Source organism: Choloepus didactylus, chromosome 24, assembly GCF_015220235.1.
Source record: "Choloepus didactylus isolate mChoDid1 chromosome 24, mChoDid1.pri, whole genome shotgun sequence".
In the NCBI taxonomy this organism is placed as follows: Eukaryota; Metazoa; Chordata; class Mammalia; order Pilosa; family Megalonychidae; genus Choloepus; species Choloepus didactylus.
The window spans coordinates 4786718-4858806 of NC_051330.1; the positions used below are offsets into that span (position 1 = coordinate 4786718).

Below are 72089 nucleotides of genomic sequence, written 5' to 3' on the forward strand. Positions count from 1 at the left end.
CTCTTTGCTTGTGATGGGTTGGTTGAGGTCTTCTATTTCTTCTCTGGTCAGTCTATGTTGTTCGTATGTTTCCAGGAAATTGTCCATTTCCTCTACATTATCCAGTTTGTTGCCATACAGTTGTTCATAGTATCCTCTTGTAATTTTTTTAATTTCTTCAGAATCTGCAGTTATGTCACCTTTTTCATTCATTATTTTTTTTATATGGGTCTTCTCTCTTTTTGATTTTGTCAGTCTAGCTAGGGACTTGTCAATCTTGTTGATCTTCTCAAAGAACCAACTTCTGGTGATATTTATCCTCTCTATTGTTTTATTGTTCTCTATGTCATTTATTTCTGCTTGAATCCTTGTTATTTCTTTTCTTGTACTTGGTTTAGGATTGGTTTGCTGTTCATTTTCTAGCTTCTTCAGTTGATCCATTAGTTCTTTGATTTTGGCTCTTTCTTCCTTTTTACTATATGTGTTTAGTGCTATAAATTTCCCCCTCAGCACTGTTTTTGCTGCATCCCATAGGTTTTGGTATGCTATGTTCTCATTTTCATTCATCTCTATATATTTAGCAATTTCTCTTGCTATTTCTTCTTTAACCCACTGATTGTTTAGAAGTGTGTTGTTTAACCTCCAGGTATTTGTGAATTTTCTTAGTCTCTGATGGTTATTGACTTCTAATTGTATTCCATTGTGGTCAGAGAATGTGCTTTGAATAATTTCAATCTTTTTAAATTTATTGAGGCTTGTTTTATGTCCCAGCAAAGGATCTATTCTGGAGAAAGTTCCATGAGCACTAGAAAAGTATGTGTATCCTGGTGATTTGGGATGTAATGTTCTGTATACGTCTGTTAAATCTAATTCATTTATCAGATTGTTTAGGTTTTCAATTTCCTTATTGGTCTTCTGTCTGGTTGATCTATCTATAGGAGAGAGTGATGTGTTGAAGTCTCCCACAATTATTGTGGAAACATCAATTGCTTCCTTTAGTTTTGCCAGTGTTTCTCTCATGTATTTTGTGGCACCTTGATTGGGTACATAGACATTTACGATTGTTATTTCTTCTTGTTGAATTGCCCCTTTTATTTGTATGTAGTGGCCTGTTTTTGTCTCTCAAAACATCCCTGCATTTAAAGTCTATTTTATCTGAGATTAATATTGCTACATCTGCTTTCTTTTGGCTGTAGCTGGCATGAAATATTTTTTTCCATCCTTTCATTTTCAATTTCTTTGTGTCCCTGTGTCTAAGATGAGTCTCTTGTATGCAACATATTGATGGTTCATTTTTTTTTATCTATTCTGCGAATCTATCTTTTAATTGGGGAGTTTAATCCATTTACATTCAACGTTATAACTGTGAAGGCGTTTCTTGAATCAGCCATCTTATCCTTTGGTTTATGTTTGTCATATTTTTCCCCCTCTCTCTATTAATATCCTTTATTGTACCCATACTGAATCTCTTTAGTACTGAACCTTTCTCCAAGTCTCTCTGTCCTTTCTTTGTTTCTCTGTGTGTAGGGCTCCCTTTAGTATCTCCAGTAGGGCAGGTCTCTTGTTAGCAAATTCTCTCAGCATTTGTTTGTCTGTGAAAAATTTAAGCTCTCCCTCAAATTTGAAGGAGAGCTTTGCTGGATAAAGTATTCTTGGTTGGAAATTTTTCTCACTCAGAATTTTAAATATGTCATGCTACTGCCTTCTTGCCTCCATGGTGGCTGCTGAGTAGTCACTACTTAGTCTTATGCTGTTTCCTTTGTATGTGGTGAATTGCTTTTCTCTTGCTGCTTTCAGAACTTGCTCCTTCTCTTCCGTGTTTGACAGTGTGATCAGAATATGTCTCGGAGTGGGTTTATTTGGATTTTTTCTATTTGGAGTTTGCTGAGCATTTATGATTTGTGTATTTATGTTGTTTAGAAGATTTGGGAAGTTTTCCCCAACAATGTCTTTGAATACTCTTCCTAGACCTTTACCCTTTTCTTCCGCTTCTGGAACACCAATGAGTCTTACATTCGGACGTTATATTATCTATCATATCCCTGAGGTCCATGTCCATTTTTTCAATTTTTTCCCCATTCTTTCTTTTATGCTTTCATTTTCCATTCTGTCATCTTCCAGGTCACTGATTCGTTGTTCAACTTCCTCTAGTCTTGTACTATGAGTGTCCAGACTCTTTTTAATTTCGTCAACAGTTTCTTTAATTTCCATAAGATCATCTATTTTTTTATTTATTCTTGCAATGTCTTCTTTATGCTCTTCTAGGTTCTTCTTGATATCCTTTTTATCCCATACTATGGTCTCATTTTTCATCTTTAGTTCTTTGAGTAGCTGCTCTAGGTGCTGTATCTCTTCTGGTCTTTTGATTTGGGTGCTTGGGCTTGGGTTATCCATATCGTCTGGTTTTTTCATATGCTTTATAATTTTCTGTTGTTTTTGGCCTCTTGGCATTTGCTGAACTTGATAGGGTTCTTTTAAGATTTGTGGACCAATTGAAATCCTTATCTCTAATTTATCAGATCTACAGCTTCGTGGAGTACAGTTTCTCTAACTAACCAGCAGGTGGCGTCCACGAGCCACCTGTTCCCCTCAAGCCAGTTCTCCCCACTTTGCCTCTGTGGTGAGTGTGGGAGTAAGTCTTGTGGGGTCCAGTTGGTGTACCAAGCTTGCGTGTGTAGTTGGTGTTGCCCACCCTGTATATGGGGCATGTTTCTGGGCAGTCAGGGAGGGGGTTGCCTCTAACAACCAAATCTCCCTGGTGTTCCTGGAGTTTTAAAGCTGCTGTAATAGTCTAATCCTTCAGTTCAGTCCTGCCACAGTTTGTCTCTGCCACTGACCCACAAGTCCTTGGTATTGGCGTGTGGCCCGAGACTTGTAAGTGGGTCCCTCTTCCAGGCCTTGCACCTCCTGATCCTCTATTGAGAGATGACTATGCTATGTCACAGGTGAGTGCCATCCCCCCAGGGTGGTTCTGGGCTGCTGGGCTGCGTAGGGAGGCTCCCAGTCTGCTGAAATGATGCCTGAATGGGGCTTGTTAATTCCCACTGCTCCACCTTCCCAAGTCTGGGACAACCAGCTAAGGGTGCAGGGAAGGCTAATGTGCACGCCCAATTTTGTGGTGTATCGGTGTTATTGTAAGCACTTCCATCACACTCGGTTGTCTGGGGCAGCTCTGGGCTGTGGGGCCAGTGACGGGCAGGAGTGTTTCCTGCCCACCAGGATGATGGCTGTGAGAGGACACCCCCCTTTTCTTGGGAAGTTGTGGTGTTTAGTGAATTTTCTCAGCCACTGGATTATTGCCTTTTGTCTCAGAGCTCTCAGTTCTGCTCTTGTCGTGACCTGCCCAAATTGCAAGTCTTTGAGGCTTTCTGTATTGGGCTTCTTAGAGTAATTGTATTAGAAAATGAAAAAAAGATAAAAAAAAAAAAAAGAAAAAAAAGTGGCCCTCCCCACAGATCTAATGCGTTATTGAAATGCTAAGAGACAGAGCAATTAGGGCTATTAAGGAAAGATCCAGGGGGCAGAGAGATCAGCTTTTCTTAGGGTTTTGCAAATGAGCCTTTGGGCGTGAGCTCTGCCTTTCCCCTTTCTATGCTCACCAGAACTCCAAAAAGCATCCGCTTTTATTTTTCAGTTTGTCTTGCTGTTTTTTGGCTGTTCCTATCTCCTCTCTGCTGGGCTGGCTGCTCTCAGATTCTCTGGTGTCTGGTCTCAGTCTATCTATGGTTGGAGTTTGGAGCAGTAGAATGAGTTTCTGATAAGAGCTGCCACTGCAGTTCTCCCTTCTCCTTCCCAGCGCTGACAGCCCCTCCTCCCATGGGACTATGCCTGGCAGGGAGGTACATGGGCCCCCTGGCCGCAAAAACTTAACAGATTTTGCAGATCTCAGCAGTTCCACGTTTTCATGAGTGTTGTATGAAGTATGCCCAAAGTCAGATTGCTCTGCGGTGTCCAGTCCACGCAGTTCCTGGCTTTCTACCTACTTCCCTGGAGGAGTAACTAAAACATACACCTCACCAATCCGCCATCTTGCCCCGCCTCCATCCCAAATGGTTTTTAATCTGATAGATTGAAGTAACTGGATATAAGAAAAGTATCAGACTTTTAAGTGCCATTTTTTCTCAAATGAGCACAACAAAATCTCAATTATTCATTCCTCTTCCCTCAAAATTGTGAATTCAATAATTCAAGGTAGCTGACATAGCATTTCATGGAAATAACCTAGTATTTATTATAACATTGACTTGTTATGCAGCTAAGACTTTTTACAATGTCATATTTGTTAGTTGATCCCAAATTAAGCAGCAACTATATCATAAGAACATTTTAATTTTAGAAAATGATAAAGCATACCAGTAGACGGTTAAGAGGTAGTTGACAAAATGGTGTTAGAATTATAAAATCTCTGAAACTATAGAAAGAATACCATATATTTTTGTTTTTTAGTAGTTTTCTATTTTTCAACTGTTCCAAAATCATTGCAATGTCTCTTTTCATATGTGAAAAATTTGATTTTAATCCCTGTAAGCCTTCTCACACATTAACCTTTTAGAAGAATTTGCAAAAAGCAAAGAAATCATGTAATTTTTTTTATTTGTTGGTTTGTTTGTATACTTGTTGTTTCTGAAGTAAATTCTAAAATGAATTCTTGCCTTTGGATTATTTTATATCTAAGGATGCAACCATGCTTATCTTTGGCCTTGGTAACCTGCCAAAATGGAGCCTTTGGTTTCAGCTTCAAACTCAGCCTTTGGATCTTGCCTTCCTGAACTTGTGTGACTATCTCATAATGAGCCCTGAGGTAACAAGGTATCAGAGATAGTTAAACATTTTGGTAACGAAATATAGCTGGTCATTTCAATGTACTGTTAATTCTCACATTTAAATAAAGGTAAGCATGAAACTGGAGAGAAATCTCCTCTGAACTGCTATACACTAAAATTCTAATTTTTAATAAACTAGTTATTGTCAAAGGAAAATGCAGCAATAATTTATGTTAATCCCAGGTCATAACTATGTTCAAAACAATTATTGAGCATTTACAAATACTTAATTTGAAAATACATTTTTGTGAACATTAATATTAAGAGAAAATGATTTTTAATGCAATTTTATTGAGATATATTCTCACAGCAGATAATCATCCAAGGTGTACAATCAGCGGTTCACAGTATCATCATATGTCTGTGCATTCATCACCACTACTAATTTTTTAATATTTTCATTACTCCAAAAAGAATTAAAAAGAAGAATAAAAATAAAAATAAAAAGAATGCCCAAAACTTTCCACTCCTACTATTTATTTATTTATCTGTCTGTTTCCTTACCAATCTGTCCATACACTGAATAAATGGGTGTCAGTTGCAAGGTTTTCACAATTACACAGTCACACTTTAACAGTTAGTTGTATGATCATTTTCAAGAATCAAGGTAACTGTATTACAGTTCCATAGTTTCAGGTATTTCCTTCTAGCTGTTCTTATATACTTAAAACTACAAAGGGATAGCTATATAATCATAAGAATAACCTCCAAATGAACTCCCGGCTCTATTTGAAATTTCTCAGCCACTGAAACTCTATTCTGTTTCATTTCTCTTCCCCCTTTTGGTTCAAGAAGGCTTTCTCAATCCCACAATGCCAGGGCCAAGCTCTCCTGCAGGAGTCATGGTTATATTTTAAGTCTAAAATATAACCTAGATGGTTAGATTATATTTTAAGTTTTGTTTAATTGCACTGTTTCGGTATCATGCTCAAACACTGTTACTTAGAATAATGTGGAAATCCTTTCATTCATTTTCATGCTTTTGGCTGTCAGTTCAATTCCGTGATAATATCTTTAACCCTGAATTTTTTTTTTCCAGCGGGGGGGGGGGGTGGGTGGTGGTGCTGTTGCTACTGGGAGACTGGAATCTGTTCTCAAATATCCAAAATAGGTCAATGATTTTATCATTGCCTTCACTGTGCAAAAGTTGCATGGTACTTTTCTAATCATATTTGTTCAGCACTCACAGTATGTGCACGACCTCTAATTCACTTCCTTCAAAGAATTTTCTGCTATAATTTATTCGTTACTAATTATAAAAAATTATGTGTGTTTTGTGAGCTAACTAGACACTATGGTACTATTTATAGTCTCATGTCTAGATGTGCAAGTCTGTATGTTATTTTGTTATGATATTAAATTTTTGCATGCATTAGACAAGAAAACTTCAAATGAAGCAAAATATGGTTTTGTTTACAATGACATTTAAAGCAGACATTTATCTCTACTTCATTTCCTAAAGCAATTAAATGAGAGTGAAATTAAGAGAAAATTTATACCCCCAAAGATAAAGAAAAGGAGGAAAGAAGCCACTACCTAGGGGAAACATCAGGTATTTTGTTTGATAAGAGAGTTCATTCAAAAGGAGATAAAACTGCACCTCTGCTCTCCACGTCAGGAATGAATCCTCCTGATGGAAGTAGTGGAATGTAGAGGCTGCAGAGGTTGAGGCAGAGAACCATCAGCCTGCAGGAAAAAGGCACTGTAAAGAAGAGGGTGGGGTGAAAGATATACATTAAAAAGGATATTCAGATATTTTATGCTGTGAAGCAATTAATTTCTTCTAAAGTTGTTTTGCAGAATGCTGCTGGCTAAGCAAAGACTCCACTGGGAGATTCCTGGGCCGGGGTCCTTGCTAGAGGAATTGACCCCTTCGAATATAACTGCAAATATCACTCCTCTACCCAAACAATCCGAGGTTTTCCTCTCCCGCACAGTGAAAATTAAAAATCCTCGCGTGCAGAGCAGTGTGCACCGACGCAGCCCTCTCCGCATTCCCTCCCGCGCGCGTCTCCTCCTTACCTGCGCCCCGGGCCGCCCCGCCCCCTGCTGCTCACCTGGAGCCCTGCAGCCTCGGGAGGGCCTCTGTGAACCTGTCAGTCACCCCTCCCCAGGTGACTCCCTCATCCACTCAGCACCCGCCTCTGCCTCCCCCGGAGCACCCCCTGTCGGTGAGAGGCAGTGGCGTTCCCGCCGCGTCCGGACTCGGACTCGCTGCCCTGAGGTTCCTGAAGCAGGGCTCGTGGGAGCCACCCAGGAAAGGAAGGCTGAGGAGTTGGGTACAGAAGTCACTGCAGTGCTGTCCGCTTATGTGTAAGTCACTGACAGAATGAGAAATGCAGCATGCTGATTCACCAGCTACTCAGTAACATTTTATCAATGGCTGATACTAATTAAGAAAGTCTGTGCAGAGAAACGCAGCCTATTTTCCCTTTGGAATTACACAGCTGGGTAAACTGTCATTCTGGGGCAATGTCCAAGCCCGGGGGAGAGCAGGAACGTGTAAAGTGGTGGAGCTCTGCAGCTCCTTTGTTTGCCAACTTAGATGCTGATGAAGGCAGATCATATGGGCATCATATGAGTTTTCAGAGGAATAAACACATTCTGTGATCTCCACTGAGTTTTCAGAGGAATAAACACATTGTATGATCTCCATTGAAGTGAAAGTTAACAACCTCCTCTCCTTGTGGATACTGTAATTTCACTAGTCCTGACTCAGAAGACAGCTGGAAACTTCATGCACAAGGTCTGGAGGGAACTAGTAAGTCATTATTTTTAGAAGAAAATACCTGAGAAAGAAAACAATAGATAAATATCCTTTTTTAACCAATTGGTGAAAATAATAAAACATAAAGGGATCATAGTACTGTCTGGTGTTTTAATTACCCAATGGAACAATACCACAATTTCCTTGGGATGAAATACAATGGGAGAGCATATTAAATTTGTCTTTTCCTCAGTTTAGGTACTCCAAAAGGGATTACGGTTTTTAATATTCTTGGAAGTTTTGCAATATCTCGGTTTAGAAGTGTGTGTAATGAAAAAGGGGTGATTCATTTACCTCAATATGCTGAAAATGTATCAATATTAAATGAAATCACAATAATTAACACCATAATTAATGAAAGGTATATAAAAGGTAATAAAGGAAGAAAATTAAAAATAACTGTGCTAAGTGTTTAAAGAAAAACATATACGTTTCAGCCCTCTAATAACATTAGTGAATACTTGAATCTGTTAGAAATACCAAGAATCTTTTCCTGAGGTAATTTTTCCTATTTTATTTCCTTCTCAGTAAAAGACACAAAGTATGGATGTTTGAAATATGTATATATATATGGTCATGAACCTTTTTGTACTCAGACATTCAGGGGCAGTGAGTGACTTTTTTATGATGAAGAATTCATAATAGTTTAAACAGAAACCACAGAAATAGATCAAACACGTTTCATTATCATAAGCATTTTTTATACCTCTCAAAATGTTTACCTAATTGACTGCAATGCATCCTAATACTTATTTTTTTTCTCCTGAATAAAATCTAGGGAATCTTTTCCTCTAATAAATTGGAGGACATTAAATTAGAGATATTAAATGATAAATTATTTGATATCACCTGTCTCCCAAATCCAATGACCAACATTTGCTATTACCTTTCCATTAACCACTACCATGGAGAGAGGATGAGTATATTTTAACAAAGGAGTTGAAGGGGAGAATATTCTTATTTACTAAATGTACCAGAAGGATAAATAATAAAATCTGTACAAATATAAAGCATCAAACTGTCACTGAAAAAGGAATAGCCCAGTATTTCATCACGCAGACGTCACCTGAATTTAGCTTTCACTATCTCATCCCTTCTCACCTGCTACACAATTTACATTAATCTTTTAGGAAGTGCAGAGGAATACAAGGAGGGAGAGATGACAGTGTTCCTGACATGAAAACTGTTATAAAATATTTGCAATATTTCAGGTATGCAGTCCATAATGTCATGCATTTTAAAACTTGAACGGTTTATAGGATAAAAAGAAGAAAAGAGCTTGTGAGGAAAACATTATTATTGAACTTATTAGATATAGGAGAAAGTACATGGGGAAGAAATAATAAAACATAATTTGGTGAAAGAGGCTAATAATCTCAGCTCACATATTTTAGGATATTTGATAACCACTGTAATCAGGTTACTTATGAACTCTGTTTAAGACTGTAAATGACAAATAATTTGGGTATTGTGGAGAAGAAAAATAAGGCAGGCATCAGCTAAAGTTCCTTATTAAAATTTTGAAATTTGTGATCAGCGCTAAAACAAATACACTGCAGAGGGAATTAATGTTCAAGATTCTGTAGAGCCGATGAGGAAACTTGACAATAAATACTTCAGTTTTTTTTTTTTTAATCATCATTTTATTGAGATATATTCACATACCACGCAGTCATACAAAACAAATTGTACTTTCGATTGTTTACAGTACCATTACATAGTTGTACATTCATCACCTAAATCAATCCCTGACACCTTCATTAGCACACACACAAAAATAACAAGAATAATAATTAGAGTGAAAAAGAGCAATTGAAGTAAAAAAGAACACTGGGTACCTTTGTCTGTTTGTTTCCTTCCCCTACTTTTCTACACATCCATCCATAAACTAGACAAAGTGGAGTTTGGTCCTTATGGCTTTCCCAATCCCATTGTCACCCCTCATAAGCTACATTTTTATACAACTGTCTTCGAGATTCATGGGTTCTGGGTTGTAGTTTAATAGTTTCAGGTATCCACCACCAGCTACCCCAATTCTTTAGAACCTAAAAAAGGTTGTCTAAAGTGTGCGTAAGAGTGCCCACCAGAGTGATCTCTCGGCTCGTTTTGGAATCTCTCTGCCACTGAACCTTATTTCATTTCCTTTCACATCCCCCTTTTGGTCAAGAAGATGTTCTCCATCCCACGATGCCGGGTCTACATTCCTCCCCGGGAGTCATATTCCACGTTGCCAGGGAGATTCACTTCCCTGGGTGTCTGATCCCACGTAGTGGGGAGGGCAGTGATTTCACCTTTCAAGTTGGCTTAGCCAGAGAGAGAGGGCCACATCTGAGCAACAAAGAGGCATTCAGGAGGAGACTCTTAGGCACAAATACAGGGAGGCCTAGCCTCTCCTTTGCAGCAACCGTCTTCCCAAGGGTAAAACTTATGGTAGAGGGCTCAACCCATCAAACCACCAGTCCCCTATGTCTGTGGTCATGTTAGCAACCATGGAGGTGGGGTAGGCGAATACCCCTGCATTCTCCACAGGCTCCTCAAGGGGACAGTACATCTTTTTTTTTTTTTTCCTTGTTTGTCTTTTTTCTTTTTCTTTTTTTTAACTTTCCCTTCTTTTTTAAATCAACTGTATGAAAAAAAAAGTTAAAAAGAAAACAAACTTACAATAAAAGAACATTTCAAAGAGACCATAACAAGGGAGTAAGAAAAAGACAACTAACCTAAGATAACTGCTTAACTTCCAACATGTTCCTACTTTACCCCAAGAAAGTTACATAATATAGCAACATTTCAGTGAACTTGTTCCTACTACATCCATCAGAAATTAACAGACCATAGTCATTTCTGGGCATCCCCAGAACGTTAAATAGCTTATCTGTTCTTCTTGGATTATTGTTCCCCCTTCCTTAATTGCTCTCTACTGCTAGTTCCCCTACATTCTACATTATAAACCATTTGTTTTACATTTTTCAAAGTTCACATTAGTGGTAGCATATAATATTTCTCTTTTTGTGCCTGGCTTATTTCGCTCAGCATTATGTCTTCAAGGTTCATCCATGTTGTCATATGTTTCACCAGATCGTTCCTTCTTACTGCCGCGTAGTATTCCATCGTGTGTATATACCACATTTTATTTATCCACTCATCTGTTGAAGGACATTTGGGTTGTTTCCATCTCTCGGCAATTGTGAATAATGCTGCTATGAACATTGGCGTGCAGATATCTGTTCGTGTCACTGCTTTCCGATCTTCCGGGTACATACCGAGAAGTGCAATCGCTGGATCGAATGGTAGCTCTATATCTAGTTTTCTAAGGAACCGCCAGACTGACTTCCAGAGTGGCTGAACCATTATACAGTCCCACCAACAATGAATAAGAGTTCCAATTTCTCCACATCCCCTCCAGCATTTGTAGTTTCCTGTTTGTTTAATGGCAGTCATTCTAACCGGTGTTAGATGGTATCTCATTGTGGTCTTAATTTGCATCTCTCTAATAGCTAGTGAAGCTGAACATTTTTTCATGTGTTTCTTGGCCATTTGTATTTCCTCTTCAGAGAACTGTCTTTTCATATCTTTTGCCCATTTTATAATTGGGCTGTCTGTACTATTGTCATTGAGTTGTAGGATTTCTTTGTATATGCAAGATATCAGTCTTTTGTCAGATACATGGTTTCCAAAAATTTTTTCCCATTGAGTTGGCTGCCTCTTTACCTTTTTGAGAAATTCCTTTGAGGTGCAGAAACTTCTAAGCTTGAGGAGTTCCCATTTATCTATTTTCTCTTTTGTTGCTTGTGCTTTGGGTGTAAAGTCTAGGAAGTGGCCTCCTAATACAAGGTCTTGAAGATGTTTTCCTACATTATCTTCTAGGAGTTTTATGGTACTTTCTTTTATATTGAGATCTTTGGTCCATTTTGAGTTAATTTTTGTGTAGGGGTGAGGTAGGGGTCCTCTTTCATTCTTTTGGATATGGATATCCAACTCTCCCAGCCCCATTTGTTGAAAAGACCATTATGGCTCAAATCGGTGACTTTGGTGGCCTTATCAAAGATCAGTCGGCCATAGATCTGAGGGTCTATCTCTGAATTCTCAATTCGATTCCATTGATCTATATGTCTATCTTTGTGCCAGTACCATGCTGTTTTGGCAACTGTGGCTTTATAGTAAGCTTCAAAGTCAGGGAGTGTAAGTCCTCCCACTTCGTTTTTCTTTTTTAGAGTGTCTAGCAATTCGAGGCATCCTCCCTTTCCAAATAAATTTGATAACTAGCTTTTCCAAGTCTGCAAAGTAGGTTGTTGGAATTTTGATTGGGATTGCATTAAATCTGTAGATGAGTTTGGGTAGAATTGACATCTTAATGACATTTAGCCTTCCTATCCATGAACATGGAATATTTTTCCATCTTTTAAGGTCCCCTTCTATTTCTTTTAGTAGAGTTATGTAGTTTTCTTTGTATAGTTCTTTTACATCTTTGGTTAAGTTTATTCCTAGGTACTTGATTTTTTTAGTTGCTATTGAAAATGGTATCTTTTTCTTGAGTGTCTCTTCAGTTTGTTCATTTCTAGCATATAGAAACATTACTGACTTATGTGCATTAATCTTCTATCCCGCTACTTTGCTAAATTTGTTTATTAGCTCTAGTAGGTGTATCGTCGATTTCTCAGGGTTTTCTAGATATAAGATCATATCATCTGCAAACAATGACAGTTTTACTTCTTCTTTTCCAATTTGGATGCCTTTTATTTCTTTGTCTTGCCGGATTGCCCTGGCTAGCACTTCCAGCACAATGTTGAATAACAGTGGTGACAGCGGGCATCCTTGTCTTGTTCCTGATCTTAGAGGGAAGGCTTTCAGTCTCTCACCATTGAGTACTATGCTGGCTGTGGGTTTCTCATATATGCTCTTTATCATGTTGAGGAAGTTTCCTTCAATTCCTACCTTTTGAAGTGTTTTTATCAAAAAGGGATGTTGGATTTTGTCAAATGCTTTTTCAGCATCTATTGAGATGATCAATTGATTTTTCCCTTTCGAGTTTTTAATGTATTGTAATACATTGATTGTTTTTCTTATGTTGAACCATCCTTGCATGCCTGGAATGAACCCCACTTTGTCATGGTGTATGATTTTTTTAATGTGTCTTTGGATTCGATTTGCAAGTATTTTGTTGAGGATTTTTGCATCTATATTCATGAGGGAGATTGGCTGGTAGTTTTCCTTTTTTGTAGCATCTTTGCCTGGTTTTGGTATTAGATTGATGTTAGCTTCATAAAATGAGTTAGGTAGTGTTCCATTTTTTTCAATGTTTTGAAAGAGTTTGAGTAAGATTGGTGTCAGTTCTTTCTGGAAAGTTTGGTAGAATTCCCCTGTGAAGCCATCTGGCCCTGGGCATTTATTTGTGGGTGATTTTTGATGACTGATTGGATCTCTTTGCTTGTGATGGGTTGGTTGAGGTCTTCTATTTCTTCTCTGGTCAGTCTAGGTTGTTCATATGTTTCCAGGAAATTGTCCATTTCTTCTACATTATCCAGTTTGTTGCCATACAGTTGTTCATAATATCCTCTTATAATTTTTTTAATTTCTTCAGGATCTGCAGTTATGTCACTTTTTCATTCATTATTTTGTTTATATGGGTCTTCTCTCTTTTTGATTTTGTCAGTCTAGCTAGGGGCTTGTCAATCTTGTTGATCTTCTCAAAGAACCAACTTTTGGTGATATTTATCCTCTCTATTGTTTTTTTGTTCTCTATGTCATTTATTTCTGCTTTAATCCTTGTTATTTCTTTTCTTGTACTTGGTTTAGGATTGGTTTGCTGTTCATTTTCTAGCTTCTTCAGTTGATCCATTAGTTCTTTGATTTTGGCTCTTTCTTCCTTTTTAATATATGTGTTTAGTGCTATAAATTTCCCCCTTAGCACTGCTTTTGCTGCATCCCATAGGTTTTGGTATGTTGTGTTCTCATTTTCATTCGTCTCTCTATATTTAGCAATTTCTCTTGCTATTTCTTCTTTAACCCACTGATTGTTTAGGAGTGTGTTGTTTAACCTCCAGGTATTTGTGAATTTTCTAAGTCTCTGATGGTTATTGACTTCTAATTGTATTCCATTGTGGTCAGAGAATGTGCTTTGAATAATTTCAATCTTTTTAAATTTATTGAGGCTTGTTTTATGTCCCAGCATATGATCTATTCTGGAGAAAGTTCCGTGAGCACTAGAAAAGTATGTGTATCCTGGTGATTTGGGATGTAATGTCCTGTATATGTCTGTTAAATCTAATTCATTTATCAGATTGTTTAAGTTTTCAATTTCCTTATTGGTCTTCTGTCTGGTTGATCTATCTATAGGAGAGAGTGATGTGTTGAAGTCTCCCACAATTATTGTGGAAACATCAATTGCTTCCTTTAGTTTTGCCAGTGTTTCTCTCATGTATTTTGTGGCACCTTGATTGGGTGCATAGACATTTACGATTGTTATTTCTTCTTGCTGAATTGCCCCTTTTATTAATATGTAGTGGCCTTCTTTGTCTCTCAAACCATCCCTGCATTTGAAGTCTATTTTATCTGAGATTAATATTGCTACACCTGCTTTCTTTTGGCTGTAGCTTGCATGAAATATTTTCTTCCATCCTTTCACTTTCAGTTTCTTTGTGTCCCTGTGTCTAAGATGAGTCTCTTGTATGCAACATATTGATGGTTCATTTTTTTTGATCCATTCTGCGAATCTATATCTTTTAATTGGGGAGTTTAATCCATTTACATTGAACGTTAAAACCATGAAGGCATTTCTTGAATCGGCCATCTTATCCTTTGGTTTATGTTTGCCAGATTTTTCCCTCTCTCTATTAATATCCTTTATTGTACCCATACCGAATCTCTTTAGTACTGAACCTTTCTCCAAGTCTCTCTGTCCTGTCTTTGTTTCTCTGTCTGTAGGGCTCCCTTTAGTATCTCCAGTAGGGCATGTCTCTTGTTAGCAAATTCTCTCAGCATTTCTTTGTCTGTGAAAAATTTAAGCTCTCCCTCAAATTTGAAGGAGAGCTTTGCTGGATAAAGTATTCTTGGCTGGAAATTCCTCTCACTCAGAATTTTAAATATATCGTGCCACTGCCTTCTTGCCTCCATGGTGGCTGCTGAGTAGTCACTACTTAGTCTTATGCTGTTTCCTTTGCATGTGGTGAATTGCTTTTCTCTTGCTGCTTTCAGAACTTGCTCCTTCTCTTCTATGTTTGACAGTGTGATCAGTATATGTCTCGGAGTGTGTTTTTTTGGATTTATTCTATTTGGAGTTCGCTGAGCATTTATGATTTGTGTATTTATGTTGTTTAGAAGATTTGGGAAGTTTTCCCCAACAATTTCTTTGAATACTCTTCCTAGACCTTTACCCTTTTCTTCCCCTTCTGGGACACCAGTGAGTCTTATATTCGGACGTTTCATATTATCTATCATATCCCTGAGGTCCATTTCAAGTTTTTCAATTTTTTTCCCCATTCTTTCTTTTATGCTTTCATTTTCCATTCTGTCATCTTCCAGGTCACTGATTCGTTGTTCAACTTCCTCTAGTCTTGTACTATGAGTGTCCAGAATCTTTTTAATTTGGTCAACAGTTTCTTTAATTTCCATAAGATCATCCATTTTTTTATTTAGTCTTGCAATGTCTTCTTTATGCTCTTCTAGGGTCTTCTTGATTTCCTTCATATCCCGTACTATGGTCTCATTGCTCATCTTTAGTTCTTTGAGTAGCTGCTCTAGGTGCTGTGTCTCTTCTGGTCTTTTGATTTGGGTGCTTGGGCTTGGGTTATCCATATCGTCTGGTTTTTTCATATGCTTTATAATTTTCTGTTGTTTTTGGCCTCGTGGCATTTGCTGAACTTGATAGGGTTCTTTTAGGGTTTGTAGACCTATTGAAGTCCTTATCTCTAATTTATCAGATCTACAGCTTCGTGGAGTACACTTTCTCTAACTAACCAGCAGGTGGCGTCCACGAGCCACCTGTTCTCCACAAGCCAGATCTCCCCTGCTTAGCCTTTTTGGTGAGTGGGGGAGTGAGTCTTGTGGGGCCCAATTGGTGTACCAAGCTTGCGTGTGTAGTTGGTGTTGCCTGCCCTGTATGTGGGGCGTGTTTCTGGGCAGTCGGGGAGGGGGGGTGGCCCTAACAATCAAATCTCCCTGATGATCCTAGAGTTTTAAAGCTGCTGCAATAGTCTAATCCTTCAGTTCAGTCCTGCCACAGTTTGTCTCTGCCACTGACCCACAAGTCTTTGGTATTGGCGTATGGCTCCTGAGACTTGCAAGTGGGCCCCTCTTCCAGGCTGTGCACCCCGGGTCCTCTGTTGAGGGATGACTGTGCTATGTCACAGGTGAGTGCCGTCCCCCCAGGGCAGTTCTGGACTGCTGGGCTGTGTAGGGAGGCTCCCAGTCTGCTCAAATGATGGCTGAATGGGGCTTTGTTAATTCACACTGCTCCACCTTCCCAGCTCTGGGACATTCAGCTGAGGTTGCAGGGAAGGCTAATGTCCACGCCCAGTTTTGTGGTGTGTGCGTGTTATTTGAAGCACTTCCCTCACACTGGGTTGTCTGGGGCAGCTCTGGGCTATGGGGCTGGCGATGGGCAGGAGTGTTTCCTGTCCACCAGGATGGTGGCTGTGAGCGGACACCCCCCTTTTCTTGGGAAGTTGTGTTGTTTAGTGAATTTTCTCAGCCACTGGATTATTGCCTTTTGTCTCAGAGCTCTCTTAGTTCTGCTCTTGACTTGAAGTGCCCAAATTGCAATTCTTTGAAGCTTTCTGTATTGGGCTTCTTAGAGTAATTGTTTTAGAAAAAGAAAAAAGGATTTAAAAAAAAAAAAAACAAAAAAAAAAACGGCCCTCCTCAGAGATCTAATGGGTTATTGAAATGCTAATAGACAAAGCAACCAGGGCCATTAAGGAAAGGTGCACAGGGCAGAGAGATCAGCCTTGCTTCGGGATTTGCATATGCGCCTCAAGGCCTGAGCTCCGCCCTTCCCCTTTCTGTGTTCACCAGAACTCCAAAAATCCTCTGCTTTTATTTTGGAGTTTTTCGTGTTGTTTTTTTCTATGCCTGTCTCCTGTCTGCTGGGCTGGCTGCTCTCAGAGTCTCTGGTGTCTGGTCTCAGTCTATCTATGGTTGGAGTTTGAATCAGTAGAATGAGTTTCCGATAAGAGCAGCCACTGCAGTTCTCCCTTCTCCTTCCTGGAGCTGACAGCCTCTCCTCCCACGGGACTGAGCCTGGCAGGGAGGGGCGCGGGTCCCCTGGCTGCAAAAAGTTACAGATTTCGCTGATCTCAGCAGTTCCACGTTTTCATGAGTGTTGTATGAAGTATGCCCAAAGACAGATTGCTCTGTGGTGTCCAGTCCACGCAGTTCCTGGCTTTTTACCTACTTTCCTGGAGGAGTAACTAAAACTTACAGCTCACCAGTCTGCCATCTTGCCTCAGCTTAATTTTAAAGAGGGTTCAAGAGAGCACATCATCACAAGGGTCCTTCAGCACCTTCTAAATCATCACACACATTGCACAACACTTTTTCCGACGGCAACTTGCTCGCCCTGACTCTTGGCTCCTCGGTCACCAGCTGAGAAACCTGGGAGAGCTGGAGGGTCGCCTTGGACTGGGTCTGAAGGGGACTATCTGTTTCTTTTTCGGCTCAGTGGAGAAAACACCAGTCATACTCTTCCAGAGCTGTGAGTTGGGGAAGGGTGGAGACAGCACCTAAATACTTCAGTTTCTTTCCTCAGAATTATTTACATGATAAATTTTCAGAAATTCTGTAGAAATTGAGATTGTTTTCACCAAAGGACAGGACGTAGGGACAGGAAGCCTGCGGAACAATTTAGCTGCTGTTAGTTGGTCAATTTGGATTTATCTAGAGGTTTGGGATGGTTTTGACAGATCCATGGATAATTTTAAGTGTTTCAGCATCTTTCAAGAATATTTTTTAACAATATTGTAATGACAGGTTTATGTGAAGCTAAATTAATTTGGTTAAATAAAACTAATTTAACCAAGAAATGACGGATGATCAATCTACTGAAGAGGATGCACATGGAAGAAATATTTCAATAATTTTATAGTGATATTACTACATATAGAGACCCATTATATATTTAATACTCTGAGACTTGAATTTGTTGATATATTTTTCCTCTGTCTTTTTATTCATTGGTTTTTTGAACATATTATGACTGCAGTAATGAAAAACAAAACAACTGTGACTGAATTTATCCTCATGGGATTTCCTACCAATCAAAGTATGTGCATTTTGCATTCAGTGCTCTTCTCATTCATTTACTTCTGGTCCCTGATGGGGCATGTCCTCATTATCATGATCACGACTTTGGACCAGCACCTCCACACCCCCATGTACCTCTTCCTGAAGAATTTGTCCTTGATGGACCTGTGCCTCATTTCAACCACTGTCCCCAAGTCCATTTTCAACTCCTTGACCCACAAAAACACCTTCTCTTTCCTTGACTGTGCCACCCAGGTCTTCCTGGTGTTTTTATTGGCAACTGCAGAGCTGCTCCTCCTCACGGCAATGTCCTTTGACCGCTACGCTGCCATCTGCCACCCTCTGCACTATGAAGTCATCATGGACACGGGCATGTGTGTGTAGATGGCGGCTGCTTCTTGGCTGGGTGAGGGTCTGTCAGCTGTGATGCACACAGCTAGTACCTTCTCCTTATCCTTCTGTGGGTCCAACGTGGTCCGTCAGTTCTTCTGTGACATCCCCCAGTTGTTAGCTATTTCTTGTTCAGAGAATTTAGTGAGAGAATTTGTGCCCATCCTTATCAGTGTGGTCTTAGGTTTCTGCTGTTTTATTTTCATCACTGTTTCCTACATCTACATCTTCTCCACTGTCAAGAAGATTCCCTCAACAGAAGGCCAGTCAAAAGCCTACTCCACTTGCATTCCACACCTGCTGGTGGTTGTGTTATTTTTCTCCACTAGCTACGTTGCTTATCTAAAGCCCACCACAGGGTCCTCTTCTATTTCTGACCTTGTGATTTCTGTGTTCTACACGGTGGTACCTCCAACCTTGAATCCCATCATATACAGTGTAAGAAACAAGGCTGTGAAGAATGCTCTGAGGAGGCTGATACTGGGAAATCTTATCAAAAAATAAAACATACTGCTGTTTTTCTTTCAATAGGAAATATAATTTAAAAGTGTCCACATATCATTTATTCAGTTCTCTTCCAACATTTACTGGAAAATATTTAAAGATGAAACCAAAAGGACCAATACCCCATTGCTTTATTATGTATTTTCCTTGTTCAGAAATGTTACTCTTCTATTGCAAACCTTGGGAATTCCTACAGTAATGGATCCTCTTCCAACCCCCTCTTGAGTGGCATTCATAAGCTGAATTCAAGCCATTTTTATAGGCTATAACAAAATATATTTGACAAAAAGTACCACCACACTTAAGCAACTTGTACAAAAAAATGAAATGAAACACATAAACAAAAAAAAAGAACCTCATATATATATTCCCATATTTTCTTTTCAATTTAAATTACTAATATCTTTTTGACATACCTTCATTTATTTCCTGTATAGATAAATGTCTTATTTATATATCACTGTGGTAGATAAGTTACATCAAAATTAAATGTGTGATCTCACTCACTTCATTGTACTTATGGGAAGCTATCCTTCCTTTTAGATATTAATTCTGGGTTTTCTATTAAAGGAAAAATGGAAGATTTGTGTAAAGTGAATTTTTCCAGAAAAGTTATCCAAACCAAAGGGAGTAGACAAACTATGAGTCATGTATCATAAAGAATGAATATTACTTTGGCTGATGCTTTATCTCTCCCAACATAACTCTACTTTCTTTATGCCTTTTATAAAAAATAAAATTATATATATGTAAGTATAAACATCTTAACAAGCTTATTTGTACTTTTAAAATAAAACTAGTACCTTATATTTGTACTTTCATTTTGTCTATATTTGAGATTTCTCCTAAAATAACAAATTTTGTTTTGATGGTTGTAGATTGACTTTCTTCTAGATTTCTCATAATTTCCTCAATGCCTTATCCTTATATGAAAAATGTTCTTGAAATCTCATAATAATATAAATCCTTATTGTCCTGAAGCATTTGTACTGTAAATTATAAGACTGTCTATTACACTTTATGAAATATTATGAAATTATTTCTCCATAATATGTCATATCTTTTAATTTGTATTAGTCATGCAAAACCCTTTTAAAATTAGTGAATACATTCTTTTATCAAGGATAGATCTCATTTAAATACTGTTTAAGATATATTCCAACTTTCAGGAAGAATTTTTTCACATAGGCATATAGAATAGGAATTGCTATAATTTATTATTTGTTCTGATGCAGAAGAACATGTGTATTTACTGTTTGTTATTCTACACTCTAAATCATCTCTTCAATAATTTGTGGTGTCATAATATTTATGGTCAACTTGAATGTGCTTTCAAATGATAAAGATACTAAAGTCTACTTCATGTAAATATTCTTTATATGTAGTTGTCCCTTTATCTATGCTTCTGTTATTTTTACTTAATATAATGTCTAAGAATGATGTCATAAATCTGTCAAATTATTTCTTTGTGATCTTTGATTGCTTCAAATTGATGATGTTACCAATTCATTACATTCAATTCATGTTAATTTACATATTTTAAATTTTATGTACCAATGTGTATATGTATACTGAGAGCAAAATGATCTTGAGATTTTTTTTCAGAAGCTTTAAAGAAAATTGGGAAATATTTTCCAAAATGCTGAAAAACATTGCTCAATCAAGTCTCTTTATATTACAATTAATAAAAGAAGAAATTCCATCATTTTGATTAAAAAGTGACAACATAATAAGTTTAATCATGACATATGTCATATCACACAGGAAATACCACAGCCCACGTCAGAAGTTGGCTTTAGCCTAAACACTATTCTGCTCCATTTTTAACCTTTCCCAATGACCAATTTCCTAAGCATAGACTTTCAAGACTCTACAATACTCAAATTTGTATGGATTGTCCCTTATCATTCAGCATTTGATTTTACTATGGAAAACCAGGTGATAATACCCAACACTGTTAGTCCTTTAAAAGAGGCACTCACAAGGTTGTTGCAAAGATTGTATCAGTAATTCATGTGTCTGGAATAGGCAATCAAAAATGCTGATGATCATTTATCAATTAATGTTCATTAAAAACTCTTATGCTTTATTCTTATTGAACAGACTTATTGAAGGGACTTATGCAGACCCTTAGCCTCTTTGTGATTTTAACTGATGTTCTTCAGATGTGTTTCTCTAATAACAAGCAAAAATAAATGCACTTGGGGAACTTTTGAGTGCCAAATAATCCTGCATATCTCAAAATAACCTTATCAAGATAAGCAAATGCCACAAACCAACAGAAAATTGCAAAGCACATCAAGAAACTAGAAGATATGGACGAGCCATCAACCAATTTATAAAGGTAGAGGAGAAACAGAACTAGGAGGAATTAATCAAGAAGTACAATAAATGTCCAAAACCACTCCAATGAGTTGGCTAAGTATATAAAGGGGTTCAAGAAGAATCAATAAGAGCATGAGGAAAAATTTGAAAGAGTAAATAAAAATAGCAGATCTTATGGAAATTAAAGATACTGTTGATCAAATTAAAAACATACTAGAGACACACAGCAGCAGATTTGAAGAGGCAGAAGAAAGAATAAGTAAATTATAGGACAGGGAAATTGAATGCTACTGCAGAAAAGAACAAAGGTGAAAAAAATTGAAAACTTTGAAATGAATCTCAGGGAAATGATGGACAACATTCACAGCCCAAATATAAGAATCATTGGTATCCCAGAAAAAGAAGAGTAAAGGACTAGCAAGAGTATTTGAATATATTTGAGGTAAACTTCCCAACCATTCTAAAATGAAACAGATATGCAAATCAAAGATGCCCAACAAAACTCCAAAATGAATCAATAAAAAAACAACTGAACATAATCAGAATGTCAAATGGTGAATAGAAGGAGAAAGTTTTAAAAGCAGCAAGAGAGAAGAGATCCACCACATACAAGAGAAACCACATAAGACTAGGTACCAACTACTCAGCAGGCATGAAAGTGGCAAGAAGGTAGTGGTTCGACATATTTAAGACTCAGAAAGTGAAAATTTTCCTGCCAAAATTTCTATATCCAGCAAAGATCTCCTTCAAAATTGAGGGAGAATTTAAAATTGTCACAGAAAGTCAAATGCTGAGAGAATTTGTTAGCAAGATACCTATCCTGAAAGAAATATTAATGGAAGTTCTACTGGCTGAAAAAATGAAAGGAGAGAGAGATCTGGAAAAAGGCACAGAACTGAAGAGTATTAGTGAGGCTAACTTAAATGGGGAAAAAATGCAAGGAGGGGAACGGATCTGACAAATAAAAATGAAACGATAAGATGGTTGATTCAAAAAATTACCATCACAGTATTAGCATTGAATGTCAATGGATTAAACTCCCCAATGAAAAGAAACAGATTGGCAGAGTGGGTTAAAATGTATGATCTATCTGCCTGCTGTTTACAAGACACTCATCTTAAAACCAGTGATACAAAGAGATTGAAAGTGAATGGATCTAAAAAAAGTATTTCTTGCAAGCTATAGCCCAAAGAAGGCAGTGGTAACGATACTAGTATCACACAAAATAGACTTTAGGTGCAAAGATGTGGTAAGAGATAAATAAGAGCACTATGTAATAATAACAGGGATGGTTTACCAAGAAGAAATAACAATCATAAATGTTTATACACCCAATCAAGGTGTACCAAATAACATGAAACAAACTTTGGCAAAACTGAAGGAAGCAATATATGTTTCTACAATAAGAGTGGGAGACCTCAATACACCACTTTCTTCTATAAATAGAACAACCAAAAAGAGGATGAATAAGGAAATTGAAAACCTAAATAATCTGATAAATGAATTGGATTTAACAGACATATATAGAATATTACCTCCCAAATCACCAGGATATTCATTCTTCTCTAGTGCTCATGGAACTTTCTCCAGAATAGATCATCTGCTGGGACATAAAATGAGCCTCAATTAATTTAAAAAAACTGAAATTATTCAAAGCACATTCTCTGACCACAATGGAATACAATTAGAAGCCAATAACCATCAGAGACTTAGAAAATTCACAAATACCTGGAGGTTAAACAACATGCTCCTAAACAATCAGTGGGTTACAGAAGAAATAGCAAGAGAAATTGCTAAATATATAGAGATAAATGAAAATGAGAACACAACATATCAAAACCTATGGGATGCAGGAAATGTGGTACTGGAGGAAATTTATAGCACTAAATGTATACATCAAAAAGGAAGAAAGAGCTAAAATCAAAGAACTAATGGAGCAACTGAAGAAGCCAGAAAATGAACAGCAAAACAATCCTAAACCAAGTGGAAGAAAAGAAATAACAAGGATTAAAGCAGAAATAAATGACACAGAGCACAAGAAAAACAATAGAGAGGATAAATAACACCAAAAGTTGGTTCTTTGAGAAGATTAACAAGATTGCCAAGCCCCTAGCTAGACTGACAAAATTAAAAAGAGAGAAGACCTGCAGATCCTGAAGAAATTTTAAAAATTATAAGAGGATACTATGAACACCTGTACGCCAACAAACTGGATAATGTAGAGAAAATGGTCAATTTCCTGGAAACATATGAACAACCTAGACTGACCAGAGAAGAAACAGAAGACCTTAACCAACCAATCACAAGCTAAGAGATCCAATCAGCCATCAAAAATCTTCCATAAATAAATGCCCAGGGCCAGAGGGCTCGACTGGGGAATTCTACCAAACTTTCCAAAAAGAAATGACATCAATCCTACTTAAGCTCTTTCAAAACATTGAAGAAAATGGAATACTACCTAACACATTTTATGAAGCTAACATCAATCTAATACCAAAACCAGTCATGTTTTTTGCATGTTCTCTCTTAGATATATTTATGTTTAAGGATGTGAATTTAAAAATAGACCCCATTTAGTTTAATTCTATCAGAAATATATTTTATATCTTTAAAAGCCTTGTTTCTTCAATATTCATTCACATACTTTTATATCATAATGCATGGTTGAGATTCTCTCTCATGTTGACTTCAACTCTAACAATCCCTAGAAAATAGAATTCAAATTTTATCAACTATTGTTAATATAGAAGAATGTGCATAAGTCACTTAGAATTTTAATCAAAACCAGCTTTGTAAATTCAGTATGTGCAAACACCCACCTAGCATGATGCTATAAGAATGGTGTCAAATTGTTTCATGTGTGTAAAAAGAAAATTCTCTAAAAATGTTCCCCCAATTAAGGGGAAAGAAGAAGGTATAGAAATAATATAAATATTACTAATTAAAATTTTTATAGTTACAAATGCTGCCAAATTTAGCAGGATAGTTAAATCACTCTTTTATATCCAACAGTAAATGTTTAAATGAATGTATAAGTAATCTTTGTGAAATCACTTGACTGCATACTCCAATGTTTTGTTTTTTTACAGTTTGTGCTTTTTATCTTTACATTGGTACCATCTTTTTATTGAAAATTACAGCTTTCACTTATACAGTTTACCCATCATTGAAAATCATTATTTTCACCAGACATTGTTGGTGGAACTGTATAATGGTTCGGTCACTCTGGAAGTCAGTCTGGCAGTTCCTTAGAAAACTAGATATAGAGTTACCATTCGATCCAGCAATTGCACTTCTCGGTATATACCCGGAAGGTAGGAAAGCAGTGACACGAACAGATATCTGCACGCCAATGTTCATAGCAGCATTATTCACAATTGCCAAGAGATGGAAACAACCCAAATGTCCTTCAACAGATGAGTGGATAAATAAAATGTGGTGTATACACACGATGGAATACTACGCGGCAGTAAGAAGGAACGATCCCGTGAAACATACGACAACATGGATGAACCTTGAAGACATAATGCTGAGCGAAATAAGCCAGGCACAAAAAGAGAAATATTATATGCCACCACTAATGTGAACATTGAAAAATGTAAAACAAATAGTTTAGAATATAGAATGTAGGGGAACTAGCGATAGAGGGCAATTAATGAAGGGGGAATGATAACCCAATAAGAACAGATAAGCTATCGTGGGTAAATTTAACGTTCTGGGAATGCCCAGGAATGACTATGGTCTGTTAATTTCTGATGGGTATAGTAGGAACAAGTTCACAGAAATGTTGTTATATTAGGTAACTTTCTTGGGGTAGAGTAGGAACATGTTGGAAGTAAAGTAGTTATTTTAGGTAGTTGTCTTTTTCTTACTCCCTTGTTATGGTTTGCTTGAAATGATTTTATTGTATGTTTCTTTTTAGTCTTTTATATAGTTAACAGTTAATTTAAAAAAACACAATTAAAAAAAAAAACCACAATGAAAAAAAATATGCAGAGCCCCCCTGAGGATCTGGTGGAAAATGCAGGGGTATTGGGCTTCCACACCTGGATGGTTGCTAATGTGCTCACAGACATAGGGGACTGGTGGTTTGATGGGTTGATCCCTTTACCACAGGATTTGCCCTTGGCAAGACTCTTGCTGCAAAGCAGAGGCTAGGCCTCCCCATAATTGTGCCTAAGAGCCTCCTCCCGAATGCCTCTTTGTTGCTCAGATGTGGCCCTCTCTCTCTAGCTAAGCCAACTTGGCAGGTGGAATCACTGCCCTCCCCACTACGTGGGATCTGACACCCAGGGGAGTGAATCTCCCTGGCATCGTGGAATATGACTCCCGGGGAGGAATCTAGACCTGGCATCATGGGATGGAGAACATCTTCTTGACCAAAAGGGGGATGTGAAAGGAAATGAAATAAGCTACAGTGGCAGAGAGATTCCAAAGGAGCCAACTGGGCACTCTTATACGCAATATATGTAATTATATATAATTTTAGGTTCTAATGATTTGGAGTAGCTAGCAGTGAATACCTGAAACTATGAAACTACAGTCCAGAACCCTTGAATCTTGAAGAGAAATGTATAAAAATGTAGCTTATGAGGGGTGACAATGGGATTGGGAAAGCCATATGGACCACACTCCACTTTGTCCAGTGTATGGATGGATGAGTAGAAAAATGGGGGCAAAAGAAAAAAAAAAAAAAAAAGGCACCCAGTGTTCTCTTCACTTCAGTTGTTCTTTTTCTCTTTAATTTTTATTCTTATTATTTTTTGTGTGTATGGTAATGAAAATGTTCAAAAATTAATTTTGGTGATGTACGCACAACTATATACTGGTACTCTGAACAATTGAATGTACGCTTTGTATGACTGCATGGTATGTCAATATATCTCAATAAAATTGAATTTTAAAAAAAAGTTGATGGCATTTTTCTATCATTTTTATTCAGGATTCACAGTATGTGTACAATCTCAAATTCACTTCCTCAAAAGAATTGTCTACTATAATTTATTCATTACTAATTATTGAAAATTATGTGTGTTGGTGAGCTAATTAGATACTGTGGTACTATTTACATTCTTATGTCTAGATGTGCAAGTCTGTATTTTATTTTGTTTTGATATTAAATTTTTGCATGCATTAGACAAGAAAAATACAAATCAAATTAAGCAAAATATGGTTTTGGTTAGAATGACATTTAAAGCAGACATTTGTCTACTTCTTTCCCTAAAGCAATTAAATGAGAGTGAAATTAAGAGAAAATTTATACACCCAAAGATAAAGAAAAGGAGGAAAGAAGCCACTACCTAGGGGAAGTATCAGGTATTTTGTGTGATGAGAGAGTTCATTCAAAAGGACATAAAACTGCACCTCTGCTCTCCACGTCAGGAATGAATCTTCCTGATGGAAGTAGTGGAATGTAGAGGCTGCAGAGGTTGAGGCAGAGAACCATCAGCCTGCAGGAAAAAGGCACTGTAAAGAAGAGGGTGGGGTGAAAGATATACATTAAAAAGGATATTCAGATATTTTATGCTGTGAAGCAATTAATTTCTTCTAAAGTTGTTTTGCAGAATGCTGCTGGCTAAGCAAAGACTCCACTGGGAGATTCCTGGGCCGGGGTCCTTGCTAGAGGAATTGACCCCTTCGAATATAACTGCAAATATCACTCCTCTACCCAAACAATCCGAGGTTTTCCTCTCCCGCACAGTGAAAATTAAAAATCCTCGCGTGCAGAGCAGTGTGCACCGACGCAGCCCTCTCCGCATTCCCTCCCGCGCGCGTCTCCTCCTTACCTGCGCCCCGGGCCGCCCCGCCCCCTGCTGCTCACCTGGAGCCCTGCAGCCTCGGGAGGGCCTCTGGGAACCTGTCAGTCACCCCTCCCCAGGTGACTCCCTCATCCACTCAGCACCCGCCTCTGCCTCCCCCGGAGCACCCCCTGTCGGTGAGAGGCAGTGGCGTTCCCGCCGCGTCCGGACTCGGACTCGCTGCCCTGAGGTTCCTGAAGCAGGGCTCGTGGGAGCCACCCAGGAAAGGAAGGCTGAGGAGTTGGGCACAGAAGTCACTGCAGTGCTGTCCGCTTATGTGTAAGTCACTGACAGAATGAAAAATGCAGCATGCTGATTCACCAGCTACTCAGTAACATTTTATCAATGGCTGATACTAATTAAGAAAGTCTGTGCAGAGAAACGCAGCCTATTTTCCCTTTGGAATGAAAACAGCTGGGTAAACTGTCATTCTGGGGCAATGTCCAAGCCCGGGGGAGAGCAGAAAGATGTAAAATGGTGGAGCTCTGCAGCTCCTTTTGTTTGCCAACTTAGATGCTGATGAAGGCAGATCATATGGGCATCATATGAGTTTTCAGAGGAATAAACACATTCTGTGATCTTCACTGAAGTGAAAGTTAACAACCTCCTCTCCTTGTGGATACTGTAATTTCACTAGTCCTGACTCAGAAGACTGCAGGAAACTTCATGCACACGGACTGGAGGGACACTAGTAAGTCATTATTTTTAGAAGAAAATACCTGAGAAAGTAAACAATAGATAAATATCCTTTTTTAACCAATTGGGGAAAATAATAAAACATAAAGGGATCATAGTACTGTCTGGTGTTTTAATTACTCAATGGAACAATAACAGAATTTCCTTGGGATGAAATACAACTGGAGAACATATTAAATTTGTCTTTTCCTCAGTTTAGGTGCTCCAAAAGGGATTATGATTTTTATAATTATTGCCATTTTTGTAATATCTTGGTTTAGAAGTGTGTATAATGAGAAAGGGATGATTCATTTACCTCAATATGCTGAAAATGTATCAATATTAAATGAAATCACAATAATTAACACCATAATTAATGAAAGGTATATAAAAGGTAATAAAGGAAGAAAATTAAAAATAACTATGCTAGGTGTTTAAAGAAAAGCGTACACTTTTCACCCTCTAATAACATTAGTGAATAACTGAATCTCATAGAAATACCAAGAATCTTTTCCTGAGGTAATTTTTCCTATTTTATTTCCTTCTCAGTAAAAGACACAAAGTATGGATGTTTGAAATATGTGTATATATGGTCATGAACCTTTTTGTACTCAGACACTCAGGGGCAGTGAGTGACTTTTTTATGATGAAGAATTCATAATAGTTTAAACAGAAACAGCAGAGATACATCAAACAAGTTTTATTATCATAAGCATTTTTTATACCTCTCAAAATGTTTACCTAATTGACTGGAATGCATCCTAATACTTATTTTTTTTTCTCCTGAATAAAATCTAGGGAATCTTTTCCTCTAACAAATTGGAGGATATTAAATTAGAGATATTAAATGATAAATTATTTCATATCACCTGTCTCCCAAATTCAATGACCAACATTTTCTGTTACCTTTCCATTATCCACTACCATGGAGAGAGAATGAGCATATCTTAACAAAGGAGTTGAAGGGGAGAATATTCTTAATTATTTACTAAATGTACCAGAAGGATAAAGAATAAAATCTGTACAAATATAAAGCATCAAACTGTCACTGAAAAAGGAATAGCCCAGTATTTCATCACCCAGATGTCACCTGAATTTAGCTTTCACTCTCATCCATTCTCACCTGCTACATAATTCACATTAATCTTTTAGGAGGTGCAGAGGAATACAAGCAGGGAGAACTGGCATTGCTACAAACTTGAAAACTGTTATAAAATATTTGCAATATTTCAGGTATGCAGTCCCTAATGTCATGCATTTTAATACTTGAATAGTTTATAGGATAAAAAGAAGAAAAGAGCTTGTGAGGAAAACATTATTATTGAACTTATTAGATATGGGAGAAAGTACATGGGGAAGAAATAATAAAACATAATTTGGTGAAAGAGGATAATGATCTCAGCTCACATATTTTAGGATGTTTGATAACCACTGTAATCAGGTTACTTATGAACTCTGTTTAAGACTGTAAATGACAAATAATTTGGGTATTGTGAAGAAGAAAAATAAGGCAGGCATCAGCTAAAGTCCTTATGAAAATTTTGAAATTCGTGCTCAGCGCTAAAACAAATGCACTGCAGAGGGAATTATGTTCAAGATTTTGTAGAGCAGATGAGGAAAGCTGACAATACATACTTCAGTTTTTTTCCTCAGAATTATTTACGTGACAAATTTTCAGAAATTCTGTAGGAATTGAGATTGTATTCACCAAAGGACAGGATGTAGGGACAGGAAGCCTGGAGTACAATTTAGCTGTTGGTAGTTGGTCAATTTAGAGGTTTGGGATGGTTTTGACAGATCCATGGATAATTTTAAGTGTTTCAGTATCTTTCAAGAATATTTTTTAAGAATATTGTAATGACAGGTTTATGTGAAGTTAAATTAATTTGGTTAAATAAAACTAAATTAACCAAGAAATGACGGATGATCAATCTACTGAAGAGGATGCACATGGAAAGAATATTTCAATAATTTGATAGTGATATTACTACATATAGAGACCCATTATATATTTAATACTCTGAGGCTGAATTCATTGATGTATTCTTCCTCTGTCTTTTTATTCATTGGTTTTTTGAACATATTATGACTGCAGTAATGAAAAACAAAACAACTGTGACTGAATTTATCCTCATGGGATTTCCTACCAATCAAAGTGTGTCCATTTTGCATTCAGTGCTCTTCTCATTCATTTACTTCTGGTCCCTGATGGGGAATGTCCTCATTATCATGATCACGACTTTGGACCAGCACCTCCACACCCCCATGTACCTCTTCCTGAAGAATTTGTCCTTGATGGACCTGTGCCTCATTTCAACGACTGTCCCCAAGTCCATTTTCAACTCCTTGACCCACAAAAACACCATCTCTTTCCTTGACTGTGTTACCCAGGTCTTCCTGGTGTTTTTATTGGCAACTGCAGAGCTGCTCTTCCTCACAGCAATGTCCTTTGACCGCTACGCTGCCATCTGCCACCCCCTGCACTATGAAGTCATCATGGACACGGGCACGTGTGTGCAGATGGCGGCTGCTTCTTGGCTGGGTGGGGGTCTGTCAGCTGTGATGCACACGGCTAGTACCTTCTCCTTATCCTTCTGTGGGTCCAACGTGGTCCGTCAGTTCTTCTGTGACATCCCCCAGTTGTTAGCTATTTCTTGTTCAGAGAATTTAGTGAGAGAATTTGTGCCCATCCTTATCAGTGTGGTCTTAGGTTTCTGCTGTTTTATTTTCATCACTGTTTCCTACATCTACATCTTCTCCACTGTCAAGAAAATTCCCTCAACAGAAGGCCAGTCAAAAGCCTACTCCACTTGCATTCCACACCTGCTGGTGATTGTGTTATTTCTCTCCACTGGCTGCATTGCTTATCTAAAGCCCACCACAGGGTCCCCTTCTATTTCTGACCTTGTGATTTCTGTGTTCTACACGGTGGTACCTCCAACCTTGAATCCCATCATATACAGTGTAAGAAACAAGGCTGTGAAGAATGCTCTGAGGAGGCTCATACTGGGAAATCTTATCAAAAAATAAAACATACTGCTGTTTTTCTTTCAGTAGGAGATATAATTTAAAAGTGTCCACGTATCATTTATTCAGTTCTCTTCCAACATTTACTGGAAAATATTTAAAGATGAAACAAAAGGAGCAATACCTCATTGCTTTATTATGTATTTTCCTTGTTCAGAAAAGTTACCTCTTCTATTGCATACCTTGGGAATTCCTACAGTAATGGATCCTCTTCCAACCCCCCTCTTGAGTGGCATTCATAAGCTGAATTCAAGCCATTTTTATATGCTATAACAAAATATATTTGACAGAAAGTACCACCACACTTAAGCAACTTGTACGAAAAAATGAAATGAAACACATAAACAAAAAAAAAGAACCTCATATATATATTCCCATATTTTCTTTTCAATTTAAATTACTAATATCTTTTTGACATACCTTCATTTATTTCCTGTATAGGTAAATGTCTTATTTATATATCACTGTGGTAGGTAAGTTACATCAAAATTAAATGTGTGATCTCACTCACTTCATTGTACTTATGGGAAGCTATCCTTCCTTTTTGATATTAATTTTGGGTTTTCTATTAAAGGAAAAATGGAAGATTTGTGTAAAGTGAATTTTTCCAGAAAAGTTATCGAATCCAAAGGGAGTAGACAAACTATGAGTCATGTATCATAAAGAATGAATATTACTTTGGCTGATGCTTTATCTCTCCCAACATAACTCTACTTTCTTTATGCCTTTTATAAAAAATAAAATTATATATATGTAATTATAAACATCTTAACAAGCTTATTTGTACTTTTAAAATAGAACTAGTACCTTATATTTGTACTTTCATTTTGTCTATATTTGAGATTTCTCCTAAAATAACAAATTTTGTTTTGATGGTCGTAGATTGACTTTCTTCTAGATTTCTCATAATTTCCTCAATGCCTTATCCTTATATGAAAAATGTTCTTGAAATCTCATAATAATATAAATCCTTATTGTCCTGAAGCTTTTGTACTGTAAATTATAAGACTGTCTATTACACTTTATGAAATATTATGAAATTATTTCTCCATAATATGTCATATCTTTTAATTTGTATTAGGCATGCAAAACCCTTTTAAAATTAGTGAATACATTCTTTTATCAAGGATAGATCTCATTTAAATACTGTTTAAGATATATTCCAACTTTCAGGAAGAATTTTTTCACATAGGCATATAGAATAGGAATTGCTATAATTTATTATTTGTTCTGATGCAGAAGAACATGTGTATTTACTGTTTGTTATTCTACACTCTAAATCATCTCTTCAATAATTTGTGGTGTCATAATATTTATGGTCAACTTGAATGTGCTTTCAAATGATAAAGATACTAAAGTCTACTTCATGTAAATATTCTTTATATGTAGTTGTCCCTTTATCTATGCTTCTGTTATTTTTACTTAATATAATGTCTAAGAATGATGTCATAAATCTGTCAAATTATTTCTTTGTGATCTTTGATTGCTTCAAATTGATGATGTTACCAATTCATTACATTCAATTCATGTTAATTTACATATTTTAAATTTTATGTACCAGTGTGTATATGTATACTGAGAGCAAAATGATCTTGAGATTTTTTTTCAGAAGCTTTAAAGAAAATTGGGAAATATTTTCCAAAATGCTGAAAAACATTGCTCAATCAAGTCTCTTTATATTACAATTAATAAAAGAAGAAATTCCATCATTTTGATTAAAAAGTGACAGCATAATAAGTTTAATCATGACATATGTCATATCACACAGGAAATACCACAGCCCACGTCAGAAGTTGGCTTTAGCCTAAACTCTATTCTGCTCCATTTTTAACCTTTCCCAATGACCAATTTCCTAAGCATAGACTTTCAAGACTCTACAATACTCAAATTTGTATGGATTGTCCCTTATCATTCAGCCTTTGATTTTACTATGGAAAACCAGGTGATAATACCCAACACTGTTAGTCCTTTAAAAGAGGCACTCACAAGGTTGTTGCAAAGATTGTATCAGTAATTCATGTGTCTGGAATCGGCAATCAAAAATGCTGATGATCATTTATCAATTAATGTTCATTAAAAATTCTTATGCTTTATTCTTATTGAATAGACTTATTGAAGGGACTTATGCAGACCCTTAGCCTCTTTGTGATTTTAACTGATGTTCTTCAGGTATGTTTCTCTAATAACAAGCAAAAATAAATGCACTTGGGGAACTTTTGAGTGCCAAATAATCCTGCATATCTCAAAATAACCTTATCAAGATAAGCAAATGCCACAAACCAACAGAAAATTGCAAAGCACATCAAGAAACTGGAAGATATGGACAAGCCATCAACCAATTTATAAAGGTAGAGGAGAAACAGAACTAGGAGGAATTAATCAAGAAGTACAAGAAATGTCCAAAACCACTCCAATGAGTTGGCTAAGTATATAAAGGGGTTCAAGAAGAATCAATAAGAGCATGAGGAAAAATTTGAAAGAGTAAATAAAAATAGCAGATCTTATGGAAATTAAAGATACTGTTGATCAAATTAAAAACATACTAGAGACACACAGCAGCAGATTTGAAGAGGCAGAAGAAAGAATAAGTAAATTATAGGACAGGGAAATTGAATGCTACTGCAGAAAAGAACAAATGGTGAAAAAAATTGAAAACTTTGAAATGAATCTCAGGGAAATGATGGACAACATTCACAGCCCAAATATAAGAATCATTGGTATCCCAGAAAAAGAAGAGTAAAGGACTAGCAAGAGTATTTGAATATATTTGAGGTAAACTTCCCAACCATTCTAAAATGAAACAGATATGCAAATCAAAGATGCCCAACAAAACTCCAAAATGAATCAATAAAAAAAAAAACTGAACATAATCAGAATGTCAAATGGTGAATAGAAGGAGAAAGTTTTAAAAGCAGTAAGAGAGAAGAGATCCACCACATACAAGAGAAACCACATAAGACTAGGTACCAACTACTCAGCAGGCATGAAAGTGGCAGGAAGGTAGTGGTTCGACATATTTAAGACTCAGAAAGTGAAAATTTTCCTGCCAAAATTTCTATATCCAGCAAAGATCTCCTTCAAAATTGAGGGAGAATTTAAAATTGTCACAGAAAGTCAAATGCTGAGAGAATTTGTTAGCAAGATACCTATCCTGAAAGAAATATTAATGGAAGTTCTACTGGCTGAAAAAATGAAAGGAGAGAGAGATCTGGAAAAAGGCACAGAACTGAAGAGTATTAGTGAGGCTAACTTAAATGGGGAAAAAAATGCAAGGAGAGGAACGGATCTGACAAATAAAAATGAAACGATAAGATGGTTGATTCAAAAAATTACCATCACAGTATTAGCATTGAATGTCAATGAATTAAACTCCCCAATCAAAAGAAACAGATTGGCAGAGTGGGTTAAAATGTATGATCCATCTGCCTGCTGTTTACAAGACACTCATCTTAAAACCAGTGATACAAAGAGATTGAAAGTGAATGGATCTAAAAAAAGTATTCCTTGCAAGCTATAGCCCAAAGAAGGCAGTGGTAACGATACTAATATCACACAAAATAGACTTTAGGTGCAAAGATGTGGTAAGAGATAAAGAAGAGCACTATGTAATAATAACAGGGATGGTTTACCAAGAAGAAATAACAATCATAAATGTTTATACACCCAATCAAGGTGTACCAAATAACATGAAACAAAGTTTGGCAAAACTGAAGGAAGCAATATATGTTTATACAATAAGAGTGGGAGACCTCAATACACCACTTTCTTCTATAAATAGAACAACCAAAAAGAGGATGAATAAGGAAATTGAAAACCTAAATAATCTGATAAATGAATTGGATTTAACAGACATATATAGAATATTACCTCCCAAATCACCAGGATATTCATTCTTCTCTAGTGCTCATGGAACTTTCTCCAGAATAGATCATCTGCTGGGACATAAAATGAGCCTCAATTAATTTAAAAAACTGAAATTATTCAAAGCACATTCTCTGACCACAATGGAGTACAATTAGAAGCCAATAACCATCAGAGACTTAGAAAATTCACAAATACCTGGAGGTTAAACAACATGCTCCTAAACAATTAGTAGGTTACAGAAGAAATAGCAAGAGAAATTGCTAAATATATAGAGATAAATGAAAATGAGAACACAACATATCAAAACCTATGGGATGCAGCAAAAGTGGTACTGAGGGGGAAATTTATAGCACTAAATGTATACATCAAAAAGGAAGAAAGAGCTAAAATCAAAGAACTAATGGAGCAACTGAAGAAGCCAGAAAATGGGCAGCAAAACAATCCTAAACCAAGTGGAAGAAAAGAAATAACAAGGATTAAAGCAGAAATAAATGACACAGAGCACAAGAAAAACAATAGAGGATAAATAACACCAAAAGTTGGTTCTTTGAGAAGATTAACAAGATTGCCAAGCCCCTAGCTAGACTGACAAAATCAAACAGAGAGAAGACCTGCAGATCCTGAAGAAATTTTAAAAATTATAAGAGGATACTATGAACAAAAGAGGATACCAGGCACAAAAAGAGAAATATTATATGCCACCACTAATGTGAACATTGAAAAATGTAAAACAAATAGTTTAGAATATAGAATATAGAATGTAGGGGAACTAGCAATAGAGGGCAATTAATGAAGGGGGAATGATAACCCAATAAGAACAGATAAGCTATCGTGGGTAAATTTAACGTTCTGGGAATGCCCAGGAATGACTATGGTTTGTTAATTTCTGGTGGGTATGGTAGGAACAAGTTCACAGAAATGTTGCTATACTAGGTTATTTTCTTGGGGTAGAGTAGGAACATGTTGGAAGTAAAGTAATTATTTTAGGTAGTTGTCTTTTTCTTACTCCCTTGTTATGGTTTGCTTGAAATGATTTTATTGTATGTTTCCTTTTAATCTTTCATATAGCTAATAGTTAATTTAAAAAAACCCAATTAAAAAAAAAAAAACCACAATGAAAAAAAATATGCAGAGCTCCCCTGAGGATCTGGTGGAAAATGCAGGGGTATTGGGCTTCCCCACCTGGATGGCTGCTAATGTGCTCACAGACATAGGGGACTGGTGGTTTGATGGGCTGAGTCCTCTACCACAGGATTTGCCCTTGGCAAGACTCTTGCTGCAAAGGAGAGGCTAGGCCTCCCCATAATTGTGTGTAAGAGCCTCCTCCCGAATGCCTCTTTGTTGCTCAGATGTGGCCCTCCCTCTCTAGCTAAGCCAACTTGGCAGGTGAAATCACTGCCCTCCCCACTATGTGGGATCTGACACCCAGGGGAGTGAATCTCCCTGGCAACGTGGAATATGTCTCCCGGGGAGGAATCTAGACCTGGCATCGTGGGATGGAGAACATCTTCTTGACCAAAAGGGGGATGTGAAAGGTAATGAAATAAGCTGCAGTGGCAGAGAGATTCCAAAGGAGCGAGTGGGCACTCTTACACACAATATATGTAATTATGTATAATTTTAGGTTCTAATGATTTGGAGTAGCTAGCAGTGAATACCTGAAACTATCAAACTACAATCCAGAACCGTTGAATCTTGAAGAGAATTGTATAAAAATGTAGCTTATGAGGGGTGACAATGGGATTGGGAAAGCCGTATGGACCACAGTCCCCTTTGTCCAGTGTATGGATGGATGAGTAGAAAAATGGGGGCAAAAGAAAAAAAAAAAAAAGGCACCCAGTGTTCTCTTCACTTCAGTTGTTCTTTTTCTCTTTAATTTTTATTCTTATTATTTTTTGTGTGTATGGTAATGAAAATGTTCAAAAATTAATTTTGGTGATGTACGCACAACTATATACTGGTACTCTGAACAATTGAATGTATGCTTTGTATGACTGCATGGTATGTGAATATATCTCAATAAAATTGAATTAAAAAAAAAGTTGATGGCATTTTTCTATCATTTTTATTCAAGATTCACAGTATGTGTACAATCTCAAATTCACTTCCTCAAAAGAATTGTCTACTATAATTTATTCATTACTAATTATTGACAATTATGTGTGTTGGTGAGCTAATTAGATACTGTGGTACTATTTACATTCTTATGTCTAGATGTGCAAGTCTGTATTTTATTTTGTTTTGATATTAAATTTTTGCATGCATTAGACAAGAGAAATACAAATGAAATTAAGCAAAATATGGTTTTGGTTAGAATGACATTTAAAGCAGACATTTCTCTACTTCTTTCCCTAAAGCAATTAAATGAGAGTGAAATTAGGAGAAAATTTATACCCCCAAAGATAAAGAAAAGGAGGAAAGAAGCCACTACCTAGGGGAAATATCAGGTATTTTGTATGATGAGAGAGTTCATTCAAAAGGACATAAAACTGCACCTCTGCTCTCCACGTCAGGAATGAATCCTCCTGATGGAAGTAGAGGAATGTAGAGGCTGCAGAGGTTGAGGCAGAGAACCATCAGCCTGCAGGAAAAAGGCACCGTAAAAACGGAGGGTGAGGATGAGAGCTATACAGTAAAAAGGATATTCAGATATTATATACTGTGAACTACTTAATTTCTTCTAAGTTGTTTTGCAGAATGCTGCTGGCTAAGCAAAGACTCCACTGGGAGATTCCTGGGCCGGGGTCCTTGCTAGAGGAATTGACCCCTTGGAATATCACTCCTCTACCCAAACAATCCGAGGTTTTCCTCTCCCGCACAGTGAAAATTAAAAATCCTCGCGTGCAGAGCAGTGTGCACCGACGCAGCCCTCTCCGCATTCCCTCCCGCGCGCGTCTCCTCCTTACCTGCGCCCCGGGCCGCCCCGCCCCCTGCTGCTCACCTGGAGCCCTGCAGCCTCGGGAGGGCCTCTGGGAACCTGTCAGTCACCCCTCCCCAGGTGACTCCCTCATCCACTCAGCACCCGCCTCTGCCTCCCCCGGAGCACCCCCTGTCGGTGAGAGGCAGTGGCGTTCCCGCCGCGTCCGGACTCGGACTCGCTGCCCTGAGGTTCCTGAAGCAGGGCTCGTGGGAGCCACCCAGGAAAGGAAGGCTGAGGAGTTGGGTACAGAAGTCACTGCAGTGCTGTCCGCTTATGTGTAAGTCACTGACAGAATGAGAAATGCAGCATGCTGATTCACCAGCTACTCAGTAACATTTTATCAATGGCTGATACTAATTAAGAAAGTCTGTGCAGAGAAACGCAGCCTATTTTCCCTTTGGAATTAAACAGCTGGGTAAACTGTCATTCTGGGGCAATGTCCAAGCCCGGGGGAGAGCAGGAACGTGTAAAGTGGTGGAGCTCTGCAGCTCCTTTGTTTGCCAACATAGATGCTGATGAAGGCAGATCATATGGGCATCATATGAGTTTTCAGAGGAATAAACACATTCTGTGATCTCCATTGAAGTGAAAGTTAACAACCTCCTCTCCTTGTGGATACTGTAATTTCACTAGTCCTGACTCAGAAGACAGCTGGAAACTTCATGCACAAGGACTGGAGGGACACTAGTAAGTCATTATTTTTAGAAGAAAATACCTGAGAAAGAAAACAATAGATAAATATCCTTTTTTAACCAATTGGGGAAAATAATAAAACATAAAGGGATCATAGTACTGTCTGGTGTTTTAATTACTCAATGGAACAATACCAGAACTTCCTTGGGATGAAATACAATGGGAGAGCATATCAAATTTGTCTTTTCCTCAGTTTAGGTCCTCCAAAAGGGATTATGATTTTTATAATTGTTGGCATTTTTGTAATATCTTGGTTTAGAAGTGTGTATAATGAGAAAGGGGTGATTCACGTACCTCAATATGCTGAAAATGTATCAATATTAAATGAAATCACAATAATTAATACAATAATTAATGAAAGGTATATAATAGGTGATAAAGGAAGAAAATTAAAAATAACTATGAGGTAATTTTTCCTATTTTATTTCTTTCTCAGTAAAAGACACAGACAAAAGTATGGATGTTTGAAATATGTATATACATATGGTCATGAACCTTTTTGTACTCAGACACTCAGGGGCAGTGAGTGACTTTTTAATGATGAAGAATTCATAATAGTTTAAACAGAAACACCAGAGATACATCAAACAACTTTCATTATCATAAGCATTTTTTATGCCACTCAAAATGTTTACCTAATTGACTGGAATGCATCCTAATACTTATTTTTTTTCTCCTGAATAAAATCTAGGGAATCTTTTCCCCTAATAAATTGGAGGACATTAAATTAGAGATATTAAATGATAAATTATTTGATATCACCTGTCTCCCAAATCCAATGACCAACATTTGCTATTACCTTTCCATTATCCACTACCATGGAGAGAGGATGAGCATATTTTAGCAAAGGAGTTGAAGTGGAGAATATTCTTAATTATTTCCTAAATGTACCAGAAGGATAAAGAATAAAATCTGTACAAATATAAAGCATCAAACTGTCGCTGAAAAAGGAATAGCCCAGTATTTCATTACCCAGACATCACCTGAATTTAGCTTTCACTAGCTCATCCCTTCTCACCTGCTACATAATTCACATTAATCTTTTAGGAGGTGCAGAGGAATACAAGGAGAGAGAGATGACAGTGTTCCTGACATGAAAACTGTTATAAAATATTTGCAATATTTCAGGTATGCAGTCCCTAATGTCATGCATTTTAATACTTGTATAGTTCATAGGATAAAAAGAAGAAAAGAGCTTGTGGGGAAAACATTATTATTGAACTTATTAGATATGGGAGAAAGTACATGGGAAAGAAATAATAAAACATAATTTGGTGAAAGAGGCTAATAATCTCAGCTCACATATTTTAGGATATTTGATAACCACCATAATCAGGTTGCTTATGAACTCTGTTTAAGACTGGAAATGACAAATAATTTGGGTATTGTGAAGAAGAAAAATAAGGCAGGCATCAGCTAAATTCCTTATGAAAATTTTGAAATTTGTGATCCACGCTAAAACAAGTGCACTGCAGAGGGAATTATGTTCAAGATTCTGTAGAGCCGATGAGGAAACTTGACAATAAATAGTTCAGTTTTTTTTCTGAGAATTATTTATATGACAAATTTTCAGAAATTCTGTAGAAATTGAGATTGTTTTCACCAAAGGACAGGACGTAGGGACAGGAAGCCTGCGGAACAATTTAGCTGCTGTTAGTTGGTCAATTTGGATTTATCTAGAGGTTTGGGATGGTTTTGACAGATCCATGGATAATTTTAAGTGTTTCCGTATCTTTCAAGAATATTTTTTAACAATATTGTAATGACAGGTTTATGTGAAGTTAAATTAATTTGGTTAAATAAAACTAATTTAACCAAGGAATGACGGATGATCAATCTACCGAAGAGGATGCACATAGAAGAAATATTTCAATAATTTGATAGTGATATTATCATATATAAAAACCCATTATATATTGAATACTCTGAGACTTAAATTTATTGATGTATTCTTCCTCTGCCTTTTTATTCATTGATTTTTTGAACATATTATGACTGCAGTAATGAAAAACAGAACAACTGTGACTGAATTTATCCTCATGGGATTTCCTGCCAATTGAAGTATGTCCATTTTGCATTCAGTGCTCTTCTCATTCATTTACTTCTGGTCCCTGATGGGGAATGTCCTCATTATCATGATCACGACTTTGGACCAGCACCTTCACACTCCCATGTACTTCTTCCTGAAGAATTTGTCCTTGATGGACATCTGCCTCATTTCAACCACAATCCCCAAGTCCATTTTCAACTCCTTGACCCACAACAACACCATCTCTTTCCTTGACTGTGTTACCCAGGTCTTCCTGGTGTTTTTATTGGCAACTGCAGAGCTGCTCTTCCTCACAGCAATGTCCTTTGACCGCTACGCTGCCATCTGCCACCCTCTGCACTATGAAGTCATCATAGACACGGGCACGTGTGTGCAGATGGCGGCTGCTTCTTGGCTGGGTGGGGGTCTGACAGCTGTGATGCACACGGCTAGTACCTTCTCCTTATCCTTCTGTGGGTCCAACGTGGTCCATCAGTTCTTCTGTGACATCCCCCAGTTATTAGCTGTTTCTTGTTCAGAGAATTTAGTGAGAGAATTTGTGCCGATCCTTATTAGTGTGGTCTTGAGTTTCTGCTGTTTTATTTTCATCATCGTTTCCTACATCTACATCTTCTCCACTGTCAAGAAGATTCCATCAACAGAAGGCCAGTCAAAAGCCTACTCCACTTGCATTCCACACCTGCTGGTGGTTGTGTGATTTCTCTCCACTAGCTACATTGCTTATCTAAAGCCCACCACAGGGTCCCCTTCTATTTCTGACCTTGTGATTTCTGTGTTCTACGTGGTGGTACCTCCAACCTTGAATCCCATCATATACAGTATAAGAAACAAGGCTGTGAAGAATGCTCTGAGGAGGTTGATACAGGGAACTCTTATCAAAAAATAATACATACTGCTGTTTTTCTTTCAATAGTAGATATAATTTAAGTGTTCACATATCATTTATTCAGTTTTCCTCCAACAGTTACTGGAAAATATTTAAAGATGAAAAAAAAAGGAGCAATAACTCATTATGTATTTTCCTTAGAAAAGTTACCTTTTCTATTGTAAACCTTGGGGATTCCTACAGTAATGGATCTTTTTCCAACCGCCCTCTTGAGTGGCATTCATTAGCTGAATTGTAGCCATTTTTATATGCTGGAATGAAATATGTTTGCTAGAAAGTACCACCACACTTTACCAAGTTTAACCAAAAAATGAAATGAAACACATAAAAAAGTACCCCAAACCTCTATTCTCATATTATCTTCTCAATTCAAATTACTAACATCTTTCAGAATCTTTTGACAAGCTTTTATTAATTTCCTGTATAGATAAATGTCTTATATATATACATAACTTGTAGATAAGTTGCTTCAAAATTAAATGTGTGATCTCGGTCACTTCATTGTAATTATGGGGAGCTATATTTCCTTTTATATATTAATTTTGCATTTTCTATTAAAGAAAAAATCAAAGATTTGTGTAAAGTGAACTTTTCCAGAAAAGTTATCCAAAACAAAGGGAGTAGACAAACTATGAGTCATGTATCATAAAGAATCAATATTAACTTGGCTGATGCTTTATCTCTCCCAACATAACTCTACTTCCTTTATGCCTTTTATAAAAAATAAAATTATATGTATATAAGTATAAACATCTTAACAAGCTTATTTGTACTTTTAAAATAAAACTGGTACCTTATATTTGTACTTTCATTTTGTCTATATTTGAGATTTCTCCTTAAACATCAAACCTTTGTTTTGATGGTTGTAGTTTGACTTTCTACTAGATTTCTCATAATTTCCTCAATGCCTTATCCTTATATGAAAATCAGTCTTGAAATACCCATAATGGTACAAATTCTTACTGTCCTGAAGCATTTGTATTGTAAATTATAAGAATGTCTATTAGACTGTTTAACAAATATTGTGAAATTATCCCTCCATAACATTTCACATCTTTTAATTTGTATTAGACATGCCAAAGTCTTTAAAAATTAGTGAATACATGATTTTATCATTTAAATACTGTTTAAGATATCTTCCAACTTTCATGAAGAATTTTTCCACGTAGGGATATAGCATAGGGATTGCAGTAATTAATAATTTGTTCTATGCAGAGGAACATGTGTATTTACTGTTTGTTATTCTGCACTCTAAATCATCTCTTCAATAATTTGTGGTGTCATAATATTTATGGTCAACTTGAATGTGCTTTCAAATGATAAAGATACTAAAATCTACTTAATTAGGGTTTTGTTATTTTTTACTTAATACAATGTCTAGGAGTGATTTCATTAAACCTGTCAAATTATTTCTTTGTGATCTTTGATTACTTCAAATTGATGATGTTACTAATTCATTACATTCAATACATGTTAATCTACATATTTTAAATTTTATGTACCCAGATGTGTATATTTATACTAAAATCAAAATGATCTTGAGATTGTTTTTTCAGAAGCCTTAAAGTAAACCAGGAAGTACTTTCCTGAATGCTGAAAAACATTTCTCAATCAAGTCTCTTTATATTACAATCAATTAATAAAAGAAGAAATTCCATCATTTTGATTAAAAAGTGACAGCATAATAAGTTTAATCATGACATATTGAATATCACACAGGGATTATCACAGCCCATGTGAGAATTTGGCATTAGCCTAAACTCTATTCTGCTCCATTTTTAATCTTTCCTAACAAACAGTTTCCTAAGCATAGACTTTCAAGACTCTACAATACTCAAATTTGTATGGATTGTCCCTTTTCATTCAGCCTTTGATTTTACTATGGAAAATCAGGTGACAATACCCACACTCTGTTAGTCCTTTAAAAGAGGCACTCACAGGGATGTCGCAAGGATTATATCAGTAATGCATGTGTATGCAATGGGCAATACAAAAATGCTTATGATCATTCATCAGTTAATACTCACTAAGAAATCTTATGCTTTATACTGAAGATTATTATGCAGATTCTTAGCTTCTGTGTGATATTAAACGATGTTCTTCAGACATAATTCTCTAATAACAAACAAAAAGAAATGCATTTGGGGAACTTTTGAGAACCAAATAATCCTGCATATCTCAAAATATCCTTGTCAAGATATGTAAATGCCACAAAGCCAACAGAAAATTATAAAGCATATCAAGAAACTAGAAGATATGGACAAGCTATCAACCAAATTATAAAACTAGAGGAGAAAGAGAACTTTAAGCAATTAATCAAGAAGTACACAAAAATCTCCAAAACAACTTCAGTGAGTTGGCTAAGGACATAAAGGAGAACAAGAAGAATCAAGAAGAGAGCATGAGGAAGAATCGGTAAGAGTAAACAAAAATAGCAGATCTTATGGAAATAATATATACTGTTGATCAAATTAAAAATATACTAGACACACACAACAACAGATTTAAAGAGGCAGAAGAATAAGTGAGCTATAAGACAGGGCAATTGAATGTGATTGCAGAAAAGAATAAATGGTGAAAAAAAATTGAAAAATTTGAAATGGATCTCAGGGAAATGATGGACAACATGGAGGGCCCAAATATAAGAATCATTGGTGCCCCAGAAAGAGAAGAGTAGGACTCAGAAGAGTATTTGGCTATGTAGTTGAGGTAAATTTCCCAACCATTCTAAATGAAACAAATATGCAAATCAAAGATGTCCAACAAAACTCCAAAAAGAATAAATCAAAATAAATTCAACCTAATCAGAATGTCAAATGCTGAAGAGGAGAAAGTTCTAAAACAGCAAGAGAGAGAAGAGATTCACCACATACAAGGGAAACCACATAAGACTAAGTACCAAATACTCAGCAGGCACCAGAGGTAAGAAAGCAGTGGGTATGACATATTTACGATTCTGAAAGAGAAAATTTTCCAGCCAAAATTTCTTTATCCAGCAAAGCTCTCCTTCAAAATTGAGTGAGAATTTGAATTTTCACAGAAAATCAAATGCTGAGATAATTTGTTAGAAATAATGGAAGTACTACTGACTGAAAAAAAGAAAGGAGAGACAAGTCAGAGAAGGCACAGAATTGAAGAGTTTTAGTAATGGTAACTCAAATGGGAAAAAAAGGTTGGAGGGGACAGATCTGACAAATAAAAGTCAACAGATAAGATGGTTGATTCAAAGCTGCCATCATGGTATTAATATTGCATGTCAATGGATTAAACTCCACAATTAAAAGATAGATTGGCAGAGTGGATTAAAATGTATGATCCATCTATCTGCTGTTTACAAGGCACTCATCTTAAAACCAGTGATACAAAGAGATTGAAAGTGAATGGATTGAAAAGTATTCCATGCAAGCTAGAGCCAAAAGAAAGCAGGGGTAACAATACCAATATCAGACAAAATAGATCTTAAATGCAAAGATGTGAAAAGAGACAAAGAAGGGCATAATAGAATAATAAAAGGGATAATTCACCAAGAAGAAATAACAATCATAAATGTTTATGCTCCCAATCAAGATACTCCAAAGTACCTGAGACAAATATCAGCAAAACTGAAGGAAGCAATAGATGTTTCTACAGTAATAGTGGGAGACTTCAATATACCAGTTTCTTCTATAAATAGGACAACCAGAAAGGGACCAATAAGGATATTAAAACAATGTGATTTATGAATTAGAGTTAATAGACATATATAGAGCATTACATCCCAAATTACCAAGATATATTTTCTTCTCTAGTGCTTATGTAATGTTCTCCAGGATAGAGCAAATGCTGGGACTCAAAAGAAACCTCAATATATTTAAAAGGATTGAAGTTATTCAAAGTACATTCCCTGAAATTAATGGGATGTGATGAGAAGTTAAAAAACAATAAAGAATGAGAACATCAACAAATATTTGGAGGTTAAACAATACATTGCTAAACAATCAGTGGGTGAAAGAAGAGACTGGAAGAGAAATTGGTAAATATCTAGAGATGAATGAAAATGTAAACACAAGTCATGGGTTTCTTCTTAGGAATACGTACATAATCTTATTGAGCTTCCCTTGTATGTGATGGATAGCTTTTCTCTTGCTGCTTTCATAATCCTCTATTTGTCTTTGACTGTTGACAATCTGATTAGTAACTGTCTTGGAGTAGATCTATTCAGGTCTATTCTGTTTAGGGTACACTGTGCTCCTTAGATCTGTAATTTTTTGTTTTTCATAAGAGATGGGAAATTTTCAGTGATTGTTTCCTCCATTATTCTTTCTGTCCCCTTTTCCTTCTCTTCTCCTTCAAGGACACCCTTGACTTGTTTATTCATGTGCTTCATATTTTCTTTCAATTCTCTGAGACTCTGCTCATATTTTTCTATTCTTTTCCCTCTCTGCTCCTTTGTGTGTAGGATTTCAGATGTTTTGTCCTCTAGTTCACTAATCTTTCCTTCTGTGTTTTCAAATCTGCTGTAGTATGTCTCCACTGTCTTTTTCATCACTTTTATTGTGTCTTTCATTCCCATAAATTCTGCCATTTGTTTTTTTCACACTTTTGAGTTCTTCCTTATTTTTGCCCAACATCTCTTTTTATCCTTCATCTCTTTTCCCATATCTTCCCCCAACTCTTTGATTTGACTTTTGAATTGATTTAGCATGCTACTTTGAAAATTTTTAATTAGTTGTTTCATGTCCTATAAATTATTTGAGGTGTTAGATTGTTCCTCTGACCAGGCCATATCTTTCTTTTTCCTTGTGTGACTTTTAAGCTTTCTTTGTGTCTATTCCTCTGGTTTCCTTGAATAGTTTATTTTAGATGTCATTTTCACACTTTTACCTTGAGTCTTCTTGTTGGCTGCCATTGTTCTCTCTCTGTTCTTTGGCATTCAGTTCAACTTATTGCAGACCTCTAATATAGCTTTGTTCAACTGATCAGAATTTTTGACTCTTGTTATTCTGGTTCTTGCCCTAACTATATGTCTCTCTCACTAGTTGGTTATCAGATTAGCTCTGCCCCACAGTCTTCCACAAAAACCAAGCACCCACAGAAGCCTGCCTCTTTGAGGTAGATACTGGGCACCACAGCAGGATCTCTCTGTGTGGGTAAAACAAGTCTGCTGGCTCCCAGTCGTGCTCCATTTTTTGTCATTCGGTAAGTCCTTGGCTTGTTTTATTGCACTGTTTTCACATTGGGTGGGTTATCTGTATTTCTCAACTCAAACAGGGCCAGGTTTCTGTCTAAGAGTTGTAGACCCACTCTAGTAGCCCTCAGACCTAGTCTGGAGAGGTTCTGAGAATTCTTAAAATTCCCTTCTGTTTTCTGTTTTCCAGTCTGCCCAGCATATGGTGCTGTTTGGTAACTTAATTGTCTTCAGAAGGTTTTAGCTTCTGGATGTGAGGCTGAGTCTGGCTGGGTGGGGTTGAATTACCTCTTGGAGCCCAGCTGAGTCTGGCTGGGATGGGCTGAATTACCACTTGTCGTCTGGCTAAGTCTGGCTGTGCATGGATGAATTACCTCTTGGAGCCCCTGTCTGACAGGCTGGGGTTGAAGCTACTGGGTTCCTGCACCTTCATTCTGCTGGGAAAATTTGACTTAATGTATGCCCCACTCTCCCTGTTGTAGACGGTGCCTCAGCTGCCACTGATTAGCCATGACCCAGGCAAGTATTTGGTCATCAGCTAATATGTTCCTCAAGGATAGGGAAGGGCTTTCAGACTCAGGGCTAGAAACAGTCTCTGCCCATATTTTCTTAGACTCTTCACCCTTCACTGATCTGGGCCTTGAAATGCCCTCCCCTATTCTCCTGATCTCCAAATGATGGGGATCTGTCCCACTGCTGTGAGTGATTTTATATTCTGTGAGTTTATATTCTGTGGGAGGTGAGAGGAGTCGCAGCTGCCTGTTCTGTGTTCCCTCCATGCTGCATGAGACCATGTGATGGTGGAGAGGACCAGCCAGGCTGTTACAGAGTTCTCCTACCTGATCTCTCTCTTCTTCATCACTTCAGCATCTGTAGGGTTCTTCCCCTTCTATATTCTCCTCAAGAGTTCTGAACAAGTCAGGGTTATCCTCCTTGTTTTTGCTGACTATTTGGGGTGAAGTTTTCAGCAGCTGTTTACTTCACCATATTGAAGACATCACCCCCACTTTTCATTTGATTAGTTTTAGCATGATAGCACTTTCTTCATAACTTTAATTGTATCTGTGACTATATCCAATATATTTCCTTGTAGACAACATATTATTGGGTTTTGTTTTTATATTGACTCTGACTCTCTTGTCTTTTAATTCATGCCTTTTAATTGTCTCATTTACAATGATTATATATATCCTACATATGTGTAACTGTATTCTATTTCATTCTCCACTTTTCTTTGTTGATTCGTTATCATATGCTCTTTTTCTATTTTTTTTTCTGATTTTATTTGAGATTTTTATGATTCCATTTTTTTCCTCCTGCTATAGCATATTATATTTTTAATTTTCTTATTGCCTACTGTAGTTTTCAATATGCATTACAACTTATCTAACTCCACTTTCAAATAGCACTACAAGTTCACCGGTAGTGCAGGTACATTGTAGCACAGAATTCTCAATCCCTCCCTTTCATCCATTATAATATTGCTGACATTCATTTTATTGTTTATTAATGATTGATAGTTATCTGGAAATCATTGTTTAATTATCCAATGTCAACATGGATTTATCCATATTTAAGTCTTAATCCTTCTTCTAGAATCTTTACATTAGATTGCAAGTTTTGTTGAATTTTACTCCTAATTTACTTACTGCTGGATTTTAAATTTAAACAATGTACATTACATACCTTTTATGCCTTTAATTCATAATTCTATTCTATGATACTATTGCTTAGAAGATTTTGAACATTTCCAAACAGGAGGTGCAAAACTATACTGTCTCCCTGGCATGGAAAATTGTTAGTCATGTGCTTGAATATTTTTTTTTAATATGCTATAAATACAAAATAAATGCATTTATGTTTATAGTAAGGTATAATTTCAATAATGTATTCCAGAATGTTACTTGTCAATTTCTATATATGTTTCACACTTCAAAAGTATTATCCCACTACATTTTTCCAATTTGGGATGCTTTCAGATACCACCTTAAAAGTATTAACTTTCTAATCATTCTTAAAGATTGAACATAGATGTTTAGACGTAAAAACAACATATTTAGACTAAACAAGCTAAATATAACAGTTACTATGTATCCATAACACTTATTGAATTTCAGATGCTTTTTAAAGCAGTTTATCTAAACCGAAGTATAAATAAAATTATACTTAGTACTTTAAATTATGTTTTCTATGTCTCACTGCATGTCTATAGAAATTGTTTATTTTGACCCTATGTTGTTGATAGATTAGGATTCCCCATTAGAATCATGCTAATCAATTCATCTCTACAGTAGAAAATATGAGTTGGTGGTTTCAAGAAAATATGTAGTAAAGTGAGTTCGTGCTTTGATTGATACAATCAGTGCCTGAGAATGTATCAGCCATGTGGTTCTTTATCTGTAAGACCTGAAGAAATAATTAGGTAAATATGTTCTTTAATGCCATCTCACTAATTATGGAGATTTACATTTTAGTGTTTGAAGTCACTCATGGGTAAGAAAACTTCAGCTGTGGTACTCTATTTCCACATGTAAGAGAGGGCAAAGATTTATTTCTTATAATTATGAAGAACGGATTATGGACATTGATTCCAGTTGCTACGACAGCATTTCCCTTTGGAATATTTTGGAGTTCAAGCCTTTGGAAGATGGGCATCAGAAGTAAAAGCAGTCCAAGCCTTGTCCTATCAGCTCTGTTTGCTAAAGCCAACACAGCAAGAAGCAAAGTGCTATTTAGGGAAGGAAATTCTCCATATTTGAAACCTAGACTTAATTTCATCAACAACTAGCTGAGAAGCCGATCAACTTCCATCTTCTACATGACAGATAATTTAGTGAGTATTAATTTTGGTTGTTGCTTATATTTGCAGATACAAAAGAACTGGTCCTAGAGAAAAAATATTTAAGTCAAGTAGTAGAAAAATGTTCTAAGGTGATTAAATATCTATTTAAAAATGATTAAAATTATACTTTTAGTGTAAGTTACAGAGAAACAAAATGTTAATTGTGTACATAATTTCTTAAACATGTGTTCAGAATAGGTTTATTTTAAGAGGCTTGATTACTACAAATTTTGTTCAGGTATGGATCAGTCTTTGAAACAATTATCACATAGCTGTGTTTTATACATCACAGAGTGTTGAGCATAGTGTAAGCAATGAATCAAAGAGTTTAAAATAGATAAAGATAATTTCAATTATCAACAGGAAGTATTAGAGGATTGAAGATAAAATGAAGTAAGAAATTTAAAAACTGCCAATTATTACATTAAAAATAGTGAATATTATTGTTATTTTTGGATATATAACCTATGATCAATTTTCTTATTGAAACATGAAAAATTAGGTTGTTGTAAATTAAATCATTGCTTCAAAAAGAAAATAACTTCAGCATGGAAAATATTTCTTAGCATTTAGAGCTTTTACATAGTGGAACCATATGGCATCTCTTTATAAACATCAGCAATAAATCTTTTCATAAATTTAGATTTGATAACTCTTAAAAGGACATGCTTTAGTAATGGGTGGTTTTGAGGAGTTTTCTTCTAGTGAGGATAAGAACAAATATTTCTTCACACCAAACCCAGAGGCAATAGTTCATATGTTCACTTAATTTTCACCACACTACACTATTCAAAGTATAAAAATCAAGAGAGATAGAAAAAGAGTGCATGATATTGGAGAAAAGCTAAGAATACTGTGACCAGCCTAGAGGAAAGAAAATCACACCTTAAAGACTTTACAAGATTAAAATGAAGAAGAATTTAAGTAATTTTAATAATGTGACAAAGATTGTAACAAATACCACTACTTACTCTGTACTTTTAAAAGAGCAGGGAGGAGTCCACTGATTTTAGCATTTTAGACTGAATTTGCCCACACCAATTTTTTAAACAATTGTACTATCTTCATAATTTTCCAATAAGTTGATTTACTTAAATTATTAAATAAAGATGCCAGTTGGGGAGACAGAAAACACATTATCACAAATATTTACAAATAAAGTCTCCACTATAATATTAGAAAATCAGAGTGCCAGCATTTGAGTGTAAATATAAATATTATTTCAATACTTTTTCACAATGTTACTTCCAAAGAGTTGGCAAATCTTAAATTAAATATGGAAGCATATGAAATATTCATTTAATTTTGGGTTATATTTAAACAATTAAGCTTTGTAAGGAGTCAGAATGTATAAGTAAAATGTCCATCATAGAATCAGAAACAGGTGATTAAAATTTAGGATTCAGACAAAGGAAATAAAAGCAAATTTGTACAGAGAAATATATCCATTACCTTCCCTTTATGTTGTATAGCAGAGTTAAATTAACAACAGATTTTATATATATATATAATATATATATATATATATTATATATATAATTCTTAACAATGTATAAAATTATCCTATAAGTGTTAAAACTAGAGAAGTGAAGGGATATGAAAATGTAAAGTTTGAGAAATAGGAAACCTAGATGGCAAAAACAAAGGAACTGCTAGAAATAGGATATTTAGTCACTTACAAACAATCTAAAGTTCTTGGAAAATTTATGGGAGCAGTTTAAATTAGAGTAGGAAGAAGGTACATTTAATGTAAACTGGAGAGAAGAATGTCAAATATTTCATCAGTTTTTTTTTATAAGGGAGAAAAATAAAAGTTAATAAGTCAAATAATCAATTAGTTGACAAAAAATGTGTAAAGCATAATGGAAATAGGCTTTGGTGCAAGCAAATAGTATAGTCCATATCTTTTCCTTTATTTCCTTTCACAGGTAAATTAAAATCCTGCTTTTTAATGCACATGGTGCTTCATCCTACAAATTTGTTGATAGTGGGTATTATAGTAAACTATTGGCTTATGTGCCTGATCAGCATCATACCACTTATATGATTATAAGGAGAAGCAGAAAACTTGCTAAAACAGACTACATCTGGAAAAAAATGACTAATAAGCTGGATTTTTATGGATGGAAAGAATTTCCTGTTAAAGCTGTTGTTGCCACATGCACACACACTCAGTTACACGGACGCCATTACTGATTGTGTGCTAAGCATTAAATAGGAACCCTTGGTGTTCTAAATACCTTCAATAATACTTAATTTTTCTTTTTTATTGCAGACTGTCATCAAGAATGAAAAATACCTCAATGGTAACGGAATTTCTTCTCTCGGGTTTTTCTGGCCCATGGAAACTTCGGTTATTGCAAGCTTCAATTTTTATGCTAATGTACCTATCAGCCCTAATGGCGAACAGCCCCATCATCACCGTAACCTCCCTGGACCCTTGCTTCCACACACCCGTGTACCTCTTCCTAAGGAATCTGTCCCTATCTGATCTTTGCCTCATTTCTGCAGTTGTGCCAAAGAGTGTTGTCAACTCATTGACCCAGAACAACTCCATCGCACTCCTCAGCTGTGCCACCCAGGTCTTTCTGGTGGTTTTTTCAGCAGCTGCAGAGACGTTCCTCCTCACAGCAATGTTCTTTGACCGCTATGCTGCCATTGGTCATCCTCTGCACTATGAAGTCATCATGAACAGGAACACATGTGTGCAGATGGCAGCTGTGTCTTGGCTCAATGGTGGCTTTATGTCCCTTTTGCATACAGTGATCACCTTTTCTTTATCTTACTGTGGACTTAATGAAATCCAACAATTTTTCTGTGATATTCCCCAGTTGCTAGCTGTCTCCTGCTCAGATCATATGACTGCAGAAATTGTGCTCATTTTCATTAATGTGGCACTTGATTTATGCTGCTTTACTGGCCTCATAATCTCATACATCTACATCTTTTCTACTATTAGAAATATTCCCTCCACACAAGGACAGACAAAAGCCTACTCCACTTGCCTTCCTTACCTGACAGTTGTTGCACTTTTCCTCTCAACTGCTTTCACCGCTTACCTAAAACCCATTTTGGGGTCTACGTCATTCACTGATCTCATTCTATCTGCTTTCTATATTTTATTGCCCCCTTTCTTTAATCCTGTTATATACAGTCTGCGAAACAAGGCCATGAAGACATGTTTGGAGAAGTTGATCACTAGAAAGCTCTTGAAAGAAGAGAAAATTCTTACATTTATTCAAGAATAAAGGCATTCCTCTCTTAACATTTGTTTAGGTAAAGAGTTAATTTAAGCTGGACTCTTTCAACTCTGATTATTTCCAGGATTATCTGGAAATGTGCTGATCCTTGGCCAACAGTATGTAATATACTAAATAGTTATTGATGAAGTCATGTTTGTTTCTGAAGCATTGCAGCTTCTGCCCTGTAGAACATAGTGTGGTAGTTTGAATTATGTACCCCCTTGAAAGATGTTCTTAATTTTAATCTGTGTTCCTGTGAGTTTAAATTTATTTGTATATAGGACTTTTTAAATATGCTATTATTAGGTCAGGTGTGACAAAATGAATCATGGTGGGTCTTAATCCATATTACTAAAAAGAAGAACATAAAAAGAAGCTAGCAGTCATCAGAAACCAGAAAAGAGTAGAAATAAGGATGTAGAGTTCAAAATGTGATGGGAAGGAGAGATGCAAGGCAAGGAACCCCAAGAATTGCAACAATCCAGCACCAGAATGTTTCAGAATTTGTTGAGAATTTTATGATGCCTTAATTTTTACTTCTGGCCACCAAAATCAAGATACAAAAGTTCTTGTTCTTTAAGACAACCAATGGATGTGTTATTTATGATAGCAACCTGGCACAATAAGATACACACAAAGGTACACAAACACACACATCTGCAATAGCTTCAGAAAATGTGCATATTTATATTTTGCACCTGGTTTTTGTTAAGCTCTTTTGGTTTCCGCTTATTTGCCTACTCACGCATCATGGTTTTGCATACATGACTAAAGTGTGACAAAAGCCTGCTCTTCAAATGAGACTAGCTTCCCTGAGTCCAATTAACTCCCAGACATCAGGGTTTGTGTTTAAAAAAGTAAATATGCCATGTGTGACTGAGAAAGTTCATGGTAACTATTTTTGTATATATTCTGGCCTTCCACAATATTGCATTAAGCTTTCTGGATCCTGCTGCACTATATCCTTTCCTTGTAACAAGTCATTCCTAAGTTCATATTGATAGAATCTGGTGAGATTTTTCTATTGTCTAAATTAACTTAAGTGGCAGAATTCTCAACAAAACATTTACTTCAACCTCAACAGTGTCATTGGAGAAAGACAGGATGGAAACCTCATTGGGAAAATTACTCATCCCAATAGCTATGGGAATATTAATGATTAAAAAGTTAATAAAGTTTAAATTTGTTACACTCATGCATTTATGTCTCATCAAAATTTATGAAATATAGAAAGGTAACAATTTTAAAAAATGATTTCTATCAGTCTAATACTTGTTTAATTTTTATTTTAACCTTGCTATTTCTTCCTCAACATTTAAAAATAGATGCTGTTATTAGATCTCCATTTGCACGAACAGTACAAGAGAAATGATTTATATGGTATGTTATTTTATTTGGCTTGTCACTGTTCCCTTGTAGCACTTAAGGGAGTGCTAACATATATAACTATAGTTACTGAATCATTATTTAATGCTTTCTATCTTTCTGATATATTGTAATGTAGCCAGAAGCAAATAACTGTAACTGTTGTCACTCACTAAAATGTAACCCAAATGTCTTCTTTCTTTAATGCTGATGCTATGTTTTGAAACTTCATAATCTTTACCCTGTAACTGGACAGTAGCAAGACAACTCCTGACTGTCCTTTCTTGTATACCCTTATCTTGTTTTGCAACCCTGGCATCAGGTGCCCTTGCACATAGACCCCTTGTTCTTTAACATGCCAATATAGAGTTGACCACTCCAATTCCTAAGTTATTTTGCTAGACCAGGGTAGTTCTAATCACATGGCCCACTGACATGCACAGTAGCCTTAAACTGAAAATTCAAGTAAGCTAAATTTATACAGATTTACTGATCCAATGAGCTAGAACAGTTTGATGCCTTCTCCTGTTCTTATTTTATTCTTTAAAATTTATGTATATATAGTGAGTATATAGAAATGAACCTTACAATTGCAAAATAGCAGCATTAGCAAACCAGAACAGCTTGCCATGCTGTAAATTTTTATTTTACATAATGCAGATTTTTATTTTAATTCAGTTTTATTGAGATATATTCAGATACCATACAACCCACCACAGTGTTGGTTGTTTGCAGTATCATCGTATAGTTGTGCGTTCATCACTGCAATCTATTTTTGAACATTTTCATTAATCAAAAAAAAATGTAAAAAAGAACACCCAAGACACCCCATCTCTGTATCACCCTTACTATTATTAATATAATTTTTGTCTCAATTTTCGTACTATCTGTCCATATACTGGATAAAGAGAGCGTGAGCCATAAGGTTTTCACAATCACACAGTCACACCGTGCAAGCTGTATAGTTATACAATCATCATCAAGAATCAAGTCAATGGGATTACAGTTCAACAGTTTCAGCTATTACAATACACCAAAAACTAAAATGCGATATCTATGTAACACATAAGAATAATCTCCCAGAGGGAACTCTGTTTGAAATCTCTCAGCCATTGAAAGTTTATTTTGTTTCATTTCTCTTCCCCCTCTAGGTCAAGAAGTTTTTCTTGACCCCATGATTCAGGATCCAGGCTTATCCCTGGGAGTCATGTCCCATGTTGCCAGGGAGATTCACACCCCTGGGAGTCGTGTCCCACATAGGGTGAGGGCAATGAATTTACCTGATGAGTTGGTTTAGAAAGAGAGGTTACATCCCAGCAGCAAAAGAGGCTCTCTAGATGGGGGCTTAGGTACCATTATAAGTAGGCTTAGCCTCTCATTGGCAGTAGCAAGCTGCATTGGGGTAAGCCTAAATATAGAGAGCTCAGCCTTCCAAACTGGCAGTCTCCAATGCTTGTGAGAATATCAGCAGTTCTCCAGTTGGGGAAGTTTAATGCCTCCACATTTTTTCCCCAGTCTCTCAAGAATGCTTTGCAAATAGATTTTTATTCTCTGCCAAAATTACTTCGGGATATATAAGGGTTTCATGTTAACCTATAGAAACCAACCAGATCTCACACCCTAATCAAATTTCCACAAAATTATGGTGTTTGAATAAACTAATTATACAAGTTAAATTATATAGTGTGTTACAGACAATATAGATTTTGCACAAGATAAACATCTCTTCCTTTGGTCTCACACAGAAGTTGAGGTATTAAACCACCGTCGATATTGTCCTTTACCCTTTAGTCTGATTTGCCTTAGTCCTAACCATATCAGCTTCATTCATATCTTTAATTAAAGAATGAATTTTTTTCAACTTTTTTAACAGTTGTTCCATGGGGTAATACTGACATTCATAGCTGCTGAACCATAGCTCTTAGTCTCAGCTGTCACACAGATACCAGAAGTTCCAGTGATCAACCAGGTTATACACAAAGAGCTAAGCATCTCAGGATTTAGAGATAACCAATTATAACTCAGAAATAGATATGACTGCCACAAGAGCTTACAATCTAAGGACATTTACAATAAGCCTTCCCCTGATAACCTATGGTCTAAGATTCAATTCTCAGAGATTGTACGTTATAGGTTCTCGGTATTAGTGAGGCATTATAATGTCTGTCTTTTTGTTTCTGGATAATTTCACTCCAAATGCTGTCTTCAAGGCCATTCACTTAGTTGCATGTCTCAAAACTTCATTCTTTCCTGAGGCTGTTCCATATTCTATTGTATGCACACACCACAGTTCACCTTTCTGTTCATCCTTCGATGTACACTTAGGTAACCCATCCATAGCAAATTATGAATACTGCTGCCATAAACGCCAGTGTGAAATTGTCCATTCATATCCCTGCTCTCAGTTCTTCCAAATATATACACCCAATTATGGTGTTGCAGGACCATATGACAATCCTGTGCTTACCTTCTTGTGAACCACCACACCGCCCTCCAAATGGGCTGCACCCTTCTACTTCCCCAACAACAGTGAATAGGTACAACCCTCTCTCCAAATTTTCACTCCACATTTCTCTCTGTACATATTTTCCCCTGAAATTTTATTTATATTCACATGCCATACAAATATCCGCAGGGTACAATCAGTTATTCACAGCATCATCACCTGTTGTGCATTCGTCATCACAATCAGCCCTTGAATACATTCATTATTTCAAAATATAAAATAAGAATAATAAATAAAATAAAATAAAATAGGAAGGCCAGACTACAACAGTGCCAAGAATCCCTTATCCCTCCGTTATATCCACCTGCTATAGATATTTAGCTTTCATATATTACCTTTGTTATAATTAATGGAAACATATTAAAATGTTACTGTTAACTCTAGTTTGAATTTATTATATTTTCTCCAATAACATCCCATGCTCTATTTTCAAATCTTCTCTATTAAACAATTTCCTAAGGACATAATTTGAAGACTGAGCTTGATATTTGAATTTTTATGGATTGCCCCGCACTTTTCAGGATAATATTTCCTGCTTTTAAGTTTTTTGGGAAACATGCAATATCATTTTGATATAATTATACATATATACATCTTTACATATAAAATTAAGAAGATAGACCGTTAATTGAATGTAATAAACTGGTAACATCATCAATTTGAAGTAATCAAAAGTCACAAGGAATCAATTTGGTAGCTTTAATTAGACAATTACTAAGACTTTTCTTAAGGAAAAGTAACAATACCATAATTAAAGAGACAACTAGAGATGGATGATATTTACATGAAATAGATGTATTCTTCACAAATTGTATTATTGTCCCAAAACAATATTTATGTACCTATGTATATTGATAATCTGGAATGGAAATCTGGAGATAAACATGTTTAAAATAAAATAGACAATCTTGCTTTTACTATTCATCAAAACTTTTAGGAGCTGTATGTTTTAGTTACTCCTCCAGGAAAGTAGGTGGAAAGCCAGGAACTGCGTGGACTGGACACCACAGAGCAATCTGACTTTGGGCATACTTCATACAACACTCATGAAAACGTGGAACTGCTGAGATCAGCGAAATCTGTAACTTTTTGCGGCCAGGGGACCCATGCCGCTCCCTTCCAGGCTCAGTCCCGTGGGAGGAGGGGCTGTCAGCTCCGGGAAGGAGAAGGGAGAACTGCAGTGGCAGCCCTTATCGGAAACTCATTCTACTGATCCAAACTCCAACCATAGATAGACTGAGACCAGACACCAGAGAATCTGAGAGCAGCCAGCCCAGCAGAGAGGAGACAGGCGTAGAAAAAAACAACACGAAAAACCCCAAAATAAAAGCGGATGCTTTTTGGAGTTCTGGTGAACATAGAAAGGGGAAGGGCAGAGCTCAGGCCCTGAGGCTCATATGCAAATCCTGAAGAAAAGCTGATCTCTCTGCCCTGTGGACCTTTCCTTAATGGCCCTAATTGCTTTGTCTCTTAGCATTTCCATAACCCATTAGATCTGGAGGAGGGCCCTTTTTTTTTTCTAATCCTTTTTTCTTTTTCTAAAACAATTACTCTAAGAAGCCCAATACAGAAAGCATCAAAGACTTGCAATTTGGGAAGGTCAAGACAAGAGCAGAACTAAGAGAGCTCTGAGACAAAAGGCAATAATCCAGTGGCTGAGAAAATTCACTAAACACCAAAACTTCCCAAGAAAAAGGGGGTGTCCGCTCACAGCCATCATCCTGGTGGACAGGAAACACTCCTGCCCGTCACCAGCCCCATAGCCCTGAGCTGCCCCACACAACCCAGTGTGACGGAAGTGCTTCAAATAACAGACACACACCACAAAACTGGGTGTGGACATTAGCCTTCCCTGCAACCTCAACTGATTGTCCCAGAGTTCAGAAGGTGGAGCAGTGTGAATTAACAAAGCCCCATTCAGCCATCATTTCAGCAGACTGGGAGCCTCCCTACACAGCTCAGCAGCCCAGAACCACCCTGGGGGGATGGCACTCACCTGTGACATAGCACAGTCATCCCTCAACAGAGGACCAGGGGGTGCACGGCCTGAAAGAGGCACCCACTTGCAAGTCTCAAGAGCCATACTCCAATACCAAGGACTTGTGGGTCAGTGGCAGAGACAAACTGTGGCAGGACTGAACTGAAGGATTAGACTATTGCAGCAGCTTTAAAACTCCAGGATCACCAGGGAGATTTGATTGTTAGAGCCACCCCCCCTCCCTGACTGCCCAGAAACACACCCCATATACAGAGCGGGCAACACCAACTACAAATGCAAGCTTGGTACACCAATTGGACCCCACAAGACTCACTCCCCCACTCACCACGAAGGCAAAGCAGGGGAGAACTGGCTTGTGGAGAACAGGTGGCTCGTGGATGCCACCTGCTGGTTAGTTAGAGAAAGTGTACTTCACGAAGCTTTAGATCTGATAAATTAGAGATAAGGACTTCAATTGATCTACAAATCCTAAAAGAACCCTATCAAGTTCAGCAAATGCCAAGAGGCCAAAAACAACAGAAAATTATAAAGCATATGAAAAAAACAGAAGATATGGATAACCCAAGCCCAAGCACCCAAATCAAAAGATCAGAAGAGACACAGCATCTAGAGCAGCTACTCAAAGAACTAAAGATGAACAATGAGACCATAGTATGGGACACAAAGGATATCAAGAAGACCCTAGAAGAGCATAAAGAAGACATTGCAAGAATAAATAAAAAAAAATAGATGATCTTATGGAAATTAAAGAAACTGTTGACCAAATTGAGAAGAATCTGGACTCTCACAGTACAAGATTAGAGGAAGTTGAACAACGAATCAGTGACCTGAAAGATGACAGAATGGAAAATGAAAGCACAAAAGAAAGCAGGGGCAAAAAAATTGAAAAAATCGAAATGGACCTCAGGGATATGATAGATAATATAAAACGTCCGAATATAAGACTCATTGGTGTTCCAGAAGGGGAAGAAAAGGGTAAAGCTCTAGGAAGAGTATTCAAAGAAATTGTTGGGGAAAACTTCCCAAATCTTCAAAACAACATAAATACACAAATCATAAATGCTCAGCGAACTCCAAATAGAATAAATCCAAATAAACCTACCCCGAGACATATTTTGATCACACTGTCAAACACGGAAGAGAAGAAGCAAGTTCTGAAAGCAGCAAGAGAAAAGCAATTCACCACATACAAAGGAAACAGCATAAGACTAAGTAGTGACTACTCATCAGCCACCATAGAGGCGAGAAGGCAGTGGCACGATATATTTAAAATTCTGAGTGAGAAAAATTTCCAGCCAAGAATACTTTATCCAGCAAAGCTCTCCTTCAAATTTGAGGGAGAGCTTAAATTTTTCACAGACAAAGAAATGCTGAGAGAATTTGCTAACAAGAGACCTGCCCTACTGGAGATACTAAAGGGAGCCCTACAGACAGAGAAACAAAGAAAGGACAGAGAGACGTGGAGAAACGTTCAGCACTAAAGAGATTTGGTATGGGTACAATAAAGGATATTAATAGAGAGAGGGGAAAAATATATATGACAAACATAAACCAAAGGATAAGATGGCTGATTCAAGAAATGCCTTCACAGTTATAACGTTGAATGTAAATGGATTAAACTCTCCAATTAAAAGATATAGATTCACAGAATGGATCAAAAAAAATGAACCATCAATATGTTGCATACAAGAGACTCATCTTAGACACAGGGACACAAAGAAATTGAAAGTGAAAGGATGGAAAAAATATTTCATGCAAGCTACAGCCAAAAGAAAGCAGGTGTAGCAATATTAATCTCATATAAAATAGACTTTAAATGCAGGGATGTTTTGAGAGACAAAGAAGGCCACTACATACTAATAAAAGGGGCAATTCAACAAGAAGAAATAACAATCATAAATGTCTATGCACCCAATCAAGGTGCCACAAAATACATGAGAGAAACACTGGAAAAACTAAAGGAAGCAATTGATGTTTCCACAATAATTGTGGGAGACTTCAACACATCACTCTCTCCTATAGATAGATCAACCAGACAGAAGACCAATAAGGAAATTGAAAACCTAAACAATCTGATAAATGAATTAGATTTAACAGACATATACAGAGCATTACATCCCAAATCACCAGGATACACATACTTTTCTAGTGCTCACGGAACTTTTTCCAGAATAGATCCTATGCTGGGACATAAAACAAGCCTCAATAAATTTAAAAAGATTGAAATTATTCAAAGCACATTCTCTGACCACAATGGAATACAATTACAAGTCAATAACCATCAGAGACTTAGAAAATTCACAAATACCTGGAGGTTAAACAACACACTCCTAAACAATCAGTGGGTTAAAGAAGAAATAGCAAGAGAAATTGCTCAATATATAGAGATGAATGAAAATGAGAACAGAGCATACCAAAACCTATGGGATGCAGCAAAAGCAGTGCTGAGGGCGAAATTTATAGCACTAAATGCATATATTAAAAAGGAAGAAAGAGCCAAAATCAAAGAACTAATGGATCAACTGAAGAAGCTAGAAAATGAACAGCAAACCAATCCTAAACCAAGTAGAAGAAAAGAAATAACAAGGATTAAAGCAGAAATAAATGACATAGAGAACAAAAAAAAAAATAGAGAGGATAAATATCACCAAAAGTTGGTTCTTTGAGAAGATCAACAAGATTGACAAGCCCCTAGCTAGACTGACAAAATCAAAAAGAGAGACGACCCATAAAAGCAAAATAATGAACGAGAAAGGTGACATTACTGCAGATCCTGAAGAAATTAAAAAAATTATAAGAGGATACTATGAACAACTGTATGGCAACAAACTGGATACTGCAGAGGAAATGGACAATTTCCTGGAAACATACGAACAACCTAGAATGACCAGAGAAGAAAAAGAAGACCTCAATCAACCCATCACAAGCAAAGAGATCCAATCAGTCATCAAAAATCTTCCCACAAATAAATGCCTAGTGCCAGATGGCTTCACAGGGGAATTCTACCAAACTTTCCAGAAAGAACTGACACCAATCTTACTCAAACTCTTACAAAACATTGAAGAAAATGGAACACTACCTAACTCTTTTTATGAAGCTAACATCAATCTAATACCAAAACCAGGCAAAGATGCTACAAAAATGGAAAACTACCGGCCAATCTCCCTAATGAATATAGATGTAAAAATCCTCAACAAAATCCTTGCAAATCGAATCCAAAGACACATTAAAAAAATCATACACCTTGACCAAGTGGGGTTCATTCCAGGCATGCAAGGATGGTTCAACATAAGAAAAACAATCAATGTATTACAACACATTAAAAATTCAAAAGGGAAAAATCAAATGATCATCTCAATAGATGCTGAAAAAGCATTTGACAAAATCCAACATCTGTTTTTGATAAAAACACTTCAAAAGGTAGGATTTGAAGGAAACTTCCTCAATATGATAAAGAGCATGTATGAAAAACCCACAGCTAGCATAGTACTCAATGGTGAGAGACTGAAAGCTTTCCCTCTAAGATCAGCAACATTACAAGGATGCCCTCTGTCACTACCATTATTCAACATTGTGCTGGAAGTGCTAGCCAGGGCAATCTGGCAAGACAAAGAAATAAAAGGCATCCAAATTGGAAAAGAAGAAGTAAAACTGTCATTGTTTGCAGATGATATGATCTTATATCTGGAAAACCCTGAGAAATCAACGATACAGCTACTAGAGCTAATAAACAAATTTAGCAAAGTAGCGGGATACAAAATTAATGAACATAAGTCAGTAATGTTTCTATATGCTAGAAATGAACAAACTGAAGAGACACTCAAGAAAAAGATACCATTTTCAATAGCAACCGAAAAAATCAAGTACCTAGGAAAAAACTTAACCAAAGATGTAAAAGACCTATACAAAGAAAACTACATAACTCTACTAAAAGAAATAGAAGGGGACCTTAAAAGATGGAAAAATATTCCATGTTCATGGATAGGAAGGCTAAATGTCATTAAGATGTCAATTCTACCCAAACTCATCTACAGATTCAGTGCAATCCTAATCAAAATTCCAACAACCTACTTTGCAGACTTGGAAAAGCTAGTTATCAAATTTATTTGGAAAGGGAAGATGTCTCGAATTGCTAAAGACACTCTAAAAAAGAAAAATGAAGTGGGGAGACTTACACTCCCTGACTTTGAAGCTTATTATAAAGCCACAGTTGTCAAAACAGCATGGTACTGGCACAAAGATAGACATATAGATCAATGGAATCGAATTGAGAATTCAGAGATAGACCCTCAGATCTATGGCCGACTCATCTTTGATAAGGCCCCCAAAGTCACTGAACTGAGTCATAATGGTCTTTTCAACAAATGGGGCTGGGAGAGTTGGATATCCATATCCAAAAGAATGAAAGAGGACCCCTACTTCACACCCTACACAAAAATTAACTCAAAATGGATGAAAGATCTCAATATAAAAGAAAGTACCATAAAACTCCTAGAAGATAATGTAGGAAAACATCTTCAAGACCTTGTATTAGGCGGCCACTTCCTAGACTTTACTTCCAAAGCACAAGCAACAAAAGAAAACATAGATAAATGGGAACTCCTGAAGCTTAGAAGTTTCTGTACCTCAAAGGAATTTCTCAAAAAGGTAAAGAGGCAGCCAACTCAATGGGAAAAAGTGTTTGGAAACCATGTATCTGACAAAAGACTGATATCTTGCATATATAAAGAAATCCTACAACTCAATGACAAGAGTACAGACAGCCCAATTATAAAATGGGCAAAAGATATGAAAAGACAGTTCTCTGAAGAGGAAACACAAATGGCCAAGAAACACATGAAAAAATGTTCAGCTTCACTAGCTATTAGAGAGATGCAAATTAAGACCACAATGAGATACCATCCAACACCGATTAGAGTGGCTGCCATTAAACAAACAGGAAACTACAAAAGCTGGAGGGGATGTGGAGAAATTGGAACTCTTATTCATTGTTGGTGGGACTGTATAATGGTTCAGCCACTCTGGAAGTCAGTCTGGCAGTTCCTTAGAAAACTAGATATAGAGTTACCATTCGATCCAGAGATTGCACTTCTCGGTATATACCCAGAAGATCGGAAAGCAGTGACACGAACAGATATCTGCACGCCAATGTTCATAGCAGCATTATTCACAATTGCCAAGAGATGGAAACAACCAAATGTCCTTCAACAGATGGGTGGGTAAATAAAATGTGGTATATACACACAATGGAATACTACACAGCAGTAAGAGGGAACGATCTCGTGAAACATATGACAACATGGATGAACCTTGAAGACATAATGCAGAGCAAAATAAGCCAGGCCCAAAAAGAGAAATATTATATGCTACCACTAATGTGAACTTTGAAAAAATGTAAAACAAATGGTTTATAATGTAGAATGTAGGGGAACTAGCAGTAGAGAGCAATTAAGGAAGGGGGAACAATAATCCAAGAAGAACAGATAAGCTATTTAACATTCTGGGGATGCCCAGGAATGACTATGGTCTGTTTATTTCTGTTGGATATAGTAGGAACAAGTGCACAGAAATGTTGCTATATTAGGTAACTTTCTTGGGGTAAAGTAGGAACAAGTTGGAAGTAAAGCAGTTATCTTAGGTTAGTTGTCTTTTTCTTACTCCCTTGTTATGGTCTCTTTGAAATGTTCTTTCATTGTATGTTTTTTTTTAATTTTTTTCTTTTTTTTTTTCATACAGTTGATTTAAAAAAGAAAAAAAAGTTAAAAAAAAAAAAACAAGGAAAAAAATATGTAGAGCCCCCTTGAGGAGCCTGTGGAGAATGCAGGGGTATTGGCCTACCCCACCTCAATGGTTGCTAACATGACCACAGACATAGGGGACTGGTGGTTTGATGGGTTGAGCCCTCTACCATAGGTTTTACCCTTGGGAAGATGGTTGCTGTAAAGGAGAGGCTAGGCCTCCCTATAATTGTGCCTAAGAGCCTCCTCCCGAATGCCTCTTTGTTGCTCAGATGTGGCCTCTCTCTCTAGCTAAGCCAACTTGAAAGGTAAAATCACTGCCCTCCCCTCTATGTGGGATCAGACACCCAGGGGAGTGAATCTCCCTGGCAACGTGGAACATGAATCCTGGGGAGGAATGTATACCCGGCATTGTGGGATGGAGAACATCTTCTTGACCAAAAGGGGGATGTGAAAGGAAATGAAATAAGCTTCAGTGGCAGAGAGATTCCAAAAGGAGCCGAGAGGTCACTCTGGTGGGCACTCTTACACACAATTTAGACAACCCTTTTTAGGTTCTAAAGAATTGGGGTAGCTGGTGGTGGATACCTGAAACTATCAAACTACAACCCAGAACCCATGAATCTCAAAGACAATTGGATAAAAATGTAGCTTATGAGGGGTGACAATGGGATTGGGAAAGCCATATGGACCACACTCCCCTTTGTCTAGTTTATGGATGGATGAGTAGAAAAATAGGGGAAGGAAACAAACAAACAGACAAGGCACGCAGTGTTCTTTTTTACTTCAATTGTTCTTTTTCACTTTAATTATTATTCTTGTTATTTTTGTGTGTGCTAATGAAAGTGTCAGGGATTGATTTAGGTGATGAATGTACAACTATGTAATGGTACTGTGAACAATCGAATGTATGATTTGTTATGTATGACTGCATGGTATGTGAATATATCTCAATAAAATGAAGATTTAAAAATAATAAAGAAAGAAAAATCAGGCAGAAAATAGAGTTACCATTTACAACCACACCCCCATTATTAATGCTTTGTATTAGTGTAGTACCTTCACTACTCTTCAGTTGATGAAAGAATAGTATTAAAAGTACACTATTTTCTATAGTCCTTAGTTTACATTAGGGTGCACTGTGTTGTACAGTCCCATTTAAAAAAAATGTTTTACTAACATATATGTTACCTAAAATATCCCCTTTGAACCATGATCAAATATCTAATTCATTGGTGTTATTGCATTTACAATGTTGTGTTACCATAGCCACCATTTATTACCAAAACTTTTCCATCACACCAAACACAAATTCTACACCATTAAGCATGAATTCCTTATCACAGATTATTACTCTATGAATTTGCATATACTAATTATTACATATAACTGAGATCAAACAATATTTGTCATTTTGTGTATGGCTTAGTTCACTCAACATGATGTCTTTGGGGTTCATCCATGTTGTTGCATTTATTATGACACCATTCCTTTTCATGGCTGAATAATATTGCATTGCATGTATACACCACATTTTGTTCATCCATACATTTGTTGATGTACAATTACATAGCTTCCTCATTTTGGCTGTTATGAAAAATGTCACTATGAAAATTGGTGTGCAAATATCTTTCAATTCTTTGGGGTATATACCTAGAAAATGGATAACTGGATCATACGGCACTTCTGTACTTAACTTGCTGAGGAACTGCCAAACTGTTTTCTACAATAAGCACACCATTTTATGTTCCCTTCAAAAATGAATGAGTGTCCCTAGTTTTTGACAACTGTTCCAATATTTGTGTTACTATAATTTTTTTATTTTTTAAAAAACTTCGTTAAAAATTAAAAAATACTCTTCAAACAAAAGAAAACATAAAGAATAAGAAAAACAATTATCCTAAAATAACTACATTTCTTCCAATATGCTCCTACCATACCCCAAGAAAATTAACAAACCATATTCATTTCATATCATTAAGATTACTTTCAATATCTTATCTGTTCCTATTAGATTATCATTCTGCATTCACTTGTTGCCATCTATCTCTAGGTTCCCTATATTCTACAATGTAAAACACTTGGTTTATGTTTCTACAGGTTTACATTAGTGGTATCATACAATATCTTTCCTTTTGTATCTTATTTCATTCAACATTAGGTCCTCATAATGTTATTTTAATATTAACCATTCTTGTGTGAGTGAAATGGAATCTCATTGTGGATTTGATTTGCATTTCCCTAATGGCTAATTATATTGAGCATGTTTACTTCTATGGAAACATGTCTATTCACAATGTGCTTTCATTGGTTCATTTGTCATTTAGGGTTGAGTTGTAGGTTTCCTTTATCTATTCTGGATAGTAAAACCTTATCATATATGTGATTTACAAATATTTTCTCTCATTCTTTAGGTTGTCTTTCAATTTCATGATGAATTCCTTTGATGCATAAAATTCTTGTTTTTAAATTTGATGAACTCCCATTTAAGAAACCTTTCCCTAACACAGGGTCCTGAACATTCTTTCCAATGTATTTTCTAGGAGTTTTATAGTTCTGGTTCTTATATTAAATTATTTGATCCATTCTGAGTTAGTTATTGTTTATGTCACAAGGTAAGGGTCCTCCAACATACTTTTGCATGTGGATATCCAGTTTCCAAGCACCATTTACTGAAGAGACTTACATCTCAATCTATTTGACTTGGTTTTGACCCTAGCAGAAAAACAGTTAGCAAGAGAAATGAGAGCCTGTTTCTAAACTCTCAATTTGATTACATTGATCTATATGTCTGATACTGTGCTACTGCCAGGTTTTTATGTTTACTGTTGCTTTGTAATAAGTTTGTCTGAAGGGAAGTGTGACTCCTCCACCTCTGCTGTTTTTTTCAAGATGATTTTGGTTATTCAGGACCCTTACCATTCCATATATGTTTGATGATTCCCTTCTCCATTTCTGCAAAGAATGCTATTGGAATTTTGTTTGGGATTGCATTGAATGTGTAAATCACTTTGAGTAGAACTGATATCTTAACAATATTTGGCCTTCCAATTGATGAAAATGGAATACACTTCCATTCATTTAGATCTTCTTTGATATTTTAGCATTTTTTTGCAATTTTCTGTGTAAAAGTCTTTTATATCCTGGGTTAAATTTACACCTATCTGATTCTTTCAGTTACTATTGTAAATAGGATTTTTTCTTATTTTACACTTTATTTTGTTTATTATTAGTGTATAAAAATGCTAATATTTTTGCATTTTGATCTTCAACCCTACCACTTTGCTGAACTCATTTATTAGGTCTAATAGCATTGTTGTGGATTTTTGAGGATTTTCTATATATGAGATCATATCACCTGCAAATAGGGAAAGTTTTAGTTCTTCCTTTCCAATTTGGATGACTTTATATCATTTTATTGCCTAATTGCTTTGGATAGAACTTCCAATATAAAGTTAAATAACAGTGGTAACAGTGGGAATTCTTCTTTTGTTCATGAAGTTATAGGAAAAATTTTCAGTCTTTCATCATTGAGCATGATGTTAGCTGTTGGTTTTTCATTTATATCCTTTACCATGTTGAAGAATTTTACTTTGATTCCTACCTTTTGAAGCATTTTTATCAAGAAGGGGTGCTGGATTTTGTTAAGTGACTTTTCTTCATCAATTTACATGACAATTCTTTTTCCTTTGTACTAGTAATGTGCTGTATTGCATTAGTTGATTTTCTTATGTTAAATCACAATTGTGTATCTACAATAAAACCCAATTGATCATGGCTTATTGTTCTTTTTATGCAGTTTTACTGAGATATATTCATATACCATACAATCATCTAAATTGTATAATCAGTGGTTCACAGTATCATCATATACTTGTGTATTCCTCACCAGAATCAAATTTTGAATAATTTCTTTACTCCAAAAAATAAAGGTAAAATAAAATTTAAAAAGAACACCCAAAACATCCCATACTACTCCTCCCCCAATTATTCATTTACTGTTTGTCCCAATTTTACTACTTATCTGTCCATATACTGGATAAAGGGAGTGCAAGCAAATAGGCTTTCACAATCAAATGGTAACACCATACAAGTTATATAGTTATATGATCGTCTTCATGAATCAAGGATACTAGATCGAAATTCAACAGTTTCAGGTATTTCCTTCTAGCTACTCCAATACACTACAAACTAAAAAGGGACACACACACACACACATATAAGAATAACCTCCAGAATGACTTCTCCACTCCATTTGAAATCTCTCAGCCACTGAAACTTTATTTTGTTTCATTTCTCTTCCCCATTTTGGTCCAGAATGCTTTCTCAATCCTACAATGCTGGGTCCAGGCTCATCCCTGAGAGTCATGTCCCACATTGCCACAAAGAAATACAACCCTGGGGGTAATGTCCAACATAGGGGAGGAGGGAAGTGAGTTTACCTGCCAAGCTGGCTGAGAGAGAGAGGCCACATCTGAGCAATGAAAGAGGTTCTCTGGGGGTGACACTTAGGCAAAATTATAAATAGTCTTAGCTTCTCCTTTGCAGGAACATATTTCATAAAGGCAAGCCCCAAAATCAAGGGCTCAGCCTGCTAAACTGGTAGTCCCCAATGATTGTGAGAACATCAGGAATTCCCCAGATGGGGAAGTCTAATATTTCCACATTTTCCCCCAATCCTTTAAGGGGGATTTGCAAATATATTTTTCCTCTCTGCCCAAATTACTGTGGGATGCACTGGGGCTCCATGCTAGCCTTCTAACTTGCTTAAATCCATCTGTAATGACCCCATTTCCAAATAATTCCACATACTGAGGTGCTGAGGGGTAGGACTCCAAAATATAGTTTGGGGAGCATAATTCAATCCATTACAGAAAACAGGCTGATTGGCTGTAATCCTCCTGCATTGTTGATGGGACTCTAAAGTGGTGCAGCCCCCATGGAAAGCAATTTGGTGTCCACCAAAATGTTCAGCATAGACTTAACACAGTACCCTGAAATTCTACTCCTAAATATAGACCCAAAAGTAATTGGAAATGGGGTTCAGTTAAACAGAATGAGTACACCATTGTTCGTACCAGCATATTCACAATGTTCATATCAGCATTATTCCCCACAAGGAGGAAATAAGTGTTGATCCACAGATGAATAGATAAACAAAATGTGGTAGAAGCATAAAGTGTAGTTCTACTCAGATGTGAAAAGGAATGAAGTGAGTTCTCTTACAAGCTACAAAATGGCAGGAGTCTTGAAAACATTATGCTGAGTGAAATAAGCAAAGCACTCAAGGACAAATATTTTATGAATTCATTTAAATGAAATATCTAAAATAAGTATTTTCAAAGAGATGGTAGATTAGAAGTTACCAGGGGCTGAGGGAGGGAGAAATGGGGCATTGTTGCCTAATGATTACAGAAATTCTGTTTGGGGTAAGTAAAATTTTTGGTAATATATGGACATAATTGTAGCCCTACATTATGTGGCTCTTATTATAGAGTCAAAGGCACATAAAGAGACTCTGATGAAGGAGCAAAATTCTGGCCAGATGGGGAACCTACTATATATGACACGGGACGTCCTTGAAACTGGCTATGTTGCTTCAATTATTTCTCTATTTGTCTGTTTGTTTTGTGAACTGATACTGATCAAGAGTAGCCTACAGCAAATGGTAATACATCCTTTAAAGATCCAGTGATCATTTGCCCCTTTCTTAATGCAAATTGGCACATAATTCTAAAGCTTGGACAAATCTCTTGACTTTAGTTTCCCATAAATATTACTAGGTGGCAGGTTTCTGATATACATGAGCATATTTGAACCTCACCATTTCGTATACTCCCTTTTTCTATAGCCCTGTGGCTTCAATATGAATGCTTTTGTCAACATAGAAAAAATATATATACCTAGGGTTTATTTTTTTCTTTGAATTCAGAATTTTGGAATTTGAGCTTATTATTTTCACTCCAAATTTTAGTTAAGTAGGGTGCCAACAAAACATGTGGCATTAATTAAATTTAAATTAATTAAATTAAATTAGAATATCAGTTCCTCAATCACAAAAGCCACATTTCTGTCATCTCAGGAAGTTGCATTGCACAGTGCTGCTGAAAATCATCTAGTGCTATCAAAAGGAGTGTCCCCACTTTCCAGCCCTTGGGATGCCCACACTCTTTACCTCATTCTTGGCATCCATTTACCTAGCCCTCTGAGCAGTTCCCTCAGCAAGCACATGTTGGTGGATGAGTCCTGGAGGTCATTTAAGTACTTGTTTCACTAGTATATCTTCTGAGAACACTACTGAAATTTCACTGGTTTCCACCCCTTCTCAGCTAGATAGCAAATTGAAAATACTTCATATATCCAAGAACCTCTATTGTCTGATGCTTATCTCTCTTTTCCTTTCACCAAGTTATATATTAGTGTGTTTGAGTTCAAGAAAAATATATTAAGGAAAACAAATCCATTTATTGATATTAAGTAGCTCACAGAACCAAAATCAGCACTCAAACACCAGATTCAGAAAAGACAGAAACCAGGAAAGTTACAGAAATCCTTTTCATTCATTTGAGAAAATTCCAGAATCCTTTCCATTCATTTGAGAAAATCCCAGAGTTCCTTTTCATTCATTCATGTATCTCTGTGATGTCTTCTGAAGGCACTGTTCTGGAAGTGCTGTCAGATGATATCACAGAGTAAATTGGCCCCCAGTGCATCAGAACTTCTGTCATTTTGTCCAAAATTCTCTATCCAGGGATAGGAAATATCTACCTAGAACTATATGCCTTTGAAATGGTCAGTAAAGAAATTTTCATTGGCAGTTCCAAAAATGAAATATGATTGCAATGAAGAATCTGTGTCCAGATGGCACAATTCACAATGGAATAAATACATTCTACTTAGTCAACCAAAGGCACCAATCCCCACTTGTTAAAAAACTGTATTAATCTAAGTGATGTATCATCTCACTTTGAAATCCTTCCACAGTTGCATAGACTGTTTTGTACATGAGATCAGATAAAAAATTTACATTTCAGGGAGGTTCTGCCCAAAATTACCTTTCTAACAGCATCTTTGATGTCTTTATTCCTCAGACTGTAGATCATGGGATTCAGAGTTGGAGGCATCACAGTGTAGAAAACAGATGATAAAAGATCCAGAACAGATGGGATATCTGATTTCAGCATCAAATAGGGTGCAGTTCCAGTTGAGAAAAATAAGGTCACGACGAAGAGATGAGGTAGGCAGGTGGAGAAGGCTTTTGATCTGCTCTGTGCTGATGGGATTCTCAGCACAGCAAGAAATATATAAGTGTAGGACACTATGATGCAAATAAAGCACCCCAAGGCCAAGAAAAAAATTATGGGAGTTGTGACTGTTAAAATAAGATGTGTACCAATACATGAGATTTTCATTAAGGAAGGAACATCACAGAAAAATTGTTGTACAAAGAAGCTGCAGAAAGTTAATGAGAAGGTGCTGGAAGTGTACATGCCCCCACCGATGACACCACTGAGCCAAGAAACAGCCACCAGGTACATGCAGAACTTCCTGTCCATGATGACCTCATAGCGTAAGGGATGGCAAATTGCCACATAACGATCATAAGCCATCGCTGTTAGCAATACCAGCTCTGAAAAGGCCAGGTAAAGGACTGAAAACAGCTGTGTGGCACAGCCTAGAAAAGAGATAGACCTGGTGTGGGTTAGGGAATTAATGATAGACTTGGGTACAGTGACTGAAATGAAACAGGAATCTAGAAAAGAAAGGTGCTTCAAGAAAAAATACATAGGAGTAGAAAGAAGCTTGTCAAGAGAGGTGAGAGTGATGATGAGAACATTTCCCATCAGAGCTGTCACATAGATCAGTAAGAATATTAGAGCATGCAAGATTTGAAGTTCATGAATCTCCGAGAATCCCATGAGTATAAAGTCTTTCTCCATTGTGAAGTTTGTCATTTCCCAAGGGAGGGTTTCTTCAGCTGTAGAAGAGAACAGGGTGAAAGTTAGAAAAATAAGCATGGTATATCAAGATTAGCCAATGTCTCAATTATGTTGTCCATGCAGATGGAAATTTTATAATCTATCACTCTCTTATTCCCTCAACAAATATATGCAACTGTTTTAACAAATAGAAATATCAAAGTCATTCTCATGCATCGCTCCCTTTTCAGATAAACCTAGTTTCTAGTTTTCCAAGAAATCCAAGGCCAACTTATATAATGGCCTATTTATCCAACTGAACATCTACGGTTTCCCTCATTACACTCTGAGAATAATCTCAATTAAACAAACAC

The 72089-nt window shown here is 36.5% G+C and overlaps 2 protein-coding genes and 2 pseudogenes across 2 annotated transcripts; all 4 read left to right on the forward strand.

Moving 5' to 3' along the window:
- The first annotated feature begins 17766 nt into the window (after nucleotides 1–17766).
- On the forward strand, nucleotides 17767–18699 carry LOC119519907 (annotated as a pseudogene).
- A 10895-nt stretch (nucleotides 18700–29594) lies between these two features.
- On the forward strand, nucleotides 29595–30527 carry LOC119519902 (olfactory receptor 14A16-like). The gene has a single exon (XM_037817652.1). It carries the CDS (start codon nucleotides 29595–29597, stop codon nucleotides 30525–30527), a length of 933 nt encoding a protein of 310 aa, XP_037673580.1.
- A 9477-nt stretch (nucleotides 30528–40004) lies between these two features.
- LOC119519901 lies at nucleotides 40005–40937 on the forward strand (annotated as a pseudogene).
- A 10297-nt stretch (nucleotides 40938–51234) lies between these two features.
- On the forward strand, nucleotides 51235–52194 carry LOC119519809 (olfactory receptor 14A16-like). The gene has a single exon (XM_037817534.1). It carries the CDS (start codon nucleotides 51235–51237, stop codon nucleotides 52192–52194), a length of 960 nt encoding a protein of 319 aa, XP_037673462.1.
- Nucleotides 52195–72089: the final 19895 nt, after the last annotated feature.

Bases quoted from the DNA above. Each gene is read 5' to 3' on its own strand.
- LOC119519809 (XM_037817534.1), top strand. From the start codon at position 51,235: ATGAAAAATACCTCAATGGTAACGGAATTTCTTCTCTCGGGTTTTTCT.
- LOC119519902 (XM_037817652.1), top strand. From the start codon at position 29,595: ATGAAAAACAAAACAACTGTGACTGAATTTATCCTCATGGGATTTCCT.